Raw genomic sequence first — 68,568 nt, 5'->3', positions numbered from 1 at the left:
ATGCTGCCGTACAGTTTCCAGAATCCAGGAGAGCACTGAGTCAGGAAGGGAGGGAGACCACCCAGTGTGGGAGCAGTTGTTGTGGCAGTTCATGTTAGAATGGTTTTTGAGAGGTACTTTCAAAACCAGAGCAACAAAAATGAAGAATTGTACTCCCTAGTGAAGTTTTAATGAGGTTTGATGATCAGCTATTGTTGTGGAGAAAATATAGAGAATCACCAGGAGGTGCAGAGAGTTCTTCAAGAAGTAGGTCTTTTATTTGCAAACAAAAAACTGTGAAACTGAGAAAGCAGATTCTCGAATGCTCATGAACCTCGTGGTCCGTGGATTTTTATATTTTTTATCATGTTTCTGTTAGCTTATCAGCATGTCCAACTGTATTAATCAAAGTACCTCACTGTAGCTACACAATAAACCAGTGATGTTAGTTCCTATTATCTCTTTAGTTGTACATTCTACTTAATGTTATTCTAATGTCACGGTTAGATATTTATTGCTAACTCTGCTACAGTGATCTTCCATTGCAGACTAACCTGTCATGAGAGATATTTAGCTATTCCATCTATTACAATAGTCTACTGTCTCAAGCTGACTCTACTACCTACTAATTAGATATTTTAATGTTCTGTCCCAAATATTTATGGTCCCAATCCTGTCATAATAACACTTAACAGAGAAACTTGCTTTGTTACTTGTGTTATCTCATCTCGCCATAGTCACCTTTCAGCCTTAACCTTACTCTGCTAATTAGTGTAAGAGCATTCCACTATTCTTATCCCATCCTGCCTTCCACAGACCACAGATCGCCAGTGGTCTTCATGCTTTTACCCTTCCCATGCTTTCATGCTCTTTATTTTCCACACTATGTCATTGAAATCTACGCAAAACTGTTGAGAAATCCATGGAATCTATTGTGATTGCATTTTCTCTTTGATGTGTGCAGAAAATCTATTAGCCATATTCACCACACATTAATTCTGGGTTTTCAAAATAAGTCGTGAATGCAGATTATATCACTGTTTTAACCTTGCATAGTAAGGTTTGTTGAAATCCATGCAATCCAGTGGCTTTATCTGTTTAGTAAGTGCCTTGGATCATCCACTTTGTCTACATTTTTAAAAAATGTAATAAGTCCCTCGATAGATCATAAGCTTGTGTTGATGATCTCGCTATCCAGGATAGTTGAACAGTTGCAAATAGATGTAGCTAATCTTAAAAAACAATGAGATGAAGGAGGGTTCACTGGGGTTTGAAGATGGCATACCCATTGAAAGGCATGTTCTGATCAGTTTTAAGGAATATTTGGGGCAAATATATCTAAAGGGTTTTGTTGAGGTGGTTGGCTACTTTGAAGAGCTTGAATATTATATAACTCTTGACCACTGATTCACCCCCCAGTGTAATGAACAAAATAAAAATATAATACAGCAAAAAAGGAAAGTTTGAACAGATAGAAACAAGGGAAGTAATCACGTGAGTACACACTCTACAGATTAGGTAAGTTCCATCGCTCTGAAAGCAAAGATACTCATTTACGGAGCATGCTCAAGACAGAAACTGATTTACAAGGTGCAAGCCTTCATCGCTTTGGATGTGAATTATAGGAGGTTGGTTAGTAAGTCTGTAAATGACACCAAAATACGAGGTGTAGTGGACAGTGAAGAAGATTTTCTCAGAGTACAATAAGACTTTGATCAGATGGGCCAATGGGCTGAGGAGTGGCACATGGAATTTAATTTAGATAAACTTGAGGTGCTGCATTTTGGAAAGGGAAGTCCTGGCCGGCCTTATACAATTAATGGTCGGGCCCTGGGGAGTGTCGCCAAACAAAGAGACCTGAGGATGCAGGTGCATAGTTCCGTGAAAGTGGGGTCACGGGTAGACAGGGGGTGAAGAAGGCTTTTGGCACACTTGCCTTCATTGGTCAGTGCACTGAGTGGAGGAGTGTAGGAGTTGGGAACGTCATGTTGTGGCTGTATAGGAAATTGATGAGGCCACTTTTAGAATACTGCATAAAATTCCGGTTGCTCTTCTATAGGAAGGATGTTGTTACACTTAAGAGGATGCAGAAAAGATCTACAAGGATGTTGCCAGAACTGGAGGGTTTGAGCTATAGGGAGAGGCTGAATATGCTGAGCCTTTTTTCCCTGGAGCAAAGGAGGCTGAGGGGTGACATTAAAGAGGTTTATAAAATCATGAGGGGCATGGATAGCGTGTAAAGCCAAGGGCAGTACAAAGCTAGAGGGTATAGGTTTAAGGTGAGAGAGGAAAGATTTAAAAGGACCCAAGGGGCAACATTTTCACACAGAGGGTGGTGCGTGTATGGAGCAAGCCCCAGAGGAAATGGTGGAGGAGAGTACAATTAAAACAATTAAAAGACATCTGGACAAGTAGGTGGATACGAAAGGTTTAGAGGGATATGGGCCAAATGTTAGTAAATGGGACTAGGTCAGATTGCATTGTCTGGTCAGCACGGTCAAGTAGGACCCAAAATCAGTTTCCGTGTTGTATGACTTTAAGTCAGGAGTGTGATGTAGTAATCCCCACCTGTCTGGAAGGGTGTAGCTCCAACAATGCTCAAGAAGCTTGATACCTTCCAGGACAAAGCAACACTTTATTGGCACCACATCCACAAACATCCATTCCCTTCACCATCCCTGCTGACACTCAGTAGTAACAGTGTGTACAATCTACAAGATGCACTGCAGAAATTGACCAAAGGTCCTTAGACATCGCCTTCCACCTGAAAGGACAAGGGCAGCAGATACATGGGGACAGCACCATCGGCAAGTTCCCCTTCAAGCCACTCACCATCCTGACTGGGCAATATACCACCGCTCCTTCACGGTTGCTGGGTCAAAATCCAGGAACACTTTCCTAAGGGCATCGTGGTGTAACTGCAGCACATGGGCTGCAGCGGTTCAAGAAGGCAGCTCACCAACACATTCTCAAGGACAACCAGTGGTGCTGTTCCCAGCCAATGATGCCCACATCCCATGGATGAATAAAAAAATGTCAAACTACTGATACTATGGGGATGAATGAGAAGGGTTAAACCTGAAATGTTGACTTCTCCACCTTCTGATGCTGGTTGGCTTGCTGTGTTCTTCCAGCCTCCTGCTTGTCTACTACACACACTGTGTTCAGCAAACAATAGGGTGATTCTTGTTAAACTGGAAAGGTTTAAGGTATATTACGTATAGTATTCGTGATTGTTTCCGTGAGATCAACTAGGAGACAGTGAGGTCTGCAGTTGCTGGAGATCAGAGTGGAGAGTGTGGTGCTGGAAAGGGACAGCAGGTCAGGTAGCATCTGATGAGTAGGAGAATCGACGTTTCGGGCCAGAGCCCTTCATCAGGAATGAGGCTGGGAGCCTCGGGAGTGGAGAGATAAATGGGAGGGGGGTGGGGCTGGAGGGGAAGGTGCAATAGGTGAATGGAGGTGGGAGTAAAGGTGATAGGTCAGAGAGAAGGGTGGAGCGGATAGGTGGGAAGGAAGATGGACGGGTCATGAGGACAGTGCTGAGCTGGAAGGTAGGAACTGGGGTAAGATGGGGAGAGGAGAAATGAGGAAACTGGTGAATTCCACATTGATGCCCTGGAGTTGAAGGGTCCCGATGCAGAAGATAAGGCATTCTTCCTCCAGGCGTCGGGTGGTGAGGGAGTGGCGATGGAGGAGGCTAAGGATCTGCATGTCCTTATTGGAGTGGGAGGGGGTGTTGAAATGTTCGGCCACGGGGTGGTAGGGTTGATTGGTGCAAGCGTCCTGGAGATGTTCTCTAAAGCACTCTGAGAGAAGGCATCCCCAATGTAGAGGAGCTCTAAAGCTCTGTGAGATATCATGCACAACTTTAGAGTACTCACACATTACTACTTTAGCTGCATGCTGTTACCACTAAGAATAATCACTGACAGTACTGGTTAGTTCCTCCCAGGAACAGTGCTATGTTGATTGGCAGAACATGTCTTATGATGTCAGCTAATTGTCCTCTTATTTCCGAGCCATACCTCGCATTTACTCGTAATTGTCTATTGATTTTACTCTCCCTACGCTTGACAGCAACTTGATAGAAAAATGGCTGTGATTCCCTTCACATACTTTTTTTGGGGACAAAGCTATTTACTCTTTAGCTTTACAGCTTTTCAGTCTTAAACATTTGGCTGTCAAATGCCATTGTTTGATAGCTCACCACAACTTCCCAAAATCTTCCTAGTTTCAGGGTGGGTGAAGTGCTCCAGATTAACGGAAATCCTATTTGGAGACGTGACCAACCAAGAAGCAACATCACATGCAGCATAAACTCCCAGGGATGAAGGGGAGGGGAGGAAAGATGAAGAGGAGGGAGGAGAGGGGAGAGGAGGGGATGAAGGGGAAGGGAGATTAAGGGGAGGGGAGGGGAAATGAGGGAGGGGGAGGGAAAATTAGGCAGGGAAGGGGAGGGGAATGAAGGAGAGGGAAGATGAAGGGAGAGGAGAGGAGTAGATGAAGGGGATGAGTGTCTGGGGGAGTGTGGGGGAGTGTGGGGGTGTGGGGGAGCCCCCTGGTGGGTGTCTGGGGCAGTGTGGGGGTGGGGGAAGTTTGGGGGAGGGGGGAGTGTGGGGGAGGGGGGGAGCGCCCTGGTGGGTGTCTGGGGCAGTGTGGGGGAGGGGGGAGTGTAGGGCTGGGGAAGACCCCCCTGGTGGGTGTCTGGGGCAGTGTGGGGGAGGGGTGTGTGTGGGGGTGGGGGTAGCCCTCTGGCGGGTGTCAGGGGCATTGAGGGGGAGGGGGAGCCCCTGGTGGGTGTTTGGGGCAGTGTGGGGTAGGGGGAGTGTGGGGGTGGATTGAGCCCCCTGGTAGGTGTCTGTGGCAGTGTGGGGGAGAGGGGGGGGGGATGTGAGGGTGAGGTGAGCCCCCTGGTGGGTGTCTGGGGCAGTGTGGGGGAGGGGGGAGTGTGGGGGATGGGGGATCCCCTGGGTGGTTTACTATGGCATTGTGGGGGAGGGGGTAGTGTGGGGGTGGGCTGAGCCCTGGTGGGTGTCTGGGGCAGTGTGGGGGAGGGGGAAGTGTGGGGGAGGGGGGAGCCCCCTGGTGGGTGTCTGGGGCAGTGTGGGGGAGGGGGGAGTGTGGGGCAGTGTGGGGAGGGGGTAGTGTGGGGGAGGGCGGGAGCCCCTGGGTGTGTGTCTGGGTTAGTGTGGGGAGAGGGGAGTGTGGGGAGCCCCCAGTTGGGTGTCTGGGGCAATGTGGGGGAGGGGGGGAGCCTCTTGGTGGGTGTCTGGGGCAGTGTGGGGGAGGGGGGAGTGTGGGGGGGAGGGGGTGGGGTGAGCCCCTGGGTGGGTGTTTGGGGCAGTGTGGGTGAGGGGTGTGCGTGGGGTGGGGGAGTGAGAAGCCCCTGTTGGATGTCTGGGGGAGTGTGAGGGGTGGGGGAGTGTGGGGGAGGGGGAAGTGTGGGGGTGGGGTGGAGCCCCCTGGTGGATGTCTGGGGCAGAGTGGGGGAGCCCCCTGGTGGGTGTCTGGGGGTGTGTGGGAGAGGGGGGAGTGTGGGGGAGGGGGGAGCCCCCATTGGGTACCTGGGGCAGTGTGGGGGAGGGGGGAGTGTGAGGTAGGAGGGCGTGTGGTGGAGGGGGGAGTGTGGGGGTGTTGGGATGCCCCTGGTGGGTGTCTGGGGCAGTGTGGGGGAGGAGGGTGTGTGGGTGGAAGCCCCCTGGTGGGTGTCTGGGGCAATGCGGGGAGGGGGGAGTGTGGGGGAGGAGGGGAGCACCCTGGTGGGTGTCTGGGGCAGTGTGGGGAAGGGTGAGTGTAGGGGAAGGGGGAGTGTGGGGGAGGGGGAGCCCCCTGGTGGGTGTCTGTGGCAGTGTGGGGGAGGGGGTTGTGTGGGGAGGGGGTTGTGTGGGGAGGGGGGAGCCCCATGGTTGGTGTCTGGGGCAATGTGTGGGAGGGGGTGTGTGTGGGGGAGGGGGGAGCCCCCTTGTGGGTGTCTGGGGCAGTGTGGGGTGGGGGGAGTGTGTGGAGCCCCCTGGTGGGTGTCTGGGGCAGTGTGGGGGAGAGGGGGAGCTCCCTGGTGGGTGTCTGGGGCAGTGTGGAGGAGGGGTGTGTGTGGGGGAGGGGGGAGCCCCCTGGTGGGTGTCTGGGGCAGTGTGGAGGAGGGGGAGTGTGCCGGAGGGGGGAGCCCCATGGTGGGTGTCTGGGGCAGTGTGGGGTAGGAGTGTGTGTGGGGGTGTGGGTGGAAGCCCCCTGGTGGGTGACTGGGGCAGTGTGGGGTAGGAGGGTGTGTGGTGGAGGGGGGAGTGTGGGGGTGTGGGGAGCCCCCTGGTGGGTGTCTGGGGCAGTGTGGGGGAGGAGGGTGTGTGGGGGTGTGGATGGAAGCCCCCTGGTGGGTGACTGGGGCAGTGCGGGGAGGGGGGAGTGTGGGGGTGGAGGAGCCCCATGGTTGGTGTCTGGGGCAGTGTGGAGAGCCCCCTGGTGGGTGTCTGGGGGAGTGTGGGGGAGGGGGTTGTGTGGGGGCGGGAGGAGCCCCATGGTTGGTGTCTGGGGCAGTGTGGAGAGCCCCCTGGTGGGTGTCTGGGGGAGTGTGGGGGAGGGGGGAACCCCCTGGTGGGTGTCTGGGGCAGTGTGGGGGAGTGGGGAGTCCCCTGGTGGTTGTCTGCGGGAGTGTGGCTGAGGGTGATAGCCTCCTGGTGGGTGTCTGGGGAGTGAGGGAGAGGGGTGTGTGTGGGGGAGGGGGGAGCCCCCTGGTGCGTGTCTGGGGCAGTGTGGGGGAGGGGGGAGACCACTGGTGCGTGTCTGGGGCAGTGTGTGGGGGAGGGGGGAGCCCCCTGGTGGGCGCTGGGGGGGGGTGGGTTGGGAGTGGGGGTGTGTGGGGGAGAGGGGGAGCCTTCTGGTGGGTGTCTGGGGGAGTGTGAGTGAGAGGGGTGTGTGGGGGAGGGCGAAGGCCCCTGGTGGGTATCTGGGGCAGTGTAGGGGAGGGGTGTGTGTGGGGGAGGGGGGAGCCCCCTGGTGGGTGTCTGGGGCAGTGTGGGGGAGGGTGTGTGTGTGGGAGGGGGGTGAAACCCCTGGTGGGTGTCTGGGGGAGTGTGGGGGAGGGGGGAGCCCCATGGTGGGTGTCTGGGGGAGTGTTGGAGCCCCATGGTGGGTGTCTGGGGGAGTGTTGGAGCCCCCTGGTGGGTGTCTGGGGGAGTGTGGGGGAGGGGGGAGCCCCCTGGTGGGTGTCTGGGGGAGTGTGGGAGCCCCCTGGTGGGTGTCTGGGGCAGTGTCTGGGAGAGTGTGGGAGCCCCCTGGTGGGTGTCTGGGGCAGTGTGTGGGGGAGGGGGGGAGCCCCCTGGTGGGTGTCTGGGGCAGTGTCTGGGGGAGTGTGGGAGCCCCCTGGTGGGTGTCTGGGGCAGTGTGTGGGGGAGGGGGGGAGCCCCCTGGTGGGTGTCTGGGGCAGTGTGTGGGGGAGGGGGGGAGCCCCCTGGTGGGTGTCTGGGGCAGTGTGTGGGGGAGGGGGGGAGCCCCCTGGTGGGTGTCTGGGGGAGTGTGGGGGAGGGGGGGAGCCCCCTGGTGGGTGTCTGGGGCAGTGTGGGGGGGAGGGGGGGAGCCCCCTGGTGGGTGTCTGGGGCAGTGTGTGTGGGAGCCCCCTGGTGGGTGTCTGGGGCAGTGTGTGGGGGAGGGGGGGAGCCCCCTGGTGGGTGTCTGGGGCAGTGTGTGTGGGAGCCCCCTGGTGGGTGTCTGGGGGAGTGTGTGGGAGAGGGGGAGCCCCCTGGTGGGTGTCTGGGGGAGTGTGGGAGCCCCCTGGTGGGTGTCTGGGGGAGTGTGGGGGAGGGGGGGAGCCCCCTGGTGGGTGTCTGGGGCAGTGTGTGGGGGAGGGGGGGGAGCCCCCTGGTGGGTGTCTGGGCGCATCAGCTGCAGTTGCCGGCGGCTCCAGCGGGTGACGCTGTTCAGGGAGTGGCCGGGCCTGAGGCCTGTGAGCGGCTGCGGGACAGAGAGAATAATCTGTAAATATACAGAGAGTGAGAGGGAACAGGTTAGTGAGGGGATGGTCGGCAATGGGGAGGAGGGGGGAGGGGGGAGGGGAGAGGAGGAGGAGGAGGAGGGGGGAGAGGAGGGGGGAGAGGAGGGGGGAGAGGGGGGAGGAGGAGGGGGGGGAGAGGGGCGAGAGGAGGAGGGGGGAGAGGAGGGAGAGGGGAGAGGGACAGGGACAGGGACAGGGTGAGGGAAGGGGAGGGGGTGAGGGAAGTAACAAGTTAGTGAAGGAAAGGAAGGGAGTGGGGAAGAGTCTTGTTTGAGGAGGAACAGGTTAGTGAGGGGATGGATGGATGGATTGTGGGGAGGGGGAAGGTAGGGCATAGAGATTCAGGGCTATAGGGGAGGGAGTGTGTGGGGGGGGGACATGGGAGGGAGTGAGGGGAGGGGGAGGGGGTGGTAGAGGGAGGGGGACAGGGGGAACAGGTTAGTGAGGGAAAGGAAGGGAGTGGGGAAGAGTCTGTTGTTTGAGCAGGAATAGGCTACTGAGGAAGGCGGTGCACCCGAGGTTGTGTTAACATATCGTATATAAACATCTGATGTATTAGTGGAGGTGGAGGATGGGTTTGAATAAACAGCATTTTGAAGAGGGTCAGATGTCAGTGGTGGGTGGGGTGGTGCTTGGCACTCAGTCATTGACTTTTTTTTTATTAGTTTAAATGAAGGGTTGGAGACTTATGGATTGCAATTTGCTGGTCCCGGTTGAGACATTTTTGATAAAATCTGAGGCCCGGTCACAGGGTTGGTTGTGATCTGTTCAGGAGGCAAGTGATCTCTGTCTCAGCCAGAAATACTCTCGCTTGCTGCCACTGGGTGGAATTCAGTGAATCAGTGTTCGACACACAAGCTAGCAGCTTCTTCCTACGTTCATTTGTTGATACTTATGTTTGATGGGAGTTTAGGCTGTGTCATCTCAATAAAAAGGAGTAGTCAGTGGTGGAATCCTCTCCAAAGCAGTGCCTTTATCATCCGCTGTTGGCTGGTCCATGGATGGAGACGTGACTTTGTGGTTCAGCTCGGTCTCTGGTTCATGAACACAGCTACTCTGCAAAAGGGGCTTGTGTATCCATTTCAATTCTAATTAAGTAATATTGGGATTCTGCCAACTGCTCAGTACTCAGTCATTTCCCCGTTGCCTGCGTAAAGCACTATTACTGCTTGATTAGTACATTTTGTGGGATAAATACCTTCTCTTGTGCAAGAACAGCAACTCATCTCTATGCAATGCCTTTAACATAAATCATCCCAATATAGTTCACAAAAGCATTATCAAAACAAAATACTCAGTTGTTTAGGGAGATGTTGGGGCAGAGGTCAAAACGTGGTCAAAGGGTTTGTTTTTCGGAAGATATAGAAGCAGAGAAGTTCATAGAAAAAAATGCAAAGCTTTGGATTTTGAAAGCATAAGTCATAGCTGTCAACAGGGCAGTAATTAAAATTATGGGAAGTCGGAAAAGGAGGAGTGCAGAGATTCTACAGAATTATAGAGCTGGTATAGAATACGGGGTTGTGGATGGGCATAAGTCAAGGAGTGATTTGATAACAAGGCTGAGAATTCTAGAACTGACTTAGCATACTGCTGCTGGTAATAGATTGGATTTTGATAATTTTTTTTAAATTAGAAAGAGATGATGGCCTTGAAATGCATTATTCTTGCAAAACTTTAAATAAATGACTTTTTCAGCAACCCTTCAAAATGTCATTTCAAACCATTTTAAATATAAAGCATCTCATAACATTATGCCAACTACTAATGTTCAGGGTTAACTTCTTGTTGAGGACTTGAAGAAGGGCTTATGCCCGAAACGTCGATTCTCCTGCTCCTTGGATGCTGCCTGACCTGCTGCGCTTTTCCAGCAACACATTTTTCAGCTCTAATCTCCAGCATCTGCAGTGCTCACTTTTTCCTACTTGTTGAGTTAGTCTACCTGATGAGGCTCACGGTATTTGAAATTGTACATTGTTTTTCTGGAATTTGTGATGCATTTTAGCTATTAATCTTCATTGTTGTTATCAGTGCATTTTGATTTTCACTGTGGGGAAAGCTAAATAAATGAATACAGTTCACTCCAGCGGTTTATGAACTGGAGATAAACAGTGGCTCATTTTTGGTAGTTGCTGGTTGCGTCCCAGCCAGACAATTGAACTCCCCTTTGACACACAACAATGGGATCTCCATACAGAGAGTGCAGAAGAGATTTACCCGAAATAACGCAGGGGTGACCCTTTATCTGGTGGGGTAGGGGAGTCTAGAGGAGCTGGAATTATAGAAAGAGGAAGATTTGATGGTCCGTAAAGGTTCTGATGGAATATATGGAAAACTCTGTGGTGAAAGGTTCAGTAATCAGAGGACCTCCACCTATTCCTTTAACGCTCTTTTAAACCAATTTCTTTGCCCACGTTTTTGATCATTTGCCCTCATGTAATTTAGTGTAAAATTTTGTATTTTAAAACTAATCCAGTGGGGTATTATATTACAGTTTTGGTTGTATAACAATACAGATTGTTACTTCAAGTAGATAAGATAGTGAAGAAGGCGTTTGGTATGCTTTCCTTTATTGGTCAGAGTATTGAGTACAGGAGTTGGGAGGTCATGTTGAGGCTGTACAGGACATTGGTTAGGCCACTGTTGGAATATTGCGTGCAATTCTGGTCTCCTTCCTATCGGAAAGATGTGAAACTTGAAATCAGAAAAGATTTACAAGGATTTTGCCAGGATTGAAGGATTTGAACTATAGGGAGAGGCTGAACAGGCTGGGCTGTTTTCCCCGGGGCGTCGGGGTGACCTTATAGAGGTTTACAAAATTATGAGGGGCATGGATAGGATAAATAGACAAAGTCTTTTCCCTGGGGTCGGGCAGTCAGAACTAGAGGACATAGATTTAGGGTGAGAGGGGAAAGATATAAAAGATACTTGAGGAGCAATGTTTTCATGCAGAGGGTGGTACGTGTGTAGAATGAGCTGCCGGAGGAAATGGTGGAGGCTGGTACAATTGCAACATTTAAAAAGAATCTGGATGTGTATATGAATAGGAAGGGTTTGGAGGGAAATGGGCCGGATGCTGGCAGGTGGGACTAGATTGGGTTGGGATATCTGGTCGGCATGGACGGGTTGGACCGAAGGGTCTGTTTCCGTGCTGTACCTCTCTGTGACTTTGTAGTTGAGACAGGCATAACGAGCTACATGGCTGTCTTCTTTGGCTCGACCAATAATTCCTGTCTGTTTTGCAGGCTTCAGATCCGACACACCCGAACAGGAATTGTTGTGCAGCGAAATATAATGATTGGACTGAGACTTGTGAAGCCCTGGGCCAGATGTGCTGTTCGAATGCCTGGACTATAATAGCAGATGTGCAGTTGTGCTGCTTGTGGTAAGTCAGAGAATGTACTCCTTCATACAATCAAGAGAGTCAGACATTGTAATGCACTGTGTATTTTTGCTGGTCTGGGTCGGTAATGATTTTGTAGTAAGTCTACTGAGGCCCTTCCGAGTTTGGTTCACCTGTACAGTTTCAACACGCTGCTCTTTTGCTTTGAGCCACTTCACAATGAGATGGCAACAGATTGATTTTGTAAAATTGTCAGTGAGAAGCAAGTGCGTATCAGTGAAAGAATATCAGCACATATCCAGCAGATTTTCCGCCACATTGCTTTCAGGATGTTAATGCACATGTTAGTCCAGAGCAATATAAATGCTAAGCTATGCAACATACAAGTCTGGCTGTCTGGGAATCAGGATGAGAGGTTAAGTCAAATTCTGTTCCATCAAATTAGCCAAGTTAGTGTTTAATGAAGATTGTGCTTTTTCAAATGCTTAGGGTGAATCATGGGATGAGTTAATCCCTCAGAATGAGATCTCTTTCTGAAGTTGATATTCTGGAAATTTTCTTTGTGCTTTGGAGGTTATAATCCACATCCTTGTCCACTAATTGGTGAAACCTGAACGTGACATTTGTATATATGTTACTTTATCGATATTAGATACATTTTCACTCTTAGTATCTGTGTACGGTGCTGAAATTTGATGGCACAAGTGTAGAAGAGCAAGCCAGAGAGAGACATGTGGTGACAAAATGTGAACCTGCTGCAGTATGCAACAGGACTACGTGCATGCTGAACCACGAAGTCAACCTATTACAATCAGGGCTAAACAATCCCACACTAAATATCAAATATAATCTTTCATGGGTCAGACCAAAGCTCTGCCGCCCTCCCAGATCCAGCCCTGAAGAAAGGTTACACCTGAACTGTCGACTTCTCCACCTCTGCATGGCTTGCTGTGTTCTTCCAGCCTCCTACCTGTCTATCAGTTATGAACTAAACAACTTACAGGAGGCTTCAAGAACGCTCCCATCCTCAATGATGGTGAAGCCCAGCAAGTGTGTGAAAAAGATAAGCCTGCAGTGTTTGCAACCATATTTCGGTCAGAAATGTTGAGTAGATTGCTCTTCTCAATCTTGTCCTTTGCTATGACAACTGCCAGTCTTCAGGCAATTCAATTCCTTTAAAGTTCTTCAAAGCATAAAACCTAACTGCAAAGGAAAAGGAGATTGAGGCCCATGGAGAGACTAAATGGGCATCCCTGGCAGAGCAGGACAGCGAGTGACCCGTGCATGCATTGTGTGATTGCTCACTGTGTTCTGGGGAGATTTTGTAGCACCATACTTTTGGCATATCTTTGACAAGCTGAGGCATCTGAATTGCCATCTGGCAGGAAAAGTTTGTGCAATGGAGATTGACATCTTAATAATGGAACATCTAAAGAATGACAAACATGTGACCTAAGTGTGTACTTTTTAACTTGACAGAAGACTGCAGGAAATGTCAGTTTTTAAAAAGGACCATGTAGAAGTATCTATGCTTTGCATAAGGTATGCTGAGCTTCTAAAATATTGAACTTGGGGATTCAACAGTTGAGTTTTCTAGTGTGATTGGAGGATTGATGATATTTAGGTGGTGTGCAGAAGTAATTCAGTCCTTGCCTTAAAGTTGTACATTTACGCATTATTATAGTTCCATTATGGATTCTACAGTTATAATGTAAATTGTGTACGCAAAGTCATCATCCTTTAATTGTATCTTCCCACCAATAACGTGGAGCTGTAGTGGCTGAAGCGTGTGATGATAACCTGTTATCAATAGTTTCTCAATATCAAAAGTTAAAAATCACATCACCAGGTTATAGTCCAACAGGTTTATTTGGAAGCACTAGCTTTCAGAGCGCTGCTCCTTCATCAGGTGGCTGTGGAGTATAAGATCGTAAGACGCAGAAGTTTACAGTGTGATGCAACTGAAATTATATATTGAAAAAGACCTGGATTGTTTAGTAAGTCTCTCATCTTTTAGAATGACCATGTCGATTTCACTTAGACCATAGAACGTTACAACGCAGTAACATTGCGCCGACCTGCGAAATTAATCTGATGCCCATCTGAGCCACACCATTCCATTATTATCCATATGTATGTCCAGTGTCCATTTAAATGCCCTTATCATTGGCAAGTCTGCTACAGTTGGAGACAGGCAGTTCCATGCCCCTGCTACTCTGAGTAAAGAAATTACGCTGATAGCTGTCTTAAACCTATCACCCCTCAATTTAAAGCTATGTCCCCTCGTGTTAGCCTTCACCATCCGAGGAAAAAGGATCTCACTGTCCACTCTATCTAACCCTCTGATTATCTTATATGTATCAATTAAGCCACCTCTCAACCTTCTTCTCTCCAACGAAAACAGCCTCAGCTTCCTCAGCCTTTCGTCGTAAGACCTTCCTTCCATACCAAGCAACATCCTAGTAAATCTCCTCTGAACCCTTTCCAAAGCTTCCACATCCTTCCCATAATGCGGTGACCAGAACTGTACGCAATACTCCAGATGTGGCCGCACCAGCGTCTTGTACAGCTGAAGCGTGACCTTGTGGCTCCGAAACTCAATCGCCCTACCAATAAACTCCAACACATTATATGCCTTCTTAACAACCCTATCGACCTGGGTGGCAACTTTCAGGGATTTATGCACCTGGGCACTGAGATCTCTCTGTTCATCTATGCTGCCAAGAATTTTACCACTAGCCCAACACTCTGCATTCCTGTTACTTCTACTGAAGTGAACTGCCTCACACTTTTCCACACTAAACTCCATTTGCCACTTCTCAGCCCGGCTCTGCATCTTATCTCTGTCCCACTGTAACCGACAACAGCCTTCGGCACTATCCACAACTCTGCCTACCTTAGTATCTTTTGTATGAAAGTTCTCAAGTGAACTTTAACAATAGATGCCATGTCAGCCCAGACAATGCATTGAAGGTGTGAGGTGCCCTGTGTGAGGCTGTTTGTGCCCCAGTGTTCAGACTGATTCTGTTTCTAAAAAAGGGATTTACAGAATCTTACATGGATTCATGCATTTTGTGAGCAAAACAAAATGTACTTCTGCAAGTACAAATTCACCCCACAAACCTGCGTGTGTCTTTTTCAATATAAGATTTCAGTTGCATCACACTGTAAACTTTTGCTATAAATTCTGTGTCTTACGATCTTATACTCCACAACCGCGTGATGAAGGCGCAGTGGTCTGAAAGCTAGTGCTTCCAAATAAATCTGTTCGATTATAACCTAGTGTTGTGATTTTTAAAAACTTTTTTAAGTTATTTCTAAATATTTTAAAACAAAACACGTTTGCGTACAGGTTCAAGACAGTCCAGTTTGTTAAATTCTGTAGCTGAAAACCTGCTTTGGTTGTCTCAACTCCAGCCTCGTAATCACACTGGCTCCTGTTCGTTTTGAGAACAGCCAGAACCGTTCTTTTTGATCTCCGCAAGCTCAAGAGTGGAGGACATGGGTAGTACTACCAGCATGTTGATGTGAAATGAGCACCAATAGTTCCCCTTATCCGTGGCTGGAATGTAAGAATAGCTACGCGTCAACCTTTTAAAACAAGAATTTGTGGTTGTTATCTAAGATCCTGAGCTGGAAGCCACTTTGTAGGTAGTCGTTCTTTGCTGTAAAAAGTACTAGGCGGGGTCAGTGCCAAAAGCAATCAAATCAGCGCAAGAAAGGAAAAGAGCCCCTTACCTTTGCTCCCATTTTGAGAGGAGAGTTGAAAGATGTTGAAGTGGGACTTGCTTTGATTGTTCCACATACGTTTTTTTTTTAGATTATATTAGATTACTTACAGCGTGGAAACAGGCCCTTCGGCCCGACAAGTCCACACCGACCCGCCGAAGCGTAACCCACCCAGACCCATTCCCCTACATTTACCCCTTCACCTAACACTACAGGCAATTTAGCATGGCCAATTCACCTAACCCGCACATTTTTTTTTTGGATTTTGGGAGGAAACCGGAGCACCCGGAGGAAACCCACGCAGACACGGGGAGAATATGCAAACTCCTGTGAAGTAGACAAGCTTAACAATATATTTTATTTTGTGGAGTACTTCATGTCATCTTTCAAAGAAAAATTGAAACATTTAAAGGGATATGGGCCAAATGGGACTAGGTTTATATAAGATATCTGGTCAGCATGGATGGGTTGGACTAATGGGTCCGTTTCTGTGTTGTGTATCTCTATGACTCTATGATTTAGCTTCCTAGGCCAATTTAACTATTCACTGAGATCATGGCTGATCCATGACGTACTTCCACATTCTTGCCTTTGCCCCATATCAGTTAATACCCCAGGTGAACGGAAATCTATTAGTCTCTGATTTAACATCACAACTCGATCCAGCATTAACTGATGCTATTGGAAGAATGAAGACTAGAACTGGGGCCACTGTTTAAGAATAAAAGGTGTCCCTTTTAACATCAGATGAAATTCCTTTCCCCCAGGTGGTTATCAATTGATGGAATTCTTTTCCCAAGAAACCAAAGAAATTAGGTCATTGAATTTTTTTAAGGCCGAGTTGATATATTTTTGAAGCGCAAAGAGGTTAAGGGTTCTGAGGGGGAAGGCAGAAATATGGAGTTCAGACCACAACCAGATCGGCCCTGACTTCTCAGATGGTGAAGTAAGCTTGAAGGGCCAATTGGCCTGCTTCTCTTCCTAATTTCTACATTTTGTGTTTCTATGTTTTGCATTTAGAAGGGTTGTCTAATCTTGTTCCTGATAGGCCTATTCCCTAGCTTTCAGACTAGGTCTTCAACCAGCAGAAATATTTTCTGTTTACTCTATTGAGTTCCCCCTTAATATCTCAAAAGCTTTAATCAAATCACCCTTAACTATCTATATTTCGGGGAATACTAGCCTTTCTTTGTAATCTGTCCTCATTTAATCATTGCAGTCTGTTTATCATTTGATTCTGGATTAGTGGTGCTGGAAGAGCACAGCAGTTCAGGCAGCATCCGAGGAGCAGCGAAGGAGCATTGATTTCGCTTCTCCTCGGATGCTGCCTGAACTGCTGTGCTCTTCCAGCACCACTGATCCAGAATCTGGTTTCCAGCATCTGCAGTCATTGTTTTTACCTTGTTTATCATTTGAGTAGACCTGCATTGTACTTCATTCATTGCCAGTCTATCTTTTCTAAGGTGTGATTGCCAAAATTGACAACAATACCCAGGACTTTGAGTAACTACAGTCTTACTTCTACCCCTTTAGTGTCCTAGATTTAAAGATCAGCATTGCATAAGACTTTTTGCTCATCTTTGTTCACTATATTTTAATCTCTATACATGAGTGCCTTAAGTTTGTTTGTATCTCAACTGCACATCATTTTACCTGCTTAAGAAAATACATCAGTCTCCACTTTTTCAGTTCAAAGGGTTGACCTCTAACTTGCCTACATTGAAATCCATTTGCCACAACTGAACTCATTCACTGTAAGGAGCTGGTGGCATTGTGGTAATATAATTGGACAAGTAGTCCAGAGCTCCATGCTGGTGTTTTGGTAACGTATTGGCACGTGGTGAAATTTGAATTCAGAATTAGTCTGGAATTTGGAAAAAAGCTATCTAATGGCAACCACTGTCACTTGTTATTAAACAAAGATGGCTGGGTCACTCATATCCTTTTGGGGAAAAAATCTGCAATCCTTATCTGGTCTGGCTTACACATTACTCTAGACATATATAGCAGTTTGGTTGACTCTTAGCTACCCACTGGATGGGCAACAAACACTAGCCTATCCAGTAATGTACATATCTCATGAATAAAAGAAGAAAAATCACACAACACCAGGTTAGAGTCCAACAGGTTTATTTGGAAGCTTTTGGAGTGCTGCTTCTTCATCAGGTTTCTGTAGAACGGGATCATAAGACTCAGAATTTATAGCAAAGGATTAGTGTTATGCAACTGAAATGATATATTGAACAAACCTATTCTTAACGGCAATCTAGTTTTGTTCAATATATCATTTGAGTTGCATGACACTGTAATCTTTTGCTGTAAATTTTGTGTCTTATGATCCCGTTCTACAGCTGCCTGATGAAGGAGCAGCACTCTGAAAGCTAGTGCTTCCAAATAAACCTGTTGAACTATAACTTGGTGTTGTGTGATTTTTAACTTTATCCACCTTAGTCCAACACCGGCTCCTCCTCATCTTAAAAGAAAAATGACTAAATCCATTAATATCCCTTTGAAGTTTTATGTTTCCATCTACGCTGCTTACAATGCCTCTTTGCCTTATGTTATCAATAAATCAGAATATGTGGCTTTTTAATCCCATTGGACTCATTAATGAAAGAATAGTTGAGGTTTCCCCACAGATCCTTCTGTGATACCATTTGTCACATCCTACCAATTAGAGGACCTGTCTATTTACCTTAATCTCCTATCTTCTTCTGCTGAGGATTACATACCTGAATCCTTAGGTGTCTCTGTTCAACAACACAAACCCAGGGCTCTACCATTAATTGTCTAAGTTTGTCCTTGTTTGATTTGTTGTATTATGAAAATGCAATGCTTCACATTTATCCAAATTAAACTCCATTTGCCAATAGTGTTACAATCATATCATAATCTTTTGTTGTTTTACTTGTTAACAGATTTGATCTGTTTACTGTGAATTTCTGACTAACTCATCCTGTTCAGACTGCCCTTAACTAAATCTAGAATCTAAATAAATCCTTTGGTTTACTTCCTTTTCAAACATTAATTTTGAATTTGATTGCGTTTGATTATCATTTGATTACATTTGGTACTGTTAGCTAAATTATAGAGTTGTAAGATTTTACAGTGAAGAAGGAGGCTATTTGGTTCATCAGATATACTCTTGCATCTGGTTTATTGTTTGTATGCCAGTCTAATATAGCCTCCCTCCTTTGTCAATTCTGTGGTAATGAATAAAAATTTTGCAGGAGCATTTGTGACAGATTGAATGTCTATGTCCAGATCCTAATGGGTTCTATTCTTGCACCTAGAATAATTATAAAATCAGCTCTTGATTACTGCAGGACACATTGGATTGCTCTCAGGCAGCTGAAGAGTATGACCAATATCTCTATACCCCTAAGCTTTAGCACATAAGTGGAATGTATAATGGAAACAGGGGAAATTCTGCATATGTGTAAGTTACTTTTACCTGCTTGTCAAAATTAACACAATAATGGATAAGTACAAGGTAAAATATCCCATATTAACTACTTGTCAGCAAAAATAAAGAATTGCATTTATATAGGGTCTTCCATGTCCCCAGGATGTCCTGAAGCTCACATCTGGCCACTGAAGTACTTTAAGTGTAGCCACTGCTGAAGTGCAGGAAATGGCTATGTTGATCCAATTAGTTTTAAGTATAATACACACTCGTCTACTTGTAACACATTACCTTATATTTCATGTATCATATTCACTGAGCTGCATTTTAAGTGAAACTACACATTGACAGCGTAGTAAATGCATCTGTATTATAATGAAGACAAGTGTTGTACTGTGGGCGGAAGTGACGCTTTCGAGGTGAATTGAACTATAGAAAAACGGAAAAGAGGTGGTGTTCCATTAAACCACATCCTAAAGTTCAGCTACTTCTCAAAACCGCTCAGAGCACAAAAGGAAAAGTTTGCAAAGACAGTGCCGACTAGGTCCAAAGTAAGCATGGTTTTTGCATGGAATTATTATTTGAAGAGTTATATTGAAAACTTTATGATTGTGTAACATCATGCAGTGTTAACTGGAATGAAGTTAGGCAACTGCAGGCACTGGTATTGAGAAGCAGACGGGTTTAACCAGGGTTCTTGCTCTAGACTGCGAAACATTCACTGTGGATCTGGCTGACCAGTGTTGCATCCTTTTTAATTTGTGGAAATTTGCTATTGAGCTCGAGCATAAAACATGGATTGGAACCCATAAGAGGTTTAGTGGGAACGTTTTTTTTAATAGAGCAGAATTATTTGTTGGTTAAAGCAGGTGCAGTGTATGTTCATGATCTTTCTGTCTGCAAAGGGCTTTGTGTATTATTATGTGTCGTGTGAAGTACATGTGAATGTGGCTCACTGCAAGCCAACTGTCATTCCTAAATAGGTGACAATCAAAATATGGTTAGTTTCTCAGAGCAGTGCTTTGACCAATCAGAATCAACATGCCCTTGATTTAAAATCTAAACAAAGCTTGGCAGTTAACTATCAGTTATCACTAACTGATGCATTCTCCATGTTAAAGCCTCTACCAGTCAGAGACCACTTGCCAACCAATCAGCACTCTCCTCTTGTACAATATAAATGTTGATTTGGAGATGCTGGTGTCGGACAAAATTAAAAATCACACAACACCAGGTTACAGTCCGACGGGCTTATTTGGAAGTCCAAGCTTTCAGACCGCTGCTCCTTCATCAGATAGCTAGTTGTGCAGGATCATGGGACACAGAATTTATAGTTAAAGATCAGTGTCATACAGCTGATGCAATATGTTGAACAAACCTAGATAGTTAAGTCTTTAATAACTTAGAATGGGAATGCAGGTTTGGATTGATTAATATGTAAATCCCAGAACTTCTTTCAAGTCACATTCCCAAGGTAACGTAAGTTTTTATAAGAAAAAGTTACATCTCAGCTCAGACAATGCGTTAAAGGTGTGATGTTAGGGTCTGTCTGTATCCCAACCTTGTATCAGACTAATTCTGTTTCCAAATTGATAAAATGTCGCATGGACTGACTGCCTCCAAATTGTGCGCTTTTTGAACAAAATAGAATGTATCTGCAAATGCAAATTCACCCCATGGACTTACGGGCGTGTGTGTGTACACGTGTGAGGGAGAGAGCATGTGTGCGTGAGTGTGTGCGCGAAATGTGGAGGGTTTGCATGTGAGGGTGTGCGCAAGAGTGTGGGTATATGTGTGTGTCTGAGAGAGGGGGCCTGTGTGTATATGTATGTGTGCTTGTGTGTGAGAGAGTGTATAGTGTTGTGTGGTTTGTTGACAATACCTTGCATCAGTTGTATGACACTTTGATCTTTTACTATAAACTCTGTTTCCTATGATTCTGCCCCACTAGCTACCTGACAAAAGAACAGTGCTTTGAAAACTTGTACTTCCAAATAAACCTGTTGGACTGTAACCTGGTGTTGTGTGATTTTTAAAAGTATAAATGTTGTTTTTCCTTTTACTGTGGTGGTACTTATAAGTTGTCCTGATGAGTGCAAGCCAAAAGGCTTTACCAAAAGTGTATATCCTCCGCAATACTTGAGCTTGGTACAAGTTGTTGGTGGAGTTGCTGACGAGCATGACAAGAGAAAGATCAAGGGTAGAGTGGAGATGAGAGCAAAAACGAAAACTTTTGGTTCAAGAAACACTATCGAAGGAACTTCGCTGAATTGATAAACAAAACTTGACACTGAGACTGGAGATTTGGTATGGGTGACCAAAGTCTTGGCTGAAGAGAGAGGCTTTAATTAATAGCTTAAAGGAGGGAAGAGGAGACAGTGGTTTGGGGGGAGATTTCTAGAGATTTAAGATCTTGGGCACTGAAAGGATGGCCACGTTGCTGAAGTGATTAAAATGGGTTGAAGATATTGCTATGTTTTTGGGACCGGAAGAGTTTGGGAGGGGGGGGGGGCGTGGAGAGCAAACCCATGGAGAAATTTGAAAGCACGAATGGGAATTTTAAGACTAAGATATTGTTGAACTGAGAGTTAGTGTGGTCAGCGAGAACAGGGTCAAAGGATAAAGAAGACTTAGTCTGAGTTAGAACACTGGGTGGCAAGTTTTGGATGATTTCAAATATATAGAGAATGTAAAGTATGGTGCTTGGCGTTAGATGCAATATTCCAGTTCAGGCTGAAACACAGAGGTGGATAATGACAAGCAGATTTGAAGGTGGGGAGGGGGGGGTGGCACCTAAGGAGGGAAAAAAAGGTAATAATATCAGCTGATGTGGGAATTGGGAAGTCATCAGCATTTGTTTCAGAGTAATGTCTAGAGAGCAGGATGTAGGTCTCATGGAAAATGAATTCTTGGGGATGGGAGGAGACATGAGGACAGGCAAGAGAGCAAGTAGAGAAATTAAAGTTTAGGGTTAGTGCAGGCAAACCTTATAGGAAGTTTGACCTGAAGGACTGGGGAAGGGGAGGAAATGTCTTTGTTGTTGAGTATGTTCACAATAGAGGTATACAGATTTTTAGATGCTAAGGAAATCAAATGTGTATAGGTAGTGCAGAAAGGTAGAGTTGCTTTAGATGCTCATGCGTTATATTGGATGGTGAAGCAGGCTCGATGTGCCTTAAGCACTTGGAGAAGACAGGAAATGGGTTCAATATCATGCCTGCCAGGAGAGGAAAGAAGCGGGGGATTATCTTTTGCATACCCAGAGTGATCCTGCAGCAGACAGCTTGTCGTCATCATTGCTTTGAGCAGGGTTTGGTAGTAAATGCTGAAACCAGTTGTGTGCCACATTCTTTCAAATCTGTATCCCTTGGACTTTGCGGAGTGGAGAGGAAAGCTGTACTGGAGAATGGCTAATTTGAAGGTAAGTAATGGATTCATTGAAATCTGGGGCTTCACAGTGAAGTGAAGGTTGTGCATAACCAGACTGAAAACTGGAGAAATGTCTTTTATTGATTCTTGGGATCTGGGTAGCATTGGCGGGGGGGGGGGGTGGTCAATCCTAATTGCTGTTGGAGGTGATAGTGAGCTTTGGAGTCGGAGTGAGGCAAAGACGTATCGTTGTCCAAGTTCTGCAGAGATCAGTGTGGTCAGCAAGTGAAAGCCAAGAGCTATTTAAAGAGTAGAGAGGTTTGGATGACGCGTTGTGTGAGAGGACCATTAATGACAATGAAATCCAAGAGGTGTTGCCGAATCAGTTATCATCGCAGAGAAAAATATAGTGGCAAAGTTGGAAATTACAAAAACCTCCAGAAAACATGAAACAGTGAGCTTCTGGCCAGGAGTCAGAACGCAGCAGAATCTGAAAAACAAGTAGACGAGTCAGTGGCTCAGCAAAGGAAATGTAAGCACCAGAGCAGCAGATCAGAGAGACAGGGTGGACTGTAGTGCAGAAACATCGGGATAGAATTTCAAGTCCAATAGAGTATTGACTGGTCACCCATTCACAGCACCTGATATTTAATTCCCTTTTGCAACAGGCAGCCAATACAATTTCATCTGCTTATTGCCACTGGCCAAATCAGACTGCTACTGCATAGTCTTGGTGTCCACGTAAATCCAGATATTTGCAAGCTCATTTGAACAAAGAGGCAGTTCTCATTCAGAAAAGCAGAGAGCAGGTGTGATCAGAAAGTGAGCCATGGAGGTTTCAAACTAGCAGTTCATTTGTACTTGGGACTAAAATGAACCAACTGTAAGAAATTAAGCAGTAGAAGAGAGGGGACTCAGAAGCCAAAAGGCAAGAAGGAAAATTTCTGCATGTTTTGTCACTTCAGAGAATTCTAGAAGAATTTCTAGAGCACTTTCCCTTCCTTTCACTGATGACACGTCAGGCGTGTTTCCACTACATTGTCACAAGTGAATCAGTGAAGTAAAGGCATTCCCTTATAAGGTGGCAGGAAGTAAAGCAAAAATATGCAGAATTGCCCGGTTGGTTAACATCGCGTCTGCCACTCTGCATGCACTTGGATATGTCCAGTCTCTGCTGCTGCTGCCTGTGTCACAAGAAGAACTGTGATCCATCCTGGGTGGCTGTTTACAGTTGATTATGAAGTTGTGGTTTGGCGTTTTACGATTGCCCTAGTAGATGTACTTGTTCCAGTAGGTGCCTGCTACGGTTGCCTCTCACACACTTGGAGTAATTGTCAGTGGTGTTTACAAAAAAAGGATGCAGTGTTCTAATAAGTGGATGCAACTTTTAAGCTGATCACTTGTTCTTTTTGTATGAGAAGAGAAGTTTGATTTGTCCTGTTATTCTAAGTATTGAGAATAACTTGAAGCTGTTCTAGGTAGTTCAATGTCACTATGAGGAGAAACACTGTGCATGCTTGTACAATATCAGGGTGTTTCATTTTAAACTCAATCCTTATAGAACGCTGAAAATTTACTGCGATATAGGTCGTACTCTGTGATTAATCAGCACATATTCCGTTAATGAACATTGGGAAATTAATATATATGAATACATTACTGAGTAGTGTGTTCATTCTTACGTTTTATTGAGATCTCTTGATTAAATTTTAAAAATATAAGCCATAAATACTCAGTGATGGTTAATACTTAATACTTATTAGCCTTTTTAGAGAAGACTTCTGGGTCTGTGGATTGTGAAGAAGCAGAGGTAGCCTTTAGTAGAGTGATGTGCTCTTCCTGTTGGATGTGGGAGTTTAGGGAGAGTTTTCATGTTACTGGTTATTATGTGTGCAGGATTCGCAACCAAAGACACATCCTATCAGATTGCATGGATCGGTTCGAGTGGCAGTTAGAGGCAATGAGGAATTTATAAGAGCTATGCATGTGATGGATGGCAGTTATAGGAAGGGAGAAAAGCCGCAGATACAGTCAGGCAATGGGTTACCTCCAGGAAAGGTAGGGGAGGGAGTCAGGTAGTGCAGGAGTCTCCTATAGCTGTCCCCATCTCAAACAAGTATGCTGTTTTGGAAAATGTGGGGGGGGGGTGAACTCTCAGGGGAATGTAGCACAAACAGCCAAGTTTCTGGTATTGGCTCGAATGTAATCAGGTCTATGTCAGGTTCCAAGCAATCAATTGTGATGGGGACTCTCTAGTCAGAGGCACAGACAGAGGTTTCTGCGGTCAACAGCGAAAAATCAGAATGGTGTTTTGCCTGCATGGTGTCAGGATCAAGGATATCAGAGAGTGTGCAGAATGTTCTCAAAGAGGAGAGGAACCAGCAGGAGGTAATTGTACACATTGGAGCTAGCAACATAGGAAGGGAAAAAGATGAGATTCTGAAGGGAAAATATAGAAAGTTAGACAGGAAATTAAAAAGGAGGTCCTCGAGGGTAGTAATATCTGGATTACTCCCGGTGCTATGAGCTAGTGAGGGCAGGAATAGGAGGATAGAGCAGATGAATGCATGGCTGAGGAGCTGGTGCAGGGGAGAAGAGTTCACATTCCTGGATCATTGAAATCTTTTCTGTGGTAAACGTGACTTGTCCAAGAAGGATTGATTGTATCTGAATTGCAAGGGGACTAATATACTGGCAGGGAGATTTGCTAGAACTGCTTGGGAGGATTTAAACTAGTCAGATGGGAGAGTGGGACCCAGGGAAATAGTGAGTAAAGAGATCAAACTGAGACTGGAACAGTTAGGAAAAAGTGTGTCAAACAGTCAGGGCAGGCAGGAACAAAGCAGAGAACAAGGTAGGACTGATAAATTAAACTGCATTTATTTCAATGCAAGGGGCCTAACAGGGAAGGCAGATGAACTCAGGGCATGGTTAGGAACATGGGACTGGGATATCATAGCAATTACAGATACGTGGCTCAGGTATGGGCAGGACTGGCAGCTGAATGTGCCAGGACACAAATGCTACAGGAAGGACAGAAAGGGAGGCAAGAGAGGAGGGGGAATGGCATTTTTGACAAGGGATAGCATTACGGCTGTACTGAGGGAGGATATTCCTGGAAATACATTCAGGGAAGTTATTTGTGTGGAAATGAGAAATAAGAAAGGGATGATCACCTTATTGGGATTGTGTTATAGACCCCCTAATAGTCAGAGGGAAATTGAGAAACAAACTTGTAAGGAGATCTCAGCTATATGTAAGAATAATAGGGTGGTTATGGTCGGGGATTTTAACTTTCCGGATATAGACTGGCTCTGCCATAGTGTTAAGGGTTTAGATGGAGAGGAATTTAAGTGTGTACAAGACAATGTTCTGATTCAGTATGTGGATATGCCTACTAGAGAAGGTGCAAAACTTGACCTACTCTTGGGAAAAAAGGCAGGGCAGGTGACTGAGGTGTCAGTGGGGGAGCACTTTGCAGCCAGCAACCATAATTCTATTAGTTTTAAAATAGTGATGGAAAAGGATAGACCAGATCTAAAAGTTGAAGTTCTAAATTGGAGGAAGGTTAATTTTGACTGGATTAGGCAAGAACTTTCAAAAGTTGACTGGGGGCAGATGTTCGCAGGTAAAGGGACAGCTGGAAAATGGGAAGTCTTCAGAAATGAGATGATGAGTGTCCAGAGACAGTATATTCCTGTTAAGGTGAAAGGAAAGGCTGGTAGGTATAGGGAATGCTGGATGACTAAAGAAATTGAGGGCTTGGTTAAGAAAAAGAAGGAAGCATTTGTCAGGTATAGACAGGATAGATCGAGTGAATCCTTCGAGTATAAAGGCAGTAGGAGTATACTTAAGAGGGAAATCAGGAGAGCAAAAAGGGGACATGAGATAGCTTTGGCAAATGTGGTTAAGGAGAATCCAAAGGGATTTTACAAATACATTAGGGACAAAAGGGTAACTGGGGAGAGAATAGGGCCCCTCAAAGATCAGCAAGGTGACCTATGTGTGGAGCCACAGGAGATGGGGGAGATACTAAATGAGTATTTTGCACCGGTGTTTACTGTGGAAAAGGACATGGAAGATATAGAATGGAGGCAAATAGATGGTGGCATTTTGAAAAATGTCCATATTACAGAGGAGGAGGTGCTGGATGTCTTAACTCATAAAAGTGAATAATCCCCCAGGACTTGATCAGGTGTACCTGAGAACTCTTTGGGAAGCTAAGGAAGTGATTGCTGGGCCTCTTGCTGAGATATTTGGATCATCAATAGTCACAGGTGAGGTGCTGGAAGACTGGAGGTTGGCTAACTTGTTGCTACTATTTAAGAAGGGTGATAAGGAAAAGCCAGAGAACTATAGACCATTGAACCTGACATCAGTCGTGGGCAGGTTGTTGGAGGGAATCCTGAGGGACAGGAGTTACTTGTAATTGGAAAGGCAAGGATTTATTAGGGATAGTCAGCATGGCTTTGTGTGTGGGAAATCATGTCTCACAAACTTGATTGAGTTTTTTGAAGAAGTAACAAAGAGGATTGATGAGGGCAGATCTATATGTTGGATGTGATCGATATGCACTTCAGTAAGGCTTTCGACAAGGTTCCCCATGGGAGACTGGTTAGCAAGGTTAGATCTCATGAAAAACAAGGAGAACTAGCCATTTGGATACAGAACTGGCTTGAAAGTGGAAGACAGAGGGTGGTGGTAGAAGGTTACTTTCCAGACTGGAAGCCTATGATCAGTGGAGTGCCACAAGGATCGGTGGTGGGTCCACTGCTTTTCATCATTTATACAAATGATTTTGATGTGAACATAGGAGGTACAGTTAGTAAGTTTGCAGATGACACCAAAATTGGAGGTGCAGTGGACAGTGAAGAGGGTTACCTCAGATTACAACAGGATCTTGATCAGATGGGCCAATTGGCTGAGGAGTGGCAGATGGAGATATGAGGTGCTGTATTTTAGAAAAGCAAATCAGAACAGGATGAATACACTTAATGGTAAAGTCCTAGGGAGTGTTGCTGAACAAAGAGACCTTGGAGTGCAGGTTCATAGCTCCTTGGAAGTGAAGTCGCAGGTAGATAGGATAATGAAGAAGGCGTTTGGTATGCTTTCCTTTATTGGTCAGAGTATTGAGTGCAGGAGTTGGGAAGTCATGTTGCGGCTGTACAGGACATTGATTAGGGCACTGTTGGAATATTGCGTGCAGTTCTGATCTCCTTCCTATCAGAAAGATGTTGTGAAACTTGAAAGGGTTCAGAAAAGATTTACAAGGATGTTGCCAGGGTTAGAGGATTTGAGCTACAGGGAGAGGCTGAACAGGCTGGGGCTGTTTTCCCTGGAGCGTCGGAGGCTGAGGGGTGACCTTATAGAGGTTTATTAAATTATGAGGGGCATGGATAGAGTAAATAGACAAGGTCTTTTCCCTGGGGTCGGGGAGTCCAAAACTAGAGGGCATAGGTTTAGGGTGAGAGGGGAAAAATTTAAAAGGGACCTAAAGGGCAACTTTTTCACACAGAGGGTGGTGGAGGCTGGTACAATTACAACATATAAAAGGCATGTGGTTTGATATATGAATGGGAAGGGTTTGGAGGGATATGGGCCAAGTGCTGGCAAATGGGAGTAGGTTAGGTTAGGATATCTGGTCGGCATGGACGGGTTGGACTGAAGGATTTGTTTCCGTGCTGTACATCTCTATGACTCTATGAAACTTTGGACAGGAAAAGCTTTCAGTATTGTTTGGTATAATACAACAGAGCCTAAAGATTTCCAGCTCGATTGGCTGCTCTTACTCCAATTGGCTCCTTATTGAGTCTTTCGAGATAAAACAATCAGAGAGTTATTCCTTTCCAATCTGAAGCATTTGAAGAGGTTTACAATGTAACCAATGAGATCATGTGGAATATACATCAAGTGCTGCAATTCACTAATGGCGTGGCATCATAGTGGGTGCAACTGCGTATTCACAGATGGATCACTGAGGCGATTATTAATAGCAGCATTCTACCCCTGCATTGGGCTCAAATACTCGATGACATTAATGGTATTTGGAGGTAGACATCAGAAACTTCATTGTGCCACCTAGAAGCCAGAGCTTGTAGCTACATTGTTACAGATTGATTCTTTACATGTTGGATTTCCATTCCCATTATTTGCATACATTAAATATTGGCATTAAAACAAAAATCATGATAGTATGAAGTTGGCCAAAGTTGGACAGGGAATTAACAGATACGCAAGATCTTTCATATCTATAGATCTGTTGTACGAATTAACAAAATATAAAAATAGAACTGTCACTTGTTAGTTTTTTTTAAATCTACATAACCTTGTCTTTCTCCAAAGGCAAAAGATACAGAATATGAGCAGTCAATGCCCCCAGCCTCGAGTTAACCACAAGATATGCCAGTTGTGTTTAATTCTCTGTAAGGAGGATCTGAGCATCATTATTCAACAGACAAACCAATTTAACCACATGAGCTTTGGCAAATAGAATTAGGGAGAATCCAAAGGGTTTTTACAAATACATTAAGGACAAAAGGGTAACTAGGGAGAGAATAGGGCCCCTCAAAGATCAACAAGGCAGCCTTTGTGTGGAGCCGCAGAAAATGGGGGAGATACTAAATGAGTATTTTGCATCAGTATTTACGGTGTACGGTGGAAAAGGATATGGAAGATATAGACTGTAGGGAGATATATGGTGACATCTTGCAAAATGTCCAGATTACAGAGGAGGAATTGCTGGATGTCTTGAAACGGGTAAAGGTGGATAAATCCCCAGGACCTGATCAGGTGTACCTGAGAACTCTGTGGGAAGCTAGAAAAGTGATTGCTGGGCCTCTTGCTGAGATATTTATATCATCGATAGTCACAGGTGAGGTGCCGGAAGACTGGAGGTTGGCAAACGTGGTGCCACTGTTTAAGAAGGGTGGTAAAGACAAGCCCGGGAACTATAGACCGGTGAGCCTGACCTCGGCGGTGGGCAAGTTGTTGGAGGGAATTCTGAGGGACAGGATGTACATGTGTTTGGAAAGGCAAGGACTGATTCGGGATAGTCAGCATGGCTTTGTGCATGGGAAATCATGTCTCACAAACTTGATTGAGTTTTTTTAAAAAGTAACAAAGAGGATTGATGAGGGCAAAGCAGTAGATGTGATCTATATGGACTTCAGTAAGGCGTTCGACAAGGTCAGATCTCATGGAATACAGGGAGAACTAGCCATTTGGATACAGAACTGGCTCAAAGGTAGAAGATGGTGGTGGAGGGTTGTTTTTCAGACTGGAGGCCTGTGACCAGTGGAGTGACACAAGGATCGGTGCTGGGTCCTCTACTTTTTGTCATTTACATAAATGATTTGGATGCAAGCATAAGAGGTACAAGTTAGAAAACTTGCAGATGACACTAAAATTGGAGGTGTAGTGGACAGCGAAGAGGGTTATCGCAGATTACAACAGGATCTGGACCAGATGGGCCAATGGGCTGAGAAGTGGCAGATGGAGTTTAATTCAGATAAATGTGAGGTGCTGCATTTTGGTAAAGCAAATCTTAGCAGGACTTATACACTTAATGGTAAGGTCCTAGGGAGTATTGCTGAACAAAGAGACCTTGGAGTGCAGGTTCATAGCTCCTTGAAAGTGGAGTCGCAGGTAGATAGGATAGTGAAGAAGGCATTTGGTATGCTTTCCTTTATCGGTCAGAGTATGGAGTACAGGAGTTGGGAGGTCATGTTGCGGCTGTACAGGACATTGGTTAGGCCACTGTTGGAATATTGTGTGCAATTCTGATCTCCTTCCTATCGGAAAGATGTTGTGAAACTTGAAAGGGTTCAGAAAAGATTTATAAGGATGGTGCCAGGGTTGGAGAATTTGAGCGATAGGGAGAGGCTGAACATACTGGGGCTGTTTTCCCTGGAGCATCGGAGGCTGAAGGGTGACCTTATAGAGGTTTACAAAATTATGAGGGGCATGGATAGGGTAAATAGTCCAAGTTTTTTCCCTGGGTGCAGGGAGTCCCGAACTAGAGGGCATAGGTTTAGGGTGAGAGGGGAAAGATATAAAAGAGACCTACGGGGAAACCTTTTCACGCAGAGGGTGGTACGTGTATGGAATGAGCTGCCAGAGGAAGTGGTGGAGGCTGGTACAATTGCAATGTTTAAGAGGCATTTGGATGGGTATATGAATAGGAAGGGTTTGGAGAGATATGGGCAGTGTGCAGGCAGGTGGGACTAGATTGGGTTGGCATATCTGGTTAGCATGGACGGGTTGGACTGAAGGGTTTGTTTCCATGCTGTACATCTCTATGACTAAAAGCAAAATACTGCAGATACTGTAAATCTGAAACAAACACAGAAATTCAGCAAGTCTGGCAGCATCTATGTCGAGAGAAAGTCCACCATGACTGCTGTTCAGAACCAAGTGCTGTTCATCTTAACAGCTAAGCATGCTCTTAACTAAGACTCCTTTGTCTTATTATCAGGATGACCTTTGTCCTTCTGAATAGGTATTAATTACCTGTTCAATCGTTGGCAGGGAACCTGAATTTATTGGTGCGATGCTCTTGTTAAGTGACTGTCTTTTATATATCCTTGATCTTCTCTAATCTGTTTTTCCATCGCAGGATGATGACTCAGTCTGCACACTGAGACCAGCGGGTGCCACATCTGGCATTTACCACAAACATGGTGGACTGTGACAGTGGCCGTGATTCCACATTCCAGAGCTCCTGCTGCACCGTGAGCAGTGGGACAATGGACGATTGCAGCAACCATGGACAGTACTCCCAGTCTGTCTACGAGGAGATGCAGGGCTATGATGTGGAATTTGACCCGCCGCTGGAGAACAAATACGAGTGTCCCATTTGTCTGATGGCGTTAAGGGAGGCGGTGCAGACACCCTGTGGTCACAGGTTCTGTAGAGGCTGCATTGTAAAATCTATCAGGTCAGTGGTTTTCTTTTGCCTTCGTGTCTAGCTTAGTGACTATCCTCCATCCTCCTCCTCTCCCCAAATCAGATCTCCTGCTTTGTGCCTGTCTCAGGGTGACCACAAATAGATTTAGATTCATTTAAAGGTTAGGGAAGAGAGTTAGTATCGCCTTTAATGTTTTTTTAATATAATATATTTTTATTAAGAAAAAATAGATGTTTAAATATTACAACAAATGCAATTCAAAACAGTACAAAAATAGTACAAAACTAAACCCAAATAATAAAAATAATTCCCCAACCCACCCTCCTATACGAATGTATAAACATATATAGAGAAGTATAAAATTTTAAAAAAAACCTAAACTAGCTATTTAACTAACTAAATAAATACCTAACAACAAACAAATGAATAGTAATAACTCAGCCCAGCCAAACAAAACACTCATACATTCATAGTTCCTCCTCCCTGGATATTGGACTCATGAAACACAATCGTTACGGCTATATAAAAGCCCTTGTTAGTGTGGCAGATAAATCTGTGTCCAGGTATTTCAAAAAGGGTTGCCATGTCTTGTAAAAATTCTCAGTTTTGTGATGTACCATATTTGTGAGAAAATCCAGGGGAATATGCTCCATAACAATCTTCCACCAACCCGACATGCCTGGGCGGTTTTCTGATATCCAACCTAGCAAGATATTCTTCCTTGCACAGAATGTAAGATTATTGAAAAGTTTTGCCTTATGCGAGGCTGCAGGAAATATAATGGGTAGTCCCAAAAGGAGCGAAATAAGGTCCTTCTCCACCCCTACACCTAAAATCCTCTCTGTTGCACCCACCACAGCGCTCCAATATGTTTGAAGCCTGTCACAAGACCAAAGACAATGGGTAAGAGTACCCGTACAGACATTGCACTTGGGGCATGCTGAAGATACCCCGAGTTTAAATTTTGACAAACGGTCTGGGGCTAAGTGGACCCTGTGGAGAATCTTCAACTGTAAAGCATGGGTCCTACTGCAAATTGATATCTTCCTTGCATTCTCCCAAATATCCTCCCATGCCTCTGAAGAAACTTCAACACCCAGCTCTCTTTCCCCACATCTTGCAGAGTCGATCAGACTCATCTGAGGTGGCACCCCCCAATTGGTGATACAGAGTACTGACAGAGAGTGTACTCTTAGCCCTTAGTACCCCTCTTTCTATGTCAGATTTGTGGGGATCAGTCAAAAGTGTGTTTTTTTTTGCATAAAATCCCTAACTTGAAAAAAACGAAAGAGGTCTCTATTAGGCAACTCGTACTTCCGTACTAACTGATCGAAGGACATCATTACATCTCCCTCAAATAAATCGCCCATGCAAGATATACCCCTAGCTGCCCAACATTTAAATCCTGAATCTATCATTACTGGTTGAAAACTCGGCATACCCACTAAAGGTGTAAACAAAGATGTTCTGCCAATATTACCTTCCATCTGCCGAACTGCCCTCCATGCTTTAACAGTAATGATGACTATTGGGTTATGGCAATATTCCCTAACTGTCCTCACCTTGTCCAAAAACAGCAAACTGGTAAGGGGGCACCTTGCCTGGGAGACTTCGATATCTAGCCATATTGAAAGAGGGTCCCCACAAACCCAATCACTTACGTAGGTCAAAAGTGAGCTTAATTGGTCATTTTTAATGTCCGGAAGGTCTACTCCCCCCAATCTGAGAGGCAACTGCAATTTGGCTAATTTAATGAGGGGCCGTTTACGGTGCCAGATAAAGGAGCTAAACCAACTGTTCAGTCTCCTGAGTGTTTGTTTATTGAAAATCAGGGGGAGCATCTGTATAGGGTATAGCAAACAAGGGAGAATATTCATCTTAATAAGCACTATCCGACCCAACCATGAGACTGGAAGTGTCTCCCATCTTTGGAGATCTTGTTTAATTTTTTCAAATAATTGAGTAAAATTGGCTTAGAACAGCCAATCCAGAACTGGAGTAATGAATATGCCCAAATATACAGAACCTCCCTGTGACCACCTAAATGGGAATCTATAGTCACTCTCAAGAGCCAACTCTTTCGTAAGACCACCCATAGGCATAGCCTCTGATTTAGCAAAATTAATCTTATACCCTGAAAAAGCATCAAACGCGTGAATGCATTCTATCAGGGAAGGCACTGAAACTGCTGGATTTGTCAAGAAAATTAGATCATCTGCATACAGCGAGATCTTATGTAATTTTGACCCCACTTCTGGAGCTGATATATTGAGATCCCCACGAATGGCCTCTGCCAACGGTTCAATCACCAACGTAAAAAGTAATGGTGGAAGGGAACAGCCCTGCCGGCTGCCCCTAGAAATATTAAAATTGCTTGATCTTACCCCGTTGGTAATGACCGCAGCGAGAGGGACACTGTAGAGAACAAGGATAAAGGGGGTGCAGTGGTAGTCTGGCGCACTGACCTCTACACCGCTGAAGCCAAACGCCAACTCGAGGACACCTCTTCCTACTGCCCCCTCGACCATGAACCCACCCCCCCATCACCAAACCATCATCTCCCAGACCATACAGAACCTCATCACCTCAGGAGATCTCCCACCCACAGCTTTCAACCTCATAGTCCGGGAACCCCGCACTGCCCGGTTCTACCTCCTTCCCAAGATCCACAAGCCTGACCACCCTGGCCGTCCCATTGTCTCAGCATGCTCCTGCCCCACTGAACTCATCTCTACCTACCTCGACACTGTCCTATCCCCCCTAGTCCAGGAACTCCCCACATACGTTCGAGACACCACCCACGCCCTCCACCTCCTCCAAGACTTCCGTTTCCCCGGCCCCCAACGCCTCATCTTCACCATGGATATCCCATCCTTCTACACCTCCATCCGCCATGACCAGGGCCTTCAAGCCCTCCGTTTTTTCCTCTCCAGACGTCCCCAACAGTACCCTTCCACCGACACTCTCATTCGTCACCCTTAACAATTTCTCCTTTGAATCCTCCCACTTCCTCCAGACCAAAGGGGTAGCCATGGGCACACGTATGGGACCCAGCTATGCCTGTCTCTTTGTTGGCTATGTAGAGCAGTTGATCTTCCGTAATTACACCGGCACCACTCCCCACCTCTTCCTCCGCTACATTGATGACTGCATTGGCGCCACCTCGTGCTCCCGTGAGGAGGTTGAGCAATTCATCAACTTCACCAACACATTCCACCCTGACCTTAAATTTACCTGGACCATCTCTGACACCTCCCTCCCCTTCCTGGTCCTCTCCATCTCCATTAATGACGACCGACTTGACACTGACATTTTTTACAAACTCACCGACTCCCACAGCTACCTGGATTACACCTCTTCCCACCCTACCTCTTGCAAAAATGCCATCCCATATTCCCAATTCCTCCACCTCCGCCGTATCTGCTCCCAGGAGGACCAGTTCCACCACAGAACACACCAGATGGCCTCCTTCTTTAGAGACCGCAATTTCCCTTCCCACGTGGTTAAAGATGCCCTCCAACGCATCTCGTCCACATCCCGCACCTCCGTCCTCAGACCCCACCCTTCCAACCGTAACAAGGACAGAACGTCCCTGGTGCTCACCTTCCACCCTACCAACCTTCGCATAAACCAAATCATCCGCCGACATTTCCGCCACCTCCAAAAAGACCCCACCACCAGGGATATATTTCCCTCCCCACCCCTTTCCACCTTCCGCAAAGACCGTTCCCTCCGTAACTACCTGGTCAGGTCCACGCCCCCCCCTACAACCCACCCTCCCATCCTGGCACTTTCCCCTACCACCGCAGGAACTGTAAAACCTGCGCCCACACCTCCTCCCTCACCTCTATCCAAGGCCCTAAAGGAGCCTTCCATATCCATCAAAGTTTTACTTGCACATCCACTAATATCATTTATTATATCCGTTGCTCCCTATGCAGTCTCCTCTACATTGGTGAGACTGGGCGCCTCCTAGCAGAGCGCTTTAGGGAACATCTCTGGGACACCCGCACCAATCAACCACACTGTCCCGTGGCCCAACATTTCAACTCCCCCTCCTACTCTGCCGAGGACATGCAGGTCCTGGGCCTCCTTACCGCCGCTCCCTCACCAGCAGACGCCTGGAGAAAGAACACCTCATCTTCCGCCTCGGAACACTTCAACCCCAGGGCATCAACGTGGACTTTAACAGTTTCCTCATTTCCCCTTCCCCCACCTCACCCTAGTTCTAAACTTCCAACTCAGTCCGGACTTGTCCTACCTGCCTATCTCCTTTTCCACCTATCCACTCCACCCTCTCCTCCCTGACCTATCACCTTCATCCCCTCCCCCACTCACCCATTGTACTCTATGCTACTCTCTCCCCACCCCCACCCTCCTCTAGCTTATCTCTCCACGCTTCAGGCTCACTGCCTTTATTCCTGATGAAGGGCTTTTGCCCGAAACGTCGATTTTGCTGCTCTTTGGATGCTGCCTGAACTGCTGTGCTCTTCCAGCACCACTAATCCATAACACTGTAGAGAACCTTTACCCATCTTATGAAAACTTTGCCCAGACCAAACCGGTCTAGAGTATAGAAAAGGTACGGCCACTCAACTCGGTCAAATGCCTTCTCTGCATCTAAAGAAATCACCAATCCCTGTACTGACTGCTGTTGGCATGCTTGAATTACGTTAAGGAGCCTCCTAACATTATTGGAGGATCTGCGACCCTTTATGAAGCCCATCTGATCCTCTTTAATAATAGAGGGTAACACAGTCTCCAGCCTTAACGCAAGAGCCTTAGAGAGGATCTTAAAGTCCACATTTAAGAGCGAGATGGGCCTGCATGAAGCACAGTCTTCCGGATCCTTCCCTTTTTTAAGGATAAGTGAAATATTGGCCCCTCTCAGAGATGGTAGGAGACAATCATGACTGTATGAATCATTAAACATATTCAGCATCGGGCCTGACAGTATACTTATAAATTCCTTATAGAATTCACTGGAAAGTCCATCAGGACCGGGCGCCTTTCCTCTCTGAAGCTGCCTCACAGCTTCCTGCACTTCTTGCTCTGATAATGGGGCATTGAGAAAGGACTGTTGTTCGGGAGTCACACCCGGGAGCTTCAGATCTCTAAAAAAGGATTCCATTTTGGCCTGCCCCTCCTCACAATTCTCAGACGGAGATAACTTAGAGTAGAATCTCTGGAACGCCACATTAATCTTTTTAGAATCACATGTTAGGTTCCCAGACCCTTCCCTAATTGTTGTAATGGTTTGTGGGGCACTTCTCTTTCTGGCAAGGTATGCTAAGTATTTGCCTGGCACCTTTAATGTTAAATGAGAGCAAGTGATACAGTGAGTCACTTTGATAACTTGTCAGTTAAGCACAAAGCTCATTGAGGCTGTGCCCAGCCACCTAGTTGTATTACTCTAGTGGTTATCAAACTGGAGTCAGAAGGCCACCAGGTGTGCAGAAAGAAAATACAAACAAAATAAAATGCAAGCTGTCTGTGTTGTATAAGTTAACAGTAATTGATAGTCCCATACCAATAGCTGAAGAGGTGGCCTCTCCTAAATCTGCTGAATACTCGCCCTTTTTTGTGAACGTGGATACCACTGTTGCCTCAGCCTTGAATCTCACATTTATGATATGTTGGACTCGGGTGGGTAAAGTTTAAAAAAAAAAAAATCACAACACCAGGTTATAGTCCAACAGGTTTATTTGGAAGTGCAAGCTTTCAGAGCGCCGCTCCTTTGTCAGGTAGCTAATGGGACAGAATCACAGGACACAAAATTTATAGTAAAAGATCAAAGTGTCATACAACTGATGTGATGTATTGAGCAAACCTAGTTTGCTGTTAAGTCTTTATTCACTTAGAATAGGGATGAAGATTTCGATTGATTAATATGTAAATTCCAGAACTTCTTTAAAATCACAGTCCTGACACAACTTAAGGTTCTTTCAGTCTCACACTTATATTTGCAAGGAAGGGAGGTTGAAGCCAGCTTCTGCTGTGATACTAAGGTGAATTCAATTTGGGTTTGTACAGGGACTTTGAACTATTATAATGCTGTCTGGCCTGATGAGCACTGCCATTGCTTTCTGTTCATATAATCTCTTTAAGACTCTTTTATTTGTGGAAAATTTGACTTGGTTAAAGTTTGCCGTTTTGCAGTAATGTTACTTGAATGGTTAAATGACACTAAGAAAATGGGCAAGGTCTGTGAAGTGTTCTGGAGAAGGTCACATTTGGGAATACTCTTTAATACTTCAACCAGGCACACTCAGTTGAAGTAAATTTCCATTTTCAAACAATGATAAGTCTCATACAAAGCAGCAATCGCAGTCTGCCTCCTGACAGTCCAACATCATCTACTTGAATTATTCAAAAGTTTCAATTAAATATTACAAATAACAGCAAAATGGGACTCGTTCACAAGAAATTAAACTCGCAGACAATTTTGATGTAGAACTGTACAGTCATGTTTGCTTGTGGGTTATCGTGTATGTTTTAGATTAGATTAGATTAGATTAGATTACTTACAGTGTGGAAACAGGCCCTTCGGCCCAACAAGTCCACACCGACCCGCCGAAGCGTAACCCACCCATACCCCTACATTTACCCCTTTTACCTAACACTACGGGCAATTTAGCATGGCCAATTCACCTGGCCTGCACATCTTTGGACTGTGGGAGGAAACCGGAGCACCCGGAGGAAACCCATGCAGACACGGGGAGAACGTGCAAACTCCACACAGTCAGTCGCCTGAGGCGGGAATTGAACCCAGGTCTCTGGCGCTGCGAGGCAGCAGTGCTAACCACTGTGCCACCGTGCCGCCCGAGTACTCTCAAAGATTATAATTTTGTTGCAGTCTGTGTTCCTCCACATAACTGATATTGCTGAGCTTTCACATATTGCTCAGGGTTAAAGGGTATTGGGATCATTGGTCATTCTCCAAGTCTGCCAGAGGACGTTCCAATAAGGAAAGGCCATTTTTCTCTGCATTTCAGCCAGCAGCAGTGAGACTGTCATTGTCACAATATTCTCTAAAGCTGTTAACACTCATGGCACACCTTCTTACAGGTCTTTCCTTGTTTAAAGCACGCTCCATTTTAGTGCACTTAGTAAACAACAGAATTTACCTAAATGACACTGCCTCCATTTTCATTCTAATGTCAAGAAAGGTGCATGTTCAGCTAGTTGTTTTTCCTGACATACCTACACTTAGATCACTCCACAATCTAACTATTGCCCTTTGACATTCAGTGGCGACACCATCACTGAATGTCCATTGTCAACATTCTGAGGTTACCATTGACCAAAAACTCGCCTGCATTCACCATTTAATATAGACACTTGGAACACTGCCGCAAATAGCTCACCACCTGACTCCCTAAAGCCTGTCCACAATCTGCAAGTCAGGAGTATGATGGAAAAGTCCCCATTTGCCTGGATAGGTGCAGCTCGAACAACACTAAAGGAGCTCAACATCATCTGGGACAAAGCAACCCACTTGATGGGCACCATGTCAACAAACATTCACTCCCTCCACAACCGACACTCAGTTGTGGCCATGTGTATGATCTATAGGATGCACTGCAGAAATTTGCAAAAATTGGTTAGACAGCACATTCCAAACCCACAACCAGTTCCATTTAGAAGGACAAGGGCTGCAGAATAATGGGAACACCACTATCTGCAAGTTCCCCTTCAAGCCACTCACCACTCTGACTTGAAAATTTCTCGACATTCCTCACTGTTGCTGGGTCAAAATCCTGGAATTCTTGCCTACCAATATTGTGGGTCTACCTAAAGCACATGGACTGCAGCAGCTTGAGAAGGCAGCTTACCACCACTTTCTTCAAGCGCAACTAGGAACTGGCTATAAATACTGGCCAGCCAGTGACACTCGCGCTCAATGAGCGAATAAAATCAAATGCCACAATAGTAAATACTTTGAGGAATATTGGGAAAATTGTATTGTCATGAAGGCTGTCCTGATGATGCGATAAAGGTTCTTTACATATCAGAAACTGACAGCTTTGCATCTGTTCTGGACCTGGAGCTTCTTGGTGCTAAGAGCAGAATAATGGATTTTTCAGTTTAGGAAGCAAATGCTGAGACACACCAATCACCCCTAGCTGTGTATGATGCTGTGAGTGAGAGAAAATTGCACCCGTTCCTTGCCCCAGTAAGTACAACCTATTGTAGTGTATTACCTCATTTTAATTTTTTTGCAAAATGAAGAAGGTTCTGGTTTCGAGTCAGGAATCGGTTTGTGTGTAGAGAAGTATAGGTTGAAGATAAAGTTAGAGCCCAAGACCCATGTTTCCTTCAGAGTAAACAGTTTGTTTAGATGCCAAGCTTACAGAGTGTTTTTGAGGATGGGCCTGCCCAGGCATGTGGGGTGTATTCCTTCACATTCCTGGCTTGTGCTTTGTAGATTGTCAAAAGGCTTTGATGAGTGAGGAAATGAGTTACCTGCGACAGAAATCCTAGCATCTGAACTGCTCTGGTAACCACTATACTTAAAGGACTAGCCCAGTTCAGTTTCTTGTCAATGGTAACCCCCCCCAGGATATTGCTGACTGGGGATTCAGTTATTATAATGCCATTGAATGTCAAAGTGAGATAGTTACATTTTCTCCTTGAGAATGGTCACTGAGTAGCACGTGTATAACATGAATGTCGCTTGTTACTTCTTAGCCCAGCCCTGGATATTGAATTTGGATATGAACTGCTTCAGTATCTGAGCAGTTTTGAGTGATACTAAACATAGTGCAAATATTGGTGAACATCCCCACTTCAGATCTTATAATGGAGGGAAGGTCTTTGCAGCAACTGAAGAAAGTTGGAACCAGGACACTACCCTGAGGAGCTCCTGCAATGATAACCAGTATTGATCCTTTGCCTAGTGTGGCCCAAACCAGTAGAGAGTTTTCTCTCTGAGTCCCACTGACTTGCTTGGGCTTCTTACGTCATACTCAGTCGAATGCGACCACTGTGTCAGTGGCAATCACTCTCTCTTGTCCATGTTTTGAATTAAGGTTGTATGAAATCAGGAGCTAAGTGGGCCCACAGAACCCAAACTGAGTGTCAGTGAGCAGGTTATTGCTAAGTACGTGCTGTATGGTAACACAGTCAATAGCCCGTGTCATCACTTTACTGATGACCATGACTCCTTGTTATTTTCAGACCTTGGGCAACTTTTATCCCATTTTCTTGATTTACTGTTCCAAAGTTCTAATGAACAAAATGAGTTTGCTGGCTGTCCTGTATCTGTGCATTGAGTTTAATCTTAACAAGTTACTTTACTCTGGATTTATACAACTCCCCAAACATTTCATATCCGTCTTCAGCTTCTGAAAATGATATGAGCAGTTTTGCTTCCTTGTCTAAGGAAAGATATACTGGCATTGGATATCGTCTAGTGAAAGTTCTCTAGGTTGATCCCCACGTTGCCTTGTGAGGAGAGGTTGAGTAGATTGGCCCTATGCTCATTGTTTCCTCTTATGGGAGAGTCTAGGACCAGACGGCATAATTTCAGAATAAGGGCTCACACATTTTCAGACAGGTCAAGAGGAGTTTCTTCTTTGAGGGTCGGGAATCTGTGGAATTCTTTTATCGCAGAGTGCCTAACAGATTAGGCCCTTAACTATGGTCAAGACTGAAATAAACAGATTTTTAATCTGTAAGGGAATCAATGGTTATGAGGAAAAAGCAGGAACGTTGTGGAGGGGATTGTCCGATCTGACAGGATCTTGTTGATGGGATAAATGGCCTACCTCTACTCCTATGTCTTGTAGTGTAATCATGTCAGCAAACCGTACGGACTAATTAAAGCTTTACTTTTTAAAAAAAAATGTCAATTTTTTAGGTTGACTGTTGCTTTAATATCAGTCCTAATTCAAGATTTGATTGGGTTTCTGAACTAGAAACCCCAATTGAAAGGAGAGGTATTGGAGACGATTACTGGTTTGAGATGGATTCAAAAGAGCAGAAAAGGACATTGCAGTAGAGTTTTAGGGAGAGAGTTCCAGCCTGTGGGGCCTAAATGCCACTCAAGGTGCGGCACCCGAAAGAGGCTGGAATTGGAGGCATGCAGAATTCCTCTAAGGCCAAATTCCATGAAGAAACTTAATCTTCAAAGTGATAGGAGGATAGTGTAGTGGGTCAGCAAACCCAGATTGTGGGGTAAATTAGGACTTTGCGTGGTTCTCAATGTTACCTCTGGCCCTGACCAAAAGTATAAATGAGGGTTTCAGATATCACTGGACCGAGGCAAAAACTGAAGCTGTTAATGTTGCAAAGGTGGCATGAGGTGGGAAGCTGGACTGAATAGGGCACCAAAGTCACTGAGAATGAATGTGCAATAGTGAACTTGGAGGGGAATGGAAATCGGTGGCTGGGGCAGAAAACTAAAGGTACTTTCTCAATGTTTTTATACACATACAGTTCCCCATTTGATAATCTGTAAGTCCCTGTGTGTACCACATGGAAACAATGTACAATCTACCTGGCTATGTCAGATCGCTTCACAGTTCATGTAGTGTTCGATTCACCTGAAGCATGAGGTTACCTGTAGAACAGATTTTTGCCTTTCCTCAATACATGCGGTGACTCAGTGCTGGCACACTCCCCTCTGAATATTTGTAGGCTTTTGCTCAGAAAGGTGAACAGCCATCTACCTCAAAGAATGTTTCCTGCTGCCACCTTTATGTTCGTTGTCCAGAATGGCCCCTAACAGCCTCAGGCTGTTTGTCAGAGTTTGCATCCTGCTGCATAATGAGTTTGTCTTTGCCCCTGTAATACCAATAAACACTGTGTGAGAGGGAGCTGTTGCGTGTTGGTCAAGCCTTCTGTCTCCTACTGGGTGGGTTCAATTTCCTTTAACCAGGAGTATAAGTAGAATAGAAATAAAAATCTAGGAAGAATGTGGTTTTTATTTCTATTCCTGATATTTTAAGCTTGTGTTAGAGCCAGGGGAGCAGTAATATTACATGAAATGTGAACAAAGTATTCCAGGACTGATGCAGTGGTTTTTCACAGTTTTTATACACAGGCTGCCCTTGTGTTGCGAGCAGATTCCGCTCTGGAATCCAATCGCAAGTTGATTTGCACTCAAGTCAGAACACCATGCAGGACAGTGGAAAGGAGCCATTCGTAAACACAGAAAATGTCGGGCTCCTTTTGTCAGTATGAACTCTCACAAGTCAGTTGTTTTTAAACTGGGGACCCCGTTGTATAGTGTCAGTCTTGCTGCTGGGTCTCACTGCTCAATCAGAAGGATGTGGGTTGAAGCCACATTCCTGAGTATTCCTGGCTGAGACTTTGGAGCAGAACTGAGGGAGGGATGCACTATCGCTGGTGCTGTCCTTTAGACATGATGTTAAAATGGACTTTGGCTGTCCCTTCATGTGAATGTAAATTATTCCTCAGCACTATTCAAAGAAGACCAGGAGAATCCTTCCCAGTTTATGGACCACTGTTTATCTCCCAGTCAATACCATCAAAAACCCATTGCTGCAGGGGTGGGGAGTGCAAAAAGAGACTTGCATGAGGCTTTTAACTACACTTTTTATGTTTTATGAAATCTTACAGGGATGCTGGACACAAGTGCCCTGTGGATAATGAGATGTTGACCGAAGCCCAACTTTTTCCAGATAATTTTGCAAAACGGGAAATTCTTTCCCTTATAGTCAAGTGTCCCAACAAGGGCTGCTATCAGAAAATGGAGCTACGACATTTAGAGGTTAGTTATTTTTTATTACCCATTGATCAGGGCTATTGTCACCACTCTGATTTATTGATGTTGATTATTTTGTTTTCTTTAACAAGTTGCATACCTAATTCGTATTGGACATTACTTGCTGAAATAAGAGAGGGAGCTCCCTGTTTTAAACTGTATGGTTTTTCCTTTAAACTTAATTTTATTCTCCATCTACAGATGGTCAATATAAACTCCACAAGGTCCGTTGTTTCTCAGTGTGATGTCAAAGCACCAGCCAGTTTCAGTATGTCACAGCCCTGCCTAGTGTGGTAATTGACTCTTCAGATTCACTCTGATTTGGACCTTCTGTGGTCATTAGCTGCACAGCCCTTATCAGTGCACTTCCACACACAACTTGATTCTGAATTAGTGGCAAGACTCAGGGTGGCACGGTGGCTCAGTGGTTAGCACTGCTGCCTCACAGAACCAGGGTCCCAGGTCCAATTCTAGCCTCGGGTGACTGTCTGTGTGGAGTTTGCACGTTCTCCCCGTGTCTGCGTGGGTTTCCTCCGGGTGCTCCGGTTTCCTCCCACAGTCCAAAGATGTGCAGATCAGGTGAATTGGCCATGCTAAATTGCCCATGCTAAGTTGCCCAGATATGCTAGGTGTATTAGTCAGAGGGAAATGGGTCTGGGTGGGATACTCTTCGGGGGGGTTGTGGAATGGTTGGGCCGAAAGGCCTGTTTCCACACTGTAGGGAATCTAGTCTCATCTAGTCTGATCGTGAAGTGGGGAGAGGTTGCAGTCAGGGTAGGAGCAAGTGAAGTTTGACAAGAGCTGAGCTGGTTTAAACAAATACTGCTCAGTATTGTGGGCAATACAAGTTTCCTTACTGCTGGGGAAAGCGTTTCAATCACCATTTCAATCAGTTATAGTCAGATTGCTCTGATGTGACCAAAACTCAAGGTCATCTCTGGGTGGGGAGAGCATTATTGACCTGCTAAATAAAATTTAAGCTAGGTTTTGGTGTCAGCTGTGTATTTTTGATGACTTACAGCAGTAAGAAATCTGGGGGTTTCTTTGCTAGTGAGCCTCCTTGTGTTGTGTGTGTGTTGCAGGAACACCAAGAGCAGTGCGAATACACCTTTGTTGACTGTCATCAATGTGATGCTTTGCTCTGGCGAAAGGAGCTGCAGGAGCACATGGAATCGGACTGTCCTAAGAGACGTGTTGCCTGTGAGAACTGTGCCATGCTGATGGCCTTTCAGGACAAAAAGGCAGGCTACCTTTCTTTTTCAAACCCTGTCACTCCACGTCTCTACCTTCCTCCAACTGGGAAAGCAGGCATCCCACCTGGTCTGTGGTCTTCCTGCCATTAGCAGATAAGTCCAGTATCACTTCCCCATTCAAAAATGTTTTTGTTTTGTTCCCCTTTCTTCATTGTTCTGGTGTGATAGTTGCTGTTTCCGATATTCCATAAACATGGAGGCTGAAAGACGTCTTTTCGCAGGATTCTGCCCGTTTGCTGCTCTTAAGGACGGCACATTGGCTCAGTGGTTAGCACTGCTGCCTCAGAGCACTAGGGTCCCAGGCTCGATTCCAGCCTCGGGTGACTGCCTGTGTGAAGTTTACACATTCTCCCCGTGTCTGTGTGGGTTTCCTCCGGGTGCTCTGGTTTCCTCCCACAATCCAAAGATGTGTAACAGGTTAGGTGAATTGGCTATGCTAAATTGCCCGTAGTGTTAGGTGAAGGGGCAAATGTAGGGGGAATAGGTCTGGGTGGGTTGCTCTTCAGAGGGTCGGTGTGGACTTGTTGGGTCAAAGGGCCTGTTTCCACACTGTAGGGAATCTAATCTGAAAAAAATGTGTCTGAGAGAGTGTCATCACTCTCGCTGTATCCACTCCCTGCTCATTCTGCAGAGATAAAGAATTAGGGGCCAGGAGAGATGATGGATGTCAGGTATGTTAGAACTGACTGGTGGCTCTGCTCTCCATCAGCACCAACAAGGTCTAGTATTTATGTGTTCCCTTTCACAACGTCAGTGGCCATGCACTCAATGAAGCAGTTCCTGAAGTGTCGTCAGGAACATGGCTGATAATTTTTACACGGCAAGTTCCCACGTACAACAAAGTGATAATGACGGGGCGGTATTTTAGCAATGAAAGAAAAATACTGCAGATGCTGGAAACTTGAAATAACAATAGAAACTCAGCAGGTCTGGCAGCAACTGTGGAAAGAGAAGTGACTTAACATCTTGAGTCTAGTGTGAACTTTCGGTTTTGAAAAAAAAAGGTCCTATCAGATTTGAATCTTGACTCTTTTTCTCTCTCCACAGATGCTGTGGGACCTGCTGAGATTCTCCAGCAATTTCTGTTTTTACTAATAATTTAGCAGTGTTGGTTGTGGAGTAAATATTACTCAAGGCATCAGCAAGGTGTCCCCTGATGTTTCTCAAAATGATGCTGTGGGATCATTTGTGATCATCTCAAGGGAAGATGGAGCCAAGTTTATCTTTTCATCTGAAAGTCAGCTCCTCTGTTTATCAGTACTGTATTGAAGTGTGTCAGCCTAGATTATATATCCAGGTCATTGGAGTCAGATATGAACCCGTAACCTTCTGACATAGCAGCAAGAGTGCTACTGCAGCCTCATGACTGAGTTCAGAGTTTACACAGTGTATGATGATCCCCTAATCCTGTTTTTTAATGGAACCTTAATGCCTTACACTTCTTGACTTGACTGTCCTAACACAGCATTGTCATCGTACTCAACAACAGGAAAGTGACTTTATTTTGTTGATGTAATACAAATAGCAGAGGATAAAATGTATTGGATAGCCCATGTAGTGTTATCAGTGTTTGTAACATGTAGGTCACACTCCAGTTTTTAAGTAGTAAGGTTGCATCTTAAAGTCAGTCTGCTGATGTGCTGCTGGTGAAGTTTTTATTTTGCATAAATTGAGCTGTGTACTCTTGGTAGCCCTGACACAAAGCAAAGGAGGAAATTTGATGGAAGTCACCTTGGGTCAGGTATCTCACTTAACATTGGCTCTTGTGAAGTCAGCTACCTGGCCCCTTTCCTACAAAGGCCTTTGGTGGAGGCAGTTTCAATCGCAGCATTCAGATGGGAATTACACTGTTGTCCGGAATGGGAAGAACGTGTAGGATCACTGAGGAGGCGAGAGAGCAGCACAAAGTGAATTGCTCATTTGAAGAGCTGGTGCGGGCACGATGGACCTAATGACCTCCTCCTGCACTCCAACAATTCTGTGATGAGGTGAAGATAAAATAGTTATAACCAGACTTCCCTTGATGCTGGGTCTGCTGTTGCTTATAATTTGTCTCAACGATTTGGATGAGAATATAGGAAGCATGCTTAGTAAGTTTGTGGATGACACCAAATTGGTGGTATGGTAGACAGTGAAGAAGGTTATCTAAGATGACAAAGGGACTTTGATCAGTTAGGCCGATGAGCAGAGGCGTGGCAGATGGAGTTTAATTTAGATAACTGTGGGTTTTTCATCTTGGTAGGTTAAACAAGGGGGAAGCCTTATGCAGTTGATGGTAGGGCACTGGGAAGTGTTATTGAGTAAGAGTGACCTAGGGGTTCAGGTACATAGTTCCTTGAAAGTTGCATCACAGTTGGACAGGATGGTAAAGAAGGCAGTTAGCATGCTTGCCTTCATTGCTCAGACCATTTGAGTGTAGGAGTTGGAATGTCATGTTGCAGTTGTCTCGGCTGTTGTTAAGGCCACTTCTGGAGTGCTGTGTACAGTTCTGGTCACCCCGTAATAGGAAGGATATTACTAAATTGGAGAGGGTGACGAAAAGATTTGCAAGGATGTTACTGGGACTGGAGGTTTTGAGTAATAAGGAGAGGCTGGATAGGCTGGGACCTTTTTCACTGGAGCCTAGGAGATTGACGGATAACCTAATAGAGGTTTTGTAAAATCATGAGGGGTACAGATAAAGCGAATAACGACGGCCTTTTCCCTAGGATAGGGGAGTCCAAAACTAGAGGGCATAATTTTCAGGTGAGTGGAGAAAGGTTTTAAAGGGAGCTCAGGACAACCTTTTCACACACAGGGTGATTCAGATGTCGAATCAACTGTCAGAGGAAGTGATAGACGTAGGTACAGTTACAACGTTTGAAAGACACTTGGACAGGTACATGAATAGGAAAGTTTTAGAGGGATACAGGCCAAATGCAGGTGAATGGGACTAGTCCAACTTGAAAAACGTAGTCAGCAAAGACGAGTTGGACGAAAGTGTCTGTTTTGGTGCTGTCTGACTCTATAAATAGGGTTCTTTCGGCCACAATATCATGGTGATTTCTAAATTTAGTCCTTAAATTGACTTGAACTTGTGCTATCTGCAGGAGTCAGGATAAAGGATGATGGCTGCATCCTGTGGGCTCAATCATGAGCTGCTAATCTTTTTGAGGAAGGATGCCAAGCCAGGACAATGTGCTCCCTCAAATTAAAGTTAAATAACAGTTTTTCAAGAGGACAGACTTTTTACTCACTAATTAGTGGGTGGTTAATAATGGTAGACGACTGGCAGATTTCCTGGCTCCAATGATTGCATTGTACAGTGTGGTGCAAAAAGGAAGCAAAAATTAGATTTGAAAATTAAAAATCAGTTAGAATTGAACATACTGTACTTGCGCAACTCTGCAGTATCTGCACCAGGGGGCAGTATCTCACAATTAGCCTTAAATCAGAATCTGTACTTTAATTGGTTTAGTTATAGAAAACGCAAGCCAAATGCATTCTATCCAAAACTTTCCCTTTATATTTCTTTATTTTTACTTTTTTGTGCCAGAAATAGAATTATCTATGTGTGTAGTCAGTAGACTACAAATCAAGAGGTTTACGTTAAATGTTTTTGGTCATCGTTGAAAGCCGAATACTGTTTTATTCTTCTACCCATGATGTTTCTGCTTCTCAACACTGAACTACTGAAGATTTTATGTAGTAATCATTTATCCAATGATTAGCTGGTCAATTTATGGACACTCTCAACTACTTAACTACTTAACACCTCATAACATAACGTCTTACACCATACAATAGACAGAACTACTATTACAATCTCTGCACATTCCAGTAATTTCTTAAACATGAACGTCGCTATTGACTGAAAGAATTACTATGGCAAAGAAAGTCTATGCCATAACATTTCACAAAACACTTTTCGTCTTTTTAAGAGTACCTACTCTTTAAAAACTAAAATCTCGACGTAATGTTCCCCACGCTGTTGGTTAGTGAGTCAAAATTCAAACACTTCTGGTTTCAGCTGCTTTAGAATTGCTGACCCACCCTTGAGTTGCTCATTTGAGTGAAATCACACAAATCAAATCCAAAAGCAAAAAAACTCAGTAATTTTTTTAAGTTTTCTAAATCACGTGTACAGAGATGTTTTTGCATACCTCTGGAGCAGGTGGGACTTGAAACCTCCTAGCTCAAAGGAAAGGGCTGTGCCACTGCACCACAAAACACCCTCAAATCTCTCTGTAATTTTCTTTTTAATCAACCTCTTCAGACATGTTATGACACACCTATAGAGCAGGAGGGACTTGAAGGCTCAAGTCTCCTGTCAAAAGTTGGGCTATTACCACATTGCAACAAGAGCCCAGCTCTCTCTAATCTATCCTGTGGATGTCCCAGATGGAGATTTAAACTAATTGCCTCCAATTCTCAAACTGCCCCTTTGTTCTGGATAACTCAAAAGATTTTTAAATAATGGCCATCCTGCCTCCATGACATTGTTTAATGTCCACTTCCAATTTCTGAACTAATTGTTGATTTGCAATTGCTCGAGGCTTCTTCATCAGTTTCTGAAACTTATGTTTTCATTTATCTCTCATGTAGTTTGAGAATTAAAGACTTAAAAGTTATACTTTTAAGTTATACTTCTAAAACATATCAGTCCTGAAATTAGCAACAAGGAACACTTTAATTATCCAAACACTCCCATTTATCTCCACTACGTGACATTCCATTGACCAAAACCCTTCCAATTTTCCTTACATTATATTACCTTCCAGTAGCTCATACACCCTTACATTGTGACAACTTTATTGGGAAATGTATGCCAATAACCATGCCCCATCATCCCACAAGTTGTCATAAAATGCATAAGTGTGTAAAATCCCAGTGAGAAACTAAAACGATCAATTTGCCTGACTCTTATTCAGGGCAAAAGCAATTCAAACTAGGTTTTGTCAGTAACAGAAGTAACTTGAGCAATGACAAAAGGATTTTGAATTTGCTACTATGCAACTTCAATTTTACACCTTCAAAATCCCCCAAATACACACACATGCACGCGCACGCACGTACACACACAATCACAATTAAGTCAGACAAAAGACAAACTTGAACACATACAATGGATTAAAAATATATATAGGGTAAAAACAGTTCCAAATATCAGAAGTCCAGATTAGAGGGTGGAAAGTTATTTTCTAACAGTCCTTTTAAGTTTTACAAGGACAACTTGTTGCTTGTAGGGTGACAGTCATTCTGCAACTTAATGGTTAATCAGATGGTCATGGGTCATTTCTTGTTTTGGAATTCTTTCTTTTAAGCTTTCTTGGGGCTTTTTATTCCCCTTTTTTCCTGCATGCAGCATGCAAGATGGATGTTTGCTGTCTGCAAGCTCCAGTTGTTTTCCTCCTCTGCTCTGGCATTTATGACTTTATAGCACTCTGCAGCTCAACCAATCAGAGGATTGGTGTCAAGCCAAATTTCCTTCACTCAAAACACTCTTGGTACTTGCTCAGTCTTAAGTTCTTACAGCTTCAAAAGCAACATTGTATCACAACTTAACAATATCCAACACTTGATTTTCAAGTTGTAAAACTTGCTGGTTACCCAGGCCCCTCGGTTCAGGGGTAAGGACACTACTACTACTCCATAGGAGGGCCCTTATGCGATCTCTTAAACTATTCATTCCTAATGATGCAGAATTCCTATGGACCAAACCTCTAGCCAATTTCAGTGAATTGACTATAATTTAGACAATATTATCCAGCAGATAAACCCTGATCTTGATTCCTAGTCTGCATGAATGTTGCTGTTTGGCTTTTATTGAACTGTGCATTTTGTTTACGATTTAGGGTCATGATCAGAATTGTCCTTTGGCCAACGTTACCTGTGAATACTGCAACATGGAGCTAATCCGAGAACAGGTGAGTGGACCCAGTCAGATGCAGTGGTAGATGCAGCCAACATTATGAACTGGCAAAAATTATATACCTGAAAGACCGAACGTTTATTGTATTATTGCAATCTCCGTGATGTCTGAGTAGTCAACTGAGGGTGGTAAGTGCTCTGCTGGTAAGTTTTATGTAAGGCCAAGTTGCCTTATTATTTAAGTGGTTTGTATTGTAAATTAAGTATAATAGTGATGTGTATACCCCCACATTATGTTTCTCTTACTTAGTGTGTGTTTTTACATTGATTATCAAACCAGATGACAAAGACACTGGATGTCAAACCTGACTCCAAGATATACTTCCCAGCACATATCCACACCACTGCCTCTAACTCTGTAACATTACTGAACTCTATCCTTCAATCAGCTTATCTTCTGTTGAAACTCTCAGCTATTCCTTTGTCACTTCCACAGCTGACCATTCCAATACCTCTGTTGATCCTCTGTATAGCTGAGACAATCCAGACTCCAATGCCAGTGTCTTAACTCATGCCACCTTTTGATTATCCGAAATACAGTCAGTTCTTGTGCAACCCGGCATTATAGAAAAATTGCGCTTTAGAGACAGCGCTTAAACTGTTGCCGCTGTAATCGTGTTACGGCCAACACATGATTTAAAAGTTTGCGCTGTAGAAACAGCGTGCCCAATTCATCAATCGCGTTACAGTGAACTCACATTGATGGAACACACGTTATAACAGAGCGACCCATATTTGATCAATCGGCACATACCTGGTTCCGGTTAATAAAACTTTTACTGCTCTAACAAAAGTCCTAGACAGAACCTTTCTGAATATAATTCACCTATTGTGGGCAAAGCCATATGTCCTCTGGAAATGGCAGGCGAGTTGCTGCCTTAAACCTTGGGCAGTCTGTGGAAGCGTTTTGACAAAACTTTCACACACATGAAAATGCTAGTTACAGCAAAAGCAGTGGATCCTAATAACCAGAACTGGCTGTAGTGCTGAAGACTTGAGATCTAAATTAGCCGTGCCTTTATCCAAATTGTTTCCAGCGCATTTATAACACTGACATCTATCTGGCAAAGAAAGTCACCTTGCTGTACATTTAACATGGAAAATAGGCCGGATTCAATCTGACCAATTATAACCCACTCGTCTATTGTCAGTAGCTGAATTGATAGACACTTCATTGACAACAGTCATACTTGCGGGCAAATATATTGCTCACTGATAGCAATGACAGTAACAATTCATACAGCAGGTTAAGTTATTTCAATGGATTGTTGTTTCAAACCTTGACAGTAAGCCATATAATTGATATTAGAGGGTTGGTTTTAAGGAGCATCTTAAAAGAGGAAAGATAGGGAGAGAATTCCAATGTTTAGAACTTTGACAGCTTCAAACACAGTTATCATCATCAGACTGGTTAAAACTGAGGGTGTTCTATAAGTCCAGAAATGGAGGAGCACACACATCTCACAGAATTGACAAGTTAGAGGGACTGCAGAAATTGGGAAGGGACAGGCCAGGGTGGGACTTGGAAACAAATTGAATTTTAAAATTGAGATTTTGCTTACCTTGGGGTCATTGCATGTCTGTGAGCACAGAGCTGCTGAAATGTGATGACAGCTATGCCTTGACGTGAGTTAAGACACTGGCATTGGAGTCTGGATTGTCTCAGCTTTACAAAGGATCGACAGGGGCATTGGAATGGTCAGCTGTGGAAGTGACAAAGGAATAGCTGAGAGTTTCAACAGAAGATAAGCTGATTGAAGGATAGAGTTCAGTAATGTTACAGAGTTAGAGGCAGTGGTGTGGATATGTGCTGGGAAGTATATCTTGGAGTCAGGTTTGACATCCAGTGTCTTTGTCATCTGGTTTGATCTAATCAGCTTGCAATTGAAGTGGATGGATTTGATGATTAAGGAATGAAGTTTGAAAGAAGAGCTTTGGCTTTCCCAATATTCATTGGGAGAATTTTTTAGTAAGGTTGTATATGCAAAATTCTCCAATTTATCTATCTTTTAGATCCAGGTTGACAAAAAGCACAAACCAAGTATAGCGAGACATACTGTTTATTCCAAGTAAATAGGTTCCAGCTCCAAGTAAATAATTGTGAACATTGACATATAATTGTACTAGTTAAAACTTAACTCTCTTTTATAAACTTTCCCTACACATACTTGCAAACAGACAGAGAAAAATAGATGCTGTGGATGAAGGGAAAGACTGGGAAGGCTGTTCAATGGTCTCTGAACTGAGGAGCTTATTTTGGTTTGGCAAAATGTACTGCTCCTTGATCTTCTTTCTCCAGGGACTTTCACTTGTTTACAGGAGGCGCAGGGTGACCGGTTCACATTTATAAAGGTTGCTGACATATTAGTTAAAGCTTACCAATTAAGGCAACCTGATGGGGGGGAAATAAAGTGGCTTTCTTTAGGCTTGTTCAGCTATCTAAGAGCCAATCACATGACTATTGGCAGACGGAAAGCCTTTGTCATCAGTAACTGGTGACCATTTCACAGACCAGTCAACTAACAGCAATGTAAACAATTTAAACAAATGTAGGTAACTTGCTTTTAAAAGTGCAGTAGTCCATTCCACATCTTTGGCTTTTAAAACAGTCTTTTTTTTTTCCCATTTCACTTAGAGTCATAGAGATGTACAGCACGGAAACAAATCCTTCAGTCCACGCTGACCAGATATCCTAACCTAATCTAGTCCCATTTGCCAGCTCTTGGCCCATATCCCTCCAAACCCTTCCCATTCATATATCAATCCACATGCCTTTTAAATGTTGCAATTGTACCAGCCTCCACCACATCCTCTGGCAGCTCATTCCATACATGCACCATCCTCTGTGTGAAAAAGTTGCCCTTTAGGTCCCTTTTAAATTTTTCCCCTCTCACCCTAAACCTATGCCCTCTAGTTCTGGACTTCCCCACCCCAGGGAAAAGACCTTGTCTATTTACCCTATCCAAGACCCTCATGATTTAATAAACCTCTATAAGGTCACCCCTCAGCCTACGACGCTCCAGGGAAAACAGCCCCAACCTATGCAGTCTCTCCCTGTAGCTCAAATCCTCCAACCCTGGCAACATCCTTGTAAATCTTTTCTGAACCCTTTCAAGTTTCACATCATCTTTCCAATGGGAAGGAGATCAGAACTGCATGCAATATTCCAACAGTGGCTAAACCATGCATGTACCACCCTCTGTGTGAAAACGTTGCCCTTTAGGTCCCTTTTGTATCTTTCCCCTCTCACCCTAAACCTATGCCCTCTAGTCTGGACTCCCCGACCCCAGGGAAAAGACTTTGCCTATTTATCCTATCCATGCCCCTTATGATTGTACAAACCTCTATAAGGTCTCCTCTCAGCCTCCGACGCTCCAGGGAAAACAGCCCCAGCCTATTCAGTCTCTCCCTGTAGCTCAGATCCTCCAACCCTGGCAACATCCTCGTAAATCTTTTATGAACCCTTTCAAGTTTCACAATATTCTTATCAGTGTTGTCACTGGCTGTGGGATTTTATGAAGAGGTTAGACCCTGTTGTGAACTTTCTACTGACAATGACCTCTGATGTAAAACACGTCATATTTTCTTTAATGTTACATCTGAGAGTCACTGGATATGTTGCTGCTGTAATTTCAATTTGAAATCCCTATACCTGTATTAGTGATTGTGAGGCTTCCTCTAAAGTGAGGAGAACAAATTACGTGATGTACTTGTGGTCGAGGGTTAGTCTGAACTGCAGTAGTAGGGGAGAAGACCATAAGACATAGGAGTGGAAGTAAGGCCATTCGGCCCATCGACTCCACTCCGCCATTTAATCATGGCTGATGGGCATTTCAACTCCACTTACCAGCATTCTCCCTATAGCCCTTAATTCCTTGTGACATCAAGAATTGATCAATCTCGGCCTTGAAGCCATTTAGCGTCCCGGCCTCCACTGCACTCCGCAGCAATGAAGAAATGTCTCCGCATTTCTGTTTTGAATTTATCCCCTCTAATTCTAAGGCTGTGCCCATGGGTGCTAGTCTCCTCGCCTAACGGAAACAATTTCCTAGCGTCCACCCTCTCCAAGCCATGTATTATCTTGTAAGTTTCTATTAGGTCTCCCCTTAACCTTCTAAACTCCAATGAATACAATACCAGGATCCTCAGCCGTTCCTCGTATGTTAGACCTGCCATTCCAGGGATCATCCGTGTGAATCTCTACTGGACACGCTCCAGTGCCAGTATGTCCCTCCTTAGGGGTGGGGCCCAAAATTGGACACAGTACTCCAAATGGGGCCTAACCAGAGCTTTATAAAGGCTAAGTAGCACATCGCTGCTTTTATATTCCAACCCTTTTGAGATAAATGACAACATTGCATTCGCTTTCTTAATCACGGATTCAACCTGCATGTTTACCTTTAGAGAATCCTCGACTAGCACTCCCAGATCCCTTTGTACTTTGGCTTTATGAATTTTCTCACCGTTTAGAAAGTAGTCCATGCTTGTATTCCTTTTTCCAAAGTGCAAGACCTCACATTTGCTCACGTTGAATTTCATCAGCCATTTCCTGGACCACTCTTCCTAACTGTCTAGATCCTTCTGCAGCCTCCCCACTTCCTCAGTACTACCTGCCTGTGCACCTAACTTCGTATCATCGGCAAACTTCGCTCGAATGCCCCCAGTCCCTTCATCCAGATCATTAATATATAACGTGAACAGCTGCGGCCCCAACACTGAACCCTGCGGGACACCGCTTGTCACCGGCTGCCATTCCGAAAAATAACCTTTTATCCCAACTCTCTGCCTTCTGTCAGACAGCCAATCCTCAATCCATACCAGTAACTCACCTCGAACAGCATGGGCCCTCACCTTGCTCAGCAGCCTCCCGTGTGGCACCTTATCAAAGGACTTTTGGAAGTCTAGATAGACCACATCCACTGGGTTTCCCTGGTCTAACCTACTTGTCACCTCTTCAAAGAACTCCAACAGGTTTGTCAGGCACGACCTCCCCTTACTAAATCCATGTTGACTTGTTCTAATCCGACTCTGCTCTTCCAAGAATTTAGAAACCTCATTCTTAATGATGGATTCTAGAATTTTACCAACAATCGAGGTTAGGCTAATTGACCTATAATTTTCCATCTTTTGTCTTGATCCTTTCTTGAACAAGGGGGTTACAACAGCGATCTTCCAATCATCCGGGACTTTCCCTGGCTCCAGTGACTTTTGAAAGATCTCAACCAACGCCTCCGCTAATTCCTCAGCCACCTCCCTCAGAACTCTAGGATGTAGCCCGTCGGGGCCAGGAGATTTGTCAATTTTAAGACCTTTTAGCTTTTCTAGCACTATCTCTTTTGTAATGGCAACCATACTCAACTTAGCCCCCTGACTCCCTTTAATTGTTGGGATATTACTCATGTCTTCCACTGTGAAGACTGACGCAAAGTACTTATTAAGTTCTCCAGCCATTTCCTTATCTCCCATCACTAGCCTTACAGCATCAGTTTGAAATGGCCCAGTGTCTACTTTTGCCTGTCGTTTGTTTCTTATGTATTGAAAGAAACTTTTACTATCATTTCTAATATTACTGGCTAGCCTACCTTCATATTTGATCCCCTCCTTCCTTATTTCTCTCTTTGTTATCCTCTGTTTGTTTTTGTAGCCTTCCCGATCTTCTGATTTCCCAGTGCTCTTGGCCACTTTATAGGATCTCTTTTTTTCTTTGATACATTTCCTGACTTCCTTTGTCAGCCATGGCTGTCTAATCCCTCCCCAGATAATCTTTCTTTTCTTGGGGATGAACCTCTGTACAGTGTCCTCAATTATACCCACAAACTCCTGCCATTTTTGCTCTACTGTCTTCCCCGCTCGGCTCTGCTTCCAGTCGATTTTCATCAGTTTCTCTCTCATGCCCTCATAATTACCTTTATTTAACTGTAACACCATTACAACTGATTTTGCCTTCTCTCTTTCAAACTGCAGGCTGAACTCTACCATATTATGATCGCTGCTTCCTAAGTGTTCCCTTACTTTAAGATCTTTTATAAAGTCTGATTCATTACATAGCACTAGGTCCAGAATAGCCTGCTCCCTTGTGGGCTCCATGACAAGCTGTTCCAAGCTGTAAGCATTCCATGAATTCCCTTTCTTTGGAACCACTGGCAACATTATTTACCCAGTCCACCTGCATATTGAAGTTCCCCATGATCACCGTGACCTTGCCTTTCTGACATGCCTTCTCTATTTCCCGGTACATGTTGCACCCCTGGTCCTGACCACTGTTAGGAGGTCTGTACATAACTCCCATCATGGTTTTTTTTTGCCTTTGTGGTTCCTCAATTCCACCCACACAGACTCCACATCATCCGACGCTATGTCATTCAGTGCCATAGATTTAATTTTGTTCTTAACTAACAAGGCCACCCCGCCCCCTCTGCCCACCTCCCTGTCTTTTCGATAAGTTGTAAATCCTTGGATGTTTAACTGCCAGTCCTGAACCCCCCTGTAACCACGTCTCTGTGACGATTCACGATGTCATTCACGATGATCTGTGCCGTTAGTTCATCTACTTTGTTACGAATGCTACAAGCATTCAGGTAAAGTGCCTTAATGCTAACTTTCTTATCATTAGAGATATTGGAAGTCATAAGATGTCCTCCGTTATCCTTCCTTTTTGTTGCATTCCCAGTCTGCCTCAAGCTTAAATCCACCTGCATACATGTTATCCTCCTTATCTTGCCATTTACCTCCATACTCCCTGTCGCTTTCACTTTCCCTTCCCCCCAACTCAGAAGTTTAAAGTCCTACTGACCACCTTATTTATCCTCTTCGCTAGAACATTGGGTACCAGATCGGTTCAGGTGGAGACCGTCCCAACGGTACAGATCCCCCCGGTTCCAAAACTGATGCCAATGCCCCACGAAATGGAATCCCTCTTTCCCACACCAATCCCTTAGCCACGTGTTTACTTCCCTAATTTTCTTATCCCTACACCAATTGGCACGTGGCTCGGGCAGTAATCTGGAGATTATGACCCTTGAGGACCTGTACTTCAATTTCCTTCCTAGTGCTTGATAGTCCCCAAACAGGTCCTCCGCCCTAGATTTGCCTATGTTGTTAGAGAAGTGGGAGGATGTGGGGTGGCCAGGTATTGGAAGGATGAAGAATGACACCAGAGTAGGTCTAGAGGTCACTATACTGAGATCGCGTGTATTACCATCCTCCATATTTATGCCTCACATCTTGGTTTTAACTTCAGTGCAATCATTCTGTCAACAGATGCAGAACCATTATAACCTGGACTGTCCAAAAGCACCCGTCCCCTGCACTTTTAGTGCCTTTGGCTGCCCAGAAAAGGTGAGTCAGTAACATTCCCTGCTATTGTAGATGTGATTCGAGGCATTTTCAAAGGACTGGCATGATTCTGTTACCGTGACCTTGTAGCGATGTGAAATAAATTAATTATTGCCTCCCCACCCCGATGATTGCATCTCTGCTAGTTTTAGAACAGGAAGTGAGTGTGAGTTCTTTTGTTATTTTTCATGTCATTTATTTTAAAAGGCTAATGGTTGTTAAACTAACAGGAGTTTATACAAAGCCTGTTGATGATACACACAACAAACCGAAGCCCCAGAAGTTATTACCTCTTAATTTCTAATAATGTGCAGATAGGAAATATCTCCCACAAGGGAAAAGATTCCTCTGTGCATTTATGTGGCATTTTGTCAAATGTCATACACTTCCTCCTCTGGTTCCTCTTTTTTTTTGTCCCAAAGGACTCTCATAAATTTGTCAAGCACAGGTTCCCTTTTGTACCATCAGGTAGAATCAGTATGAATTTATCGTGATCCTCTAAATGACCTGCTCCTACTCTTTTAGTCATGGACTTCTCTATTTTTCCAATGATGAAAGTTTGGCTAACTGTTTCCTGCTTTCTGGCTTGCTCCTTTCATGATTAGAGACGTTGCATTTGCAGTTTTCCAATCTGTCAGATCTTTCTGGAATCTATGACATTTTGGAAGACTGCAAACTGTAATCTACAGACTGACAGCTTTTAAAACCCTCAGATGCAGACCCATGTCAGCATTTAGTCCATGAATTTTCCCAAAACTTGTTTCTCTAGTGATAGTGATCATTTTAAGTTCCTCCCTTCTAAGTTATCCCTTTTGCTTCTTAATCTTTTACTATTATTATTGAACTTGCGTTCCTGACAGTACTCCTGATACTATTACTCCTTTTCTCATGGTCATTGGGCAGTCCTGAGTCACGGTTACTCCTTCTCCCCTCAGCTAGAGAGAGAGAGCTTGAGGAGAGGCAGGAACTTGAAACATTATGACAAGTACAGAGAACAGTCCTGGCAATTCCAGGGATTAAGGTGGTTTGGAATGAAGCGTGTAGAGAGCAGATAGCTGGAGAAGCTTACTCATAATTCTATGCTTGAAGTTACAAGGCAAAATTGGATACCCTCAAATACAGTACAAAAAATATTTACCTCTCTGCTTTGGCTACTAGAGAGAAATTATTTTTCACTCAACTTTTGTCTTTCTAATTCCTGAACTGGAATGATTGTTCCTTATCACCATGGCAGTTTGCAGTTGTTTTGCAGCCACATAAAACCTACTGGTTGTCCCCTTTTCTTTTCACAAACATTCTTGACCTGTTACTTTCTGTTTATGCATTGACACTTAGCACAATGCTTATGAATCATGGACAGTGCGGAAGCAGGCCATTCAGCCCATCAAGTCCCACACCGCCCCTCCATAATGCAGCCCACCCCCAGATCCATCCCTCTGTAACTCCACATTGCCCATGGCTAATTCATCAACCCTGCAGATCGCCAGGCACTGCAGGCAATTTAGCATCACCAGTCCACCTCACCTGCACATCTTTAGACTGTGGTAGGAAACCAGAGCACCTTGAAGACAGGACGGGCAAACGCGCAAACCCCTCACAGACAGTCACCCAAGGCTGGAGTTGCACCCAGTCCCTGGCGCGGAGAGGCAGCAGGGCTAACTACTGAGCCACCGTGCCACCCCACACTTCCTGGAGGAAGTCTTAAATGTGCAGGAAGTTGCACAAGGGTAAAACCTTAATATTAGAGCTGGACTGTTCAAGGTTAATGTCAAGATGCACTTAGGCACAAGTAATAGTGGAAAACTAGAAGATAGCCCTGTAGAAAAGGTGTTGAGACCAGTGTTCCATTGGAAATGGAATACCTAGATTGTGTCTTTGTGCAGCACAGGCTTGTTGAGCCAGAGTGGGTTGTTGGGGCTGGATTTACCGATTGGCCATGATCTAACTGAATGTTGCAACAAATTCAAAGTTATTCAGATCTCCCCAGTGAATGGTAAACATTGAGGCACCTTCTATAAGGCAGTAAGATTTGAATGTGAGCAACACCGTCTGATTTCTTCCAGCCCAAATGCCCCACCCAGAAGTGTTCACCACTCTTTTTCCTTATTTTAAATGCTGTACATTTCAAGCACTTCTTTTGTATTTTTGCAAAGATTTCCTACTCTTTAACCCTATATTTATATTATTGTCATTACATTCTCATCCTTTCATTCACCAGGTCGCAAAACCCAGGTGATTTTGCCATCTGTCCAATTCTGGCCTCTGACAAATTCCCCTTTTCCTCTTTCACAACTCCCATTTCCACTGAATTAGTGACTGTCCTTACAGCTGCCTAACTTGTAAACTTCCCCACAAATCCTTCTACTTTGTCCTCTTTTGAGATACCCTTAATAAGATTTTGAGCATCTGTTCTAATATGTCTACAGCTGCTTCATATCAAATCTGTCTCATAATCACCCTTTGGGACATTTTACAGTGATAAGGTGAGGATAAAAATGTAATTTCTTGTTGCCTTTGTCTATAAAATCCAAGTAACTTTAATGTGTGCTGTAGCAACCTGCTAACATGACTGCTTCAAATTGTCATGCTGGAAAAGCACAACTGGTCAGGCAGCATCCAAGGAGTGGGAGAGCCAATGTTTCAGGCATCAGCCCTTCACCAGGAATGATCAAGTGGCTTATGCTTGAAACGTCAACTCTCCTGCTCCTCGGATGTTGCCTGACCAGCTGTGCTTTTCCAGCACCACACTTTTTGACTCTGACCTCCAGCATCTGCAGTCCTCACTTTCTCCTGCTTCAAATTGTTCAGATGCAGAGGAATGACCTGGCGATGCACCTACAGGATTATACACAGGCTCACATGCGGATGATGGCCCAGACGCTGCGCAGTGTAAGCATAGGACTAAGCTCCCATGTGCCATCCATTGACATCCTGAATTCAGAAGATGACTTCCAGCCAGTGACACTCCCTGGATCACTGCAGGCCTCACACTCTCAGTCATCGCCAGCACTTGGGGTATCACCATCTTGTGACTGCTCACCTCTGATCCAGAACCTGAGGGAGACTGTCCAGCAACTGGAGGGCCGTCTGGTCCGGCAGGATCATCAGATCCGGGAGCTCACCGCTAAGATGGAGACACAGAGCGGCCAGGTGGGGGATCTGAAACGGAGTGCCCGGGCGCTGGAGCAACGCGTCCGTGAGTTGGAGGCCCAGCAGTGCAATGGGATTTTTATCTGGAGGGTGGAAAACTTCGCCAACCACCTGCAGGCACAGGCAGAAGATCAGCCAGTGGTGTTGCACAGCCCTGGCTTTTATACAGGCAAGCCAGGGTACAAGCTCTGCCTCCGTCTGCACTTGCAGTCGCCCAGTGCCCAGCGCTGCTCCAACTACATCTCACTCTTTGTACACACCATGCAGGGTGAATATGACAGCTACCTGAGCTGGCCCTTTCAGGGCACCATCCGGCTCTCTATACTTGACCAGTCGGAGGGCCCAATCAGGCAGAACTACGAGGAGATCATGGAGAGCAAACCCGAGTTGCTGGCCTTCCAGCGGCCTACTCAGTGCCGCAACCCGAAGGGCTTCGGCTACGTCACCTTCCTGCACCTCAAAGCCCTCCAGCAGCGCACCTACGTGAAAGATGACATGCTGCTGGTCCGATGTGAAGTCATGACACGTTCTGATCTGAACTGGATGAGGAAGGATGACTTCCAAGCCCGCTCAGCAGAAGGCGGTCTGTGAGACTTGGCTGCTGCAGCAGTACCACTTAACAGTAAAATGTTACACTCCCAGGCCCTGGGGCCTATTACAATACAAGCAGTACGTCATTCAAAGAAACCCCATGCCTTCCTTCCTGAATGACTCCTGTGTAAACTGAATGGCCTGTTGCTATCAGTGATGGTTAGAGAGGGGCTGGGGAATTTGAGTTAACACTGCCAATGATGTATTATCACTGGTTTATTTGAATAAATTTGTATACACAACCCCCCCCACCGCTAATCCAGAGTCTATCTACCTCTGCCCCAAAACAATTTAAAGACTCTGCACCCACTGTGGGACCTGATGGGAAAGGACTGCGATCATTTGGGAGGACAATAGATAAGTAGCAAATCTCAGCCTTGTTTCTGTTATTCAGCCCCGCATACAAAATGAATCAATGGCTGTACAATTAGAAGATGTAACGTAATTCTTAGGAAAACTGTCCTAGCCATTGATTGTCTTCTGAAGTAGAGCCAAGATTTTGAGAGGTACAGAAATGACAAAGCGATGGGCTATCTGAGCATCGTACTTGGGAAGGTGTATAGTGAAAGCAGCAAAAAAAAAACTTTAGTTTGAAATTTTAAGCTTTCCACAATTTAAAGCCAATGTTTTATGGCAGTTGCTGAACTCAGCTTTTCCTCCTTGCTCTATATATTTTCTAATTAAACCATAAGCAGATGATAATTGTGTTCTGTCCGTGCTCGCTGGACGTTTAACTCCTTAATTTGTTTTCCTGTGAGTAACAACACAGCAGGAATAGGGCTTGAAGCCACACTGTAAGTTTGTTCTGCACCATGCTCCAGCCATCTGAGCTAATCAATCTGCTGTACAGAGACAATTAGAACATAGAACAGTACAGCACAGAACAGGCCCTTCAGCCCACGATGTTGTGCTGACCATCAATCCTCATGAATGCACCCTCAAATTTCTGTGACCATATGCATGTCCAGCAGTTTCTTAAATGTCCCCAATGACCTTGCTTCCACAACTGCTGCTGGCAACGCATTTCATGCTCTCTCAACTCTCTGTGTAAAGAACCCACCTCTGACATCCCATCTATACTTTCCTCCAACCAGCTTAAAACTATGACCCCTCGTGTTAGCCATTTCTGCCCTGGGAAATAGTCTCTGGCTATCGACTCTATCTATGCCTCTCATTATCTTGTATACCTCAATTTAGGTCCCCTCTCCTCCTCCTTTTCTCCAATGAAAAAAGTCCGAGCTCAGTCAATCTCTCTTCATAAGATAAGCCCTCCAGTCCAGGCAGCATCCTGGTAAACCTCCTCTGAACCCTCTCCAAAGCATCCACATCTTTCCTTTAATAGGGCGACCAGAACTGGACGCAGTATTCCAAGTGCGGTCTAACCAAAGTTTTATAGAGCTGCAACAAGATCTCACGACTTTTAAACTCAGTCCCCTGTTAATGAAAGCCAAACCACCATATGCTTTCTTAACAACCCTGTCCACTTGGGTGGCCATTTTAAGGGATGTATGTACCTGCACACCAAGATCCCTCTGTTCCTCCACACTGCCAAGAATCCTATCCTTAATCCTGTACTCAGCTTTCAAATTCGACCTTCCAAAATGCATCACCTCGCATTTATCCAGGTTGAACTCCATCTGTCACCTCTCAGCCCATCTCTGCATCCTGTCAATGTCCCGCTGCAGCCTACAACAGCCCTCTATACTGTCAACGACACCTCCAACCTTTGTGTCGTCTGCAAACTTGCTGACCCATCCTTCAATCCCCTCATCCAAGTCATTAATAAAAATTACAAACAGTAGAGGCCCAAGGACAGAGCCCTGTGGAACACCACTCACCACTGACTTCCAGGGAGAATATTTTCCTCCTTCTACCACTCACTGTCTTGTGTTGGCCAGCCAATTCTGTATCCAGACAGCTAAGTTCCCCTGTATCCCATTCCTCCTGACCTTCTGAATGAGCCTACCATGGGGAACCTTATCAAATGCCTTGCTGAAGTCCACATATACCACATCCGCAGCTCGACCCTCATCAACTTTTCTAGTCACATCCTCAAAGAACTCGATAAGGTTTGGGAGGCATGACCTGCCCCTCACAAAGCCGTGTTGACTGCATTTAATCAAGTCATGCTCTTCCAGATGGTCTTAAATCCTATCCCTCCGAATCCTTTCTAACACCTTGCAGACGACAGACGTGAGACTTACTGGTCTGTAATTGCTGGGGATTTCCCTATTTCCTTTCTTGAAGAGAGGAATTACATTTGCCTCTCTCCAGTGCTCAGGTACGACTCCAGTGGAGAGCGAGGATGCAAAGATCTTCGCAAGTGGCGAAGCAATCGCATTTCTCGTTTCCCAAAGCACCCGAGGACAAATCTGGTCCGGGCCTGGCAACCTGTCAATCTTAATGTTTGACAAAATTTTCAGCACATCAGCTTCCTCTATCTCTATCCATTCCAGCATGCACACCTGCTTTTCAAAGGTGTCATTCACTACAAAGTTTGTTTCTTTGGTAAAGACAAAAGCAAAAAACTCATTTAGGGCTTCCCCTACCTCCTCAGACTCCACACGCAAGTTCCCCATGCTATCCCTGATCGGCCCTACTCTTTCTTTGACCATTCTCTTATTCCTCACCTAAGTGTAAAATGCCTTTGTGTTCTCCCTAATCCGTTCTGCCAAGCCTTTCTCGTGCCCCCTCCTGGCTCTCCTCAGACCATTTTTGAGCTCCTTCCTCACCTGCCTGTAATCCTCTAGAGCTGAGCTTGACCCTAGCTTCCTCCACCTTATGTAAGCTCCCTTCTTCCTTTTGACGAGAAGCTCCACCGCTCTCGTCATCCAAGGTTCCTTTATCTTACCCCTTCTTGCCTGTCTTTTGCTTGCAGGACCTCTTCCCTTAAATTGTCCACCAATGTGTATCACACTTACTACCTGTTTATTCTCCTCTTCCAGAAGTTCCTGTAGCCAGTCTGAGACATCCTCCACCCCAGCACCAGGGAGGCATCATACCATCAAAGAGTCCCTAACAATTCGGGTGTTATTGGTTAATGAGCAGGCACCCCAGAATTAAGTTAGCAATTAACCTACAACTATTTATTGCAGGCATCATTGGTTCAGCCTCTGTTCCCATGATTCCTACATGCAACAGATACCCACCATGCTGTTGGTTAGCCTGCATTTGAGTTGGGGCTGGATATCATGAATGGCCAATGGTACGACAACTTGCACTTCTTATAAGAAAGGAGCATTGTCACTGTGAAAAGTGGTCAGTTTTCCAAAAGTGAATCGGAACTCTGCTATGTTGAGCAACGTTTGAACATGTGAAAGCTCCAACATAAAGAGAGCTTGTGTTACAAAGTGTAGAATGAAGAAGAAACACTGTGCATCCATTGGATGGGGCTCGGAGTCCCTCCAGACAAGTGCTCAGAAAGCAGAAAGATGAAATAGTGGCAGAGGTCAACGCCATCAAGTTGGTTGCAGCACAGGTAAATGTTTAGCAATCTGACACAAATTGGTAAAGTGGGCAAATTGATCTTCAAATGGCATATCCTACCATCTGATGCACTAACCTCCTGCATTGCTCAATCTGCTGACCTCATCACCAATTGACTAACGATCTCCATAGACCAGTACTTACCTTTTCAATTTATGTGCTTTCATTCATAGTCACACACTTCACACTGCTGTAAGTCTCTCACTCACAATTCACATCTTCTGCTAATATTTGTGCATGATGGCCACGCAGAGCACATCCTGAATGAGACAAACTCAAGAGAAAATGTATGTTTCTGGGAATTTGTGGCACAGTGGGAATCGGGTATACAGGGGAAGAGGTGCTTTTTACTTAATGCTTTTCTTTGTGGTTCATAATTTTTGAGGACTATATAGTAATAAGGGCAGAGAAGAAGGACACTAAAGTAATTAATCATGTTTGCTATTAAGCATCTTCCAAAAGATTTAACTTAAAAGTGGGAAATCATAATAGCAGAGTTCATGGTTTGCTTCTGCTGCTCTATGGGGCAGTACCAGTACCCTGCGCACAACATGTGTGCAAGATGCATTTTCAGCTGCAGCTTCTGGAAGCTCAGGTTTCGGAGCTGGAGCATCAGCTAAGACACAGTCACACATTTGAGGATATCATGGATAGCACCTACAGAGACACTGTTTCCCGTGAGCTAAGTCTCCTCCTGCAGGGTGACCACCAGGAAGAATAAGAGGACTAGGCAGGCAGTGCTGGAACCATCTGTGTTCATTCCCTTGCAAAACAGATATAATAGTTTAGAAAGTTTGGGTGGCATGGTGGCTCAGTGGTTAGCACTGCTGCCTTACAGTGCCAGGCACCCAGGTTCAACTCCAGCCTTGGGGTGACTATCTGTGTGGAGTTTGCACATTCTCCCCGTGTCTGCGTGGGTTTCCTCCGGGTGCTCCAGTTTCCTCCCACAGTCCAAAGATGTGCAGGTCAGGTGGATTGACCATGATAAATTGCCCGTAGTGTTCAGGGATGTGGAGGTCAGGTGTGTTAGTCAGGGTGAATGTAGAGTGATAGGGTTGGGGTGTGGAATGCTCTTCAGAGGGTCTGTGTGGACTTGTTGGGCTGAATGACCTGTTTCCACACTGTAGGGATTCAGTCATTCAAATGAAGTATTGGGCCTCTCATGGGAAAACAGTAACAGTCAAATTCATTGCACTATTATTGGCTCTGCTGCAAAGGAGGGAAGCAGAAATTGTGGGACTGCAGGGGATGCAATTGTAAAGGAAGCGTTTCTGTGGCTGCTAATGAGACACTGTGATGGTATGATGCCTCCCTGGTTCTGGGGTCGAGGATGTCTCAGACTGGCTACAGGAACTTCTGGAAGAGGCAGTAAATGTGATACACATTGGTGCACAATTTAAGGGAAGAGGTCCTGCAAGCAAAATATAGTGAGTTAGGAAGCAAATTGAAAAGTAGGACCTCAAAGGTGTAATGATCTCAGTATATCAGATGAATACGTAGCTAAAGAGATGGTGCAATGGGCTGGGGTTTGGATTCCTGGGGCACTGAGGCCAATTCTGGGAGAGATGGGACCAGACAGGGTGGGCTACATCTGGAACATATATCCTAGGGAGAGGGTTTGCTAGAATGGTTGGAGAATAGTTTAAATTGGCAGGTCGATGGGAACCTATGCAAGGAGTCAGAGGAAGAGGAATCAAAGACGAGCAAAAGACAGTAAGAGGAATGAGAAAAGTGATAGGCAGAGAAATCAAGGGCTAAGATCAAACAAGACCACAGTGAAAAATAATGGGAACAGGACAAGTGATGTTAAAAAGACAAAATATAAAGCTTTGTGTCTTAATGCATGAATGAAGCTCGCAAATAGATGAAAATGGGTATGATATAATTGGGATTACAGACATACGGCTGCAAGGTGATCAGGGAAGGGAACTGAATATCTGGGAGGGGGAGTATTCAATATTTAGGAAGGAGGGACAAAAAGGAAGAGGTGGGTAAGGAGTAAATTAGTATGATAGTGAGGAAGGGTGTTAGCTCCAACGATGTGGAATCTGTATGGGTAGAGCTGAGAACACCAAGGGGCAAAAAGCTTTAGAGGGTGTTGTGTATGTATCCTCAAAACTGTAGGGGTGATGTTGGGGTTGGCATGAGTAGGAAATTAGAGATGCATGCAATAAAAAACATCAGTAATTATGGGTGAATAATCTGCATGTACATTTGGTAAATTGAATTAGTAATGACCACAGAGGAGGAATTCCTGGTGTTTATCTGGACCAATATGTTGAGGATCCAGGCCATCCTGGATTGAGTATTGTGTAATGGGAAAGGAATAATTGGCAGTGTTGCTGCCTGAGACCCCTTGGAGAAAGAGGGACCATAAGATGATAGAATTCCTCACCAAGGTGGACAGTGAGAGGGGCCTGAATCTAAAAAGAGGAAACTATGACGGTGTGAGACATGAGGTGGCTGGGATAGGTTGAGGGCCATTACTTAAAGAGATGGCGATGGAAAGACAATAAGAGATATTCAAACAGCAGGTGGATGAACTGCACCAATTGTTCATTCCTGTCTGGCACTATAGTAAAACAGGAGAGGTTCCAAACCAGGGCTTACAAGGAAAATTAGACTAAGTATCTAAGGAAGAAGCATACAAATTGGCCGGAAAAGCCAACAGACCTAAGAAGTGGGAGCAATTTAGAATTCAACAAAGGCGGACAAAAGGATTGATTAAGAAAGGGAAAAAGAATAGTACGAGAATAAGCTTTTAGGGGACATAAAAACTGACTGTAATTGTTTTTAAAGTGTAGGTTTATTGAAGAGAAAAAGATTGGTGAAAATTTAGCTCCTTGCATTCAGAAGCAGTGAAATGGCTAACCAACTAAATATGTACTTTGGGTCTCTTCTCACAAATGACGAAAACATGCCAGAATACAGGTTTAGTCAGTGAGAGGAACTGAAGGAAATCAGTATTAGTAGGGAAATGGAGTTGGGGATATTGTTGGAACTGAAGGCTGCTAATCCACAGGGCCTGATCATTGATATCCCAAAGTACTTGAGGAAGTGACCCTCATCTTCCAAGATTCTGAAGACCCTGAAACAGTAATTTTTTTTTTAGATTACTTACAGTGTGGAAACAGGCCCTTCGGCCCAACAAGTCCACACCGACCCGTCGAAGCACAACCCACCCAGACCCATTTCCCTTCATTTACCCCTTACCTAACACTACGGGCAATTTAGCATGGCCAATCCACCTAACCTGCACATCTTTGGACTGTGGGAGGAAACTAGAGCACCCGGAGGAAACCCACGCAGACACGGGGAGAACGTGCAAACTCCACACAGTCAGTCGCCTGAGGTGGGAATTGAACCCGGGTCTCTGGCGCTGTGAGGCAACAGTGCTAACCACTGTGCCACCGTGCCGCCCACTGTGTAACCCCAATATTTTTTTAAAATGAAGCTAAAGAGAAAACTGTGAATTATAAGCCAGTCAGCCTGACATCAGTCATGGAGAAAATGCTAGAGTCCATTATAACATAATTGATAATTGAGCACTTGGGTGATAGTGGCAGTATCAGACAGAGTCAGAATGGTTTACAAAAGAGAAGTCATGCTCGACAAATCAATTGGAATTCTTCAAGGATGGAACTAAGAGTTAATCTGGGGGAGCTAGTGGATGTGGTTTACTTGAACTTTCAGAAGGTTTTCTACAAGGACTTAAATAAGAGATTAATGTGTAAACTTCAAATACATGGGATTGAAATGGATAGAAAACTGGTTGGCAAACAGGAAGCATAGAGGAGGAATAAGATGGCATTTTTCCAACTGGCTGGTAGTGACTAGTAGGAAACTGCAGCAATCAGTGTGAGGACTGCAGCTATTCACAATGTATGTTCATGATTTAGATGAGAGTATTATATGTAATATCTCAATTTTCAGATCACACAAAGTTGGATGGAAAGGTGAACTGTGAGGAGGATGCAGAGATGCTTCAGTGTGATTTGGACAGGCTGAGTGAGTGGCCAAATGCTGGCAGGATAATGTAGGTAAATGTGAGGTTATCCACTTTGGTAGCAAAACCAGAAAGGCAGATTTTTATCTGAATGGCTATAAATTCAGAGGGGGAAATGTACAATGGAATTTGGGTGTCTTTGTGGACCAGTCACTAAAATCAAGCGTGCAGGTTCAGCAAGCAGTAAAGGAGGCAAATGGTATGTTGACCTTCATGGTGGGAGAATTTGGAGGAGCAGGGATGTCTCGCTGCAATTATATAGGGCCTTGGTTAGACCATACCTAGAATATTGTGTGCAGTTTTGGTCTCCTTACCTGAGAAAGGATGTTCCTGCTCTCGAGGGAGTGCAGCGAAGGTTTCCCAGACTGATTGCAGGGCTGACATATGAGGA

At 44.7% G+C, this 68,568-nt stretch overlaps 1 protein-coding gene across 2 annotated transcripts; it reads left to right on the top strand.

The window, feature by feature from the left end:
- Nucleotides 1-7,905: 7,905 nt before the first annotated feature.
- Nucleotides 7,906-60,931, top strand: traf6 (TNF receptor-associated factor 6). 2 transcript variants are annotated; one of them, XM_087996771.1, is made up of 8 exons: nt 7,906-7,978; nt 11,209-11,348; nt 30,425-30,745; nt 42,302-42,452; nt 43,529-43,687; nt 49,534-49,605; nt 56,870-56,947; nt 59,753-60,931. In XM_087996771.1, exons 3-8 carry the CDS (start codon nt 30,486-30,488, stop codon nt 60,683-60,685), a joined length of 1,653 nt encoding a protein of 550 aa, XP_087852897.1. In that variant the 5' UTR covers nt 7,906-7,978; nt 11,209-11,348; nt 30,425-30,485; the 3' UTR covers nt 60,686-60,931. The 2 variants fall into 2 exon arrangements, with proteins under 2 accessions (XP_087852897.1, XP_043562160.1); XM_043706225.2 differs by lacking the exon at nt 7,906-7,978 and adding an exon at nt 9,781-9,920.
- Nucleotides 60,932-68,568: the final 7,637 nt, after the last annotated feature.

This window comes from Chiloscyllium plagiosum, unplaced genomic scaffold (genome assembly GCF_037043375.1).
Source record: "Chiloscyllium plagiosum isolate Xiang-an unplaced genomic scaffold, Cpla_swu_hap1 HiC_scaffold_18, whole genome shotgun sequence".
NCBI classification, from domain to species: Eukaryota; Metazoa; Chordata; class Chondrichthyes; order Orectolobiformes; family Hemiscylliidae; genus Chiloscyllium; species Chiloscyllium plagiosum.
The sequence above is the reverse complement of the archived record's forward strand: the minus strand, read 5'-3'. Positions and strand labels throughout refer to the sequence as shown.

Bases quoted from the DNA above. Each gene is read 5' to 3' on its own strand.
- traf6 (XM_087996771.1), top strand. From the start codon at position 30,486: ATGGTGGACTGTGACAGTGGCCGTGATTCCACATTCCAGAGCTCCTGC. The intron at 42,453-43,528 runs GTTAGTTATTTT...TGTGTGTTGCAG, and splicing joins TGGAGCTACGACATTTAGAG to GAACACCAAGAGCAGTGCGA. The intron at 56,948-59,752 runs GTGAGTCAGTAA...CAAATTGTTCAG, and splicing joins CCTTTGGCTGCCCAGAAAAG to ATGCAGAGGAATGACCTGGC.